General features: G+C 36.0%; 4 protein-coding genes and 1 non-coding gene across 16 annotated transcripts; 1 reads left to right on the plus strand and 4 right to left on the minus strand.

Annotated features, from left to right (window-relative positions):
- Window positions 1–5,993: 5,993 nt before the first annotated feature.
- LOC120078330 (CRIB domain-containing protein RIC6-like) lies at window positions 5,994–9,272 on the minus strand. Of its 2 annotated transcripts, XM_039032571.2 has the most exons (5): window positions 9,125–9,272; window positions 8,853–9,041; window positions 8,655–8,755; window positions 7,580–7,658; window positions 5,994–6,648 (listed from the first exon to the last, which is right to left on the minus strand). In XM_039032571.2, the coding sequence occupies exons 2-5, from the start codon at window positions 8,911–8,913 to the stop codon at window positions 6,224–6,226; spliced, it is 666 nt and encodes a 221-aa protein (XP_038888499.1). In that variant the 5' UTR covers window positions 8,914–9,041; window positions 9,125–9,272; the 3' UTR covers window positions 5,994–6,223. The 2 variants fall into 2 exon arrangements, with proteins under 2 accessions (XP_038888499.1, XP_038888498.1); XM_039032570.2 differs by lacking the exon at window positions 9,125–9,272 and having other exon boundaries at window positions 8,853–9,054.
- Window positions 9,273–11,221: 1,949 nt separating this feature from the next.
- LOC120077924 (casein kinase 1-like protein 6) lies at window positions 11,222–18,610 on the minus strand. The gene is made up of 14 exons (XM_039032033.2): window positions 16,934–18,610; window positions 16,806–16,846; window positions 15,850–15,919; window positions 15,155–15,303; window positions 14,966–15,061; window positions 14,608–14,678; window positions 14,398–14,459; window positions 14,251–14,314; window positions 14,041–14,125; window positions 13,531–13,657; window positions 13,221–13,294; window positions 13,076–13,139; window positions 12,856–12,971; window positions 11,222–11,651 (listed from the first exon to the last, which is right to left on the minus strand). The coding sequence occupies exons 1-14, from the start codon at window positions 17,007–17,009 to the stop codon at window positions 11,397–11,399; spliced, it is 1,350 nt and encodes a 449-aa protein (XP_038887961.1). The 5' UTR covers window positions 17,010–18,610; the 3' UTR covers window positions 11,222–11,396.
- A 7,053-nt stretch (window positions 18,611–25,663) lies between these two features.
- Window positions 25,664–25,735, minus strand: TRNAK-UUU (transfer RNA lysine (anticodon UUU)). The gene has a single exon. It is a non-coding gene; the product is annotated as a tRNA-Lys (tRNA).
- A 3,320-nt stretch (window positions 25,736–29,055) lies between these two features.
- CHR8 (chromatin remodeling 8) lies at window positions 29,056–36,810 on the plus strand. Of its 10 annotated transcripts, none has more exons than XM_039031743.2 (8): window positions 29,056–29,215; window positions 29,490–29,636; window positions 29,910–30,440; window positions 30,586–31,009; window positions 31,538–32,405; window positions 32,766–33,375; window positions 33,671–34,135; window positions 35,791–36,810. In XM_039031743.2, exons 2-8 carry the CDS (start codon window positions 29,547–29,549, stop codon window positions 36,469–36,471), a joined length of 3,669 nt encoding a protein of 1,222 aa, XP_038887671.1. In that variant the 5' UTR covers window positions 29,056–29,215; window positions 29,490–29,546; the 3' UTR covers window positions 36,472–36,810. The 10 variants fall into 10 exon arrangements, with proteins under 10 accessions (XP_038887671.1, XP_090169955.1, XP_038887670.1 ...); XM_090313829.1 differs by having other exon boundaries at window positions 29,113–29,215; window positions 29,910–30,472; XM_039031742.2 differs by having other exon boundaries at window positions 29,114–29,383.
- A 1,294-nt stretch (window positions 36,811–38,104) lies between these two features.
- On the minus strand, window positions 38,105–40,390 carry ABCI18 (non-intrinsic ABC protein 4). 2 transcript variants are annotated; one of them, XM_039033099.2, is made up of 3 exons: window positions 39,617–40,390; window positions 38,891–39,175; window positions 38,105–38,411 (listed from the first exon to the last, which is right to left on the minus strand). In XM_039033099.2, exons 1-3 carry the CDS (start codon window positions 40,121–40,123, stop codon window positions 38,349–38,351), a joined length of 855 nt encoding a protein of 284 aa, XP_038889027.1. In that variant the 5' UTR covers window positions 40,124–40,390; the 3' UTR covers window positions 38,105–38,348. The 2 variants fall into 2 exon arrangements, with proteins under 2 accessions (XP_038889027.1, XP_038889028.1); XM_039033100.2 differs by having other exon boundaries at window positions 38,936–39,175; window positions 39,617–40,376.
- Between the last annotated feature and the right edge of the window lie 31,699 nt (window positions 40,391–72,089).

Raw genomic sequence — 72,089 nt, forward strand, 5'->3', positions numbered from 1 at the left:
ATAAGAAGATCGTCAACGCTTCAGTAGTTTTCTTAGTATTGTATGTAGACGATATGCTACTCATTGGAAATGATGTAGGTCTACTGACTACAGTTAAGAACTGACTAGCGACCTAATTCTAAATGAAAGATTTGGGAGAGGCTCAGTTTGTTCTGGGTATACAGATCTTTCGAGATCGTAAGAACCAAGTGCTAGCACTGTCTCAGGCATTATATATTGACAAGATGTTGCTCAAGTACTCAATATAGGACTCCAAAAGGAGCCTACTGTCGTTCAGGCATGGAGTTACTTTGTCTAAAGACATATGTCCTAAGACGCTTCAAGAGGTTGAAGAAATGAGACGGGTCCTATATGCATCTGCCATTAGCGGTTTGATGTATGTGATGCTCTGCACTAGGCCAGATATCTACTACGCTGTGGGAATAGTCAGTAGGTATCAGTCTAACCCAGGCTAAGGTCACTGGACCACAGTGAAGAACATCCTAAAGTATCTTTGGAGAACGAGGGACTACATGCTCGTGTATGGATCTATGGATTTGATTCTTACTGGATACACTGATTCTGACTTTTAGACTGATAAGGACTCTCGCAAGTCCACTTTAGGGTCAGTCTTTACTCTTAACAAAAGAGTTGTAGTGTGGCGAAGCACTAAGAAGGGGTGCATTGCCGATCCACTATGGAGGCGGAGTATGTAGCAGCTTGCAAAGCTGCTAAGGAGGTAATCTGGCTCAGGAAGTTCTTGACAGAACTGGAAGTTGTTCCAAATATGTCTAAGCCAATCACTCTTTATTTTGACAATAGTGGAACATGGCGAACTCCAAGCAGCTTAGGAGTCACAGGCACGACAAACACATAGAGCGGAAGTATCACCTAATCCGCGAGATAGTGCATCAAGGGGACGTGAACGTCATGAAGATCACTTTGGAGCACAATATTGCTGACTCATTTACGAAAGCTCTCATGACTACAGTATTTGAGGGTCACCTTCAGAGCATGGGTCTACGGAACCGCCCGTAGCTAGACTAGGGCAAGTGGGAAATTTTATTGTACTGGGCCTTAATGCCCTAGTTTATAGCTATATACTGGTTTTTTGTACATCCCACTCGCTTTAGAACAAATGGGATATTGTTGGAGTTGATGCCCTAAAGTATTGTGTCCTATAGTTTGTAAATAGTTTGTACGAACACTTGTGGTATATAATATATGATATTTACTTCACTTTGATTTTGCATATTTGGATGTTTTATTTGCTTTACCACAAACCAATAAACTTAAAATCTCTGGTTATCTTTATGTAACTTAAACATGTGTGTGGTGACATACAAGTGGATCATGTCTTAAGTGATAACCAAAATGATCTGTAGTATATGGATAGAGTAGGGAAACCTTATCCCGATAACGCTACAGATGCGGCCCGCTTTGTAGAATGGTTACAACTGTTGTGACTTGTCACAAATAGTCTGATCCTGATCATTCGTGTAGGAGACATGCGAGTGGGGGTGTCCTATACAAAGAGTTTGTATAAGACCTGACCATGAAGGGTTAACGTCTCGTTATATAACACCGTTCATGACAGAGACTTCACTTCACTAGGATGACCATATGTAACATGACATCAATCTTGAGTGAGTTGAGAACTCCTGCCATTGAGGGAGGTCCTTTGATTTGCATGGGTGCGAGTCGCCAAGCCACTGACTCAAACCTACCTCTTTGGGGATTCGTCTGATTTGGGAGCTGGGAACTCAGCTACACAAGATGAAATTCACTCCTTCCCCGAAGCAAGGGTAAATAGATAGATAGCTCCCTTAAGGGCTGATTCTAGGGCTTGAACGATGTGGCGCCACACACCTTCTCATGGCTCGAGAGGTGTTCACACATAGTTGGACTATGTTGTATTGTTCATTAAATGGATTAGTGGTACTTAAGGAGTGAGATGTAACTACAGAGGCAAAACGGTAAATTGGCCTAGCTGTACTTACGAGCATCTCTGAAGGGTTATCGTACTCATGATTAATTATATCCGATGGACACAGAAATATATCTGTGGTAAGAAGAGTTCAACTATCTGTCTTTAGTGGAATGTTCGCCAGTTAACGGATGGTGGATCTCGTGGCTAAAGAGTCTAGTCAGCTATTCACATACCGTTGGAGTTCAATTATATATGATATAATTGAAGTGGTTAATTATATATGATATGATTGACTAAATGTATGAGATACATTATTTTGGAGGAAATTGGATATAAATATGATTTATATCAAGTAGAGGAGAAAACACTATAGTTGATATATGATATCAAACTATAAGTTATGTATATAATATGATTATATTTTTTATTTTATTAATTGGATGGTTATGAGATAATTGCCGGCGTTTTCTCCGAACTCGTGCGTTAATGGGAAGTTTAATTCAGTTCTAGTAACTGAAGAATAAAATGAAAATGGTTTTCATTTTGCAAGGGAGACACATAATCGCTCACGGTGTGATAAGCCTTCTATCTTAATGTTTGAGAGCCTATACAATAGTGACCGTTTACTAAACGATTGCACACCAGCGCGCCCTTTATCTAGACAATCGCTTACCTTTTCATAGACGATCGTTTAGCGCCTAAGCATAACTAAAGGATCGCTTACCTTTTCATAGACGATCACCTAGCTTTTATTTCACGATCGTGTACCCCGCACTAAACGATCAAGCACCCGACAATACGATAGTCTTTCTATGCTCCCACTTGCTTGATCGTAGTACACAATAGCCTTTCCTCCTCCTCTCTACCAATTCCATCAAAGCCCAACCTTTGAATTCTCACTCTGAGAATACTGAGGACTCCGAGTGGTGGTGTTTTCCTCGTTTGCTGTTGTTCGTGCAAAGCTGTTCATGTAGACGACCGAGTTATTGTTGGGCGATTACTTGGTGGACTAGTGAGAGTGAGAGACATTCGTTCACGTGAAGAAAAGTCTTCAACTAGTATGTTCTCTCAATCTCTTGTGTTTATCCTTTAAGAATGCCAGTAATTTAGTGTAATCAATGCATATTTGTATGTTTGAATGTACATGTGAAAATTTTGTCACAATGAAATGGAAAGATTCGCTTCCGCTCATAGATACTCTTGTATAAGAGTCCCTTCAAAAAGAAACCATGCAAGTGGTGTTAGGAAACATTAACGCATGTGGCTCTAATAAAACTAAGTTTGTAGAGGTTATAAGGGATTAAGCATTGAAGCCAAGGACAACCATGCGAGGTATGGATGCATGTTGGCCGAAGCGTTGGCAAGAAGCACTGCCCAAAGGTTGCTCATGCATTGGGATGATAAGAGGTTGTGTGAGCAAGAGCGAGAGGGCTAGACAATGAGCGCAAGACACTAAGTGTTGAGACTGGGCATGCACGCTGACTAGTATGCGTGAGCATGGGCGTTGGGCGTTGGAGCATGTGCGCAGACGATTGCATAGCTGCTTGAAGCACTGGACGATTACACTAGACGATAGTGCTAAATGATGGGCTTGGGTGTTAGACGATGCGTTAGGCGTGAGCGCTAGGCGATAGACGCAAGCGCTACATGACAAGCATGAGCGCTAGGAGATAGGCGAAGCACTAGACGATGGGCGAGCGCTAGGCAATAGATGCAGGCTATACGATGTGCTAAGCGCTAGACGATGAGCGACAGTGAGAGGGCTGGATGATGAGCGACAGCGAGAGATCACTAGGTATTAAGCTATGCAATGAGCGCAAGAGCTACACGATGAGCGCAAGTATGTTTTCAAGCCATGATGGGCACATAGTGAAGTGTCTATGCATTGATGGGGCTTGCGGTACACAAGGATGATGGATCCACCCAGACAAAAGGCTATACCAAGAAGAGGTTGAGCTTAAGTTAGTAGGAGGTGGACAAATAGTGTTTCATGCAAGAAAGACTTATGAGGAAGACAACTCACACTTCATGCAAGTAGGAAGTGGCATGGAAGTAGGTGAGTGGCATGGAGAGTAGGTGGTGGCAACGCTTGGTGCAGACACTCCAAAAGTTTCTAAGTAGAAGGTGGCATGCGTTGGAGGCTTTAAGAGATGATAAGGATCGGTTTTTAAGGCCTATAAATACCACCACAAGTCTTTTCTTCAGTTCATAACTCAAATTCTCTTCAAAGAACATTAGGAAGAGTGTTAGAGGGCATTTGGAGGAAGCTATGCATTGATCAAGTGGTTCCAAGAGGAGGAGATGTTTTCGGATAGTGAGGTCCTGAAGTAGCATCAACTTAGAACAAGGATTTCTCCCAGAATACTCGTGCGTTTTAAGTGATTCCAAAGCCGCCTGAAAGCTCTGAAAGTCTATATTTCAAGGCAGGGCTGCCGGAGAAGAAGCTCAAATGAATCAGGCTAGAGAGTGAAGAAAGGTCGAGCTCTCGGGTAAACTTGAGCCATTCTTGATTATTTGAGAATTCAGGCCAAACCACGAGGAGTTCTGAGCTGATATTTTAAGGTAAGCTTCCCGAGACAGAACATGTTTGTAGAAGGAAGTGTCTCAAAATAAGGCTTGGAATGATGAGTAATCTAATCTTGAAGTTGAATCTGGAATGTAGGGTTCCAAAGGGAGCCCGAGGAAACCAAGGAACTTCTAAATAGAAAGGTTCCTACCCTACCAAAGTGAGTTGTATTTCCTTTAAGTCTTAAGCATATATTTTAGAGTATATGTATATGCTTATTTTGTGAATAAGTAATTAGAATGAGAATGAAAATATGTGATCGGGATGGTCAGGGGGTCAATAGACCTAGTTCCTGAGCCTAGAGCAGAACCTCATGGGATGGTCAGGGGACCGAGAGGTCTATTTCTTGAGCTTGTGAGAAGAACCTCATATGGGATGGTCAGAGGACCGACAGGCCTAGCTTCTAAGCCCATAAGTGGGGATCTATGTGCACATAGGCAACGCAGGAGAGTATGCGTTTATGACTAGTATCAATTTAAATATCTACCATGTGTGTAGGTAGAGTTGAGAACAGACTCATTATGATTAGTATCAATTTAACTATATATCGTGTGTGTAGGTAGAGTTGAGAACAGACACATTTGAGACTGAGGTTTGGATGTTAACCTCGTATTTGTGATATGTTTGTATTATTATGAGTTGAAATAGACTCTAGAAGTTGCTTACCACTCACTGAGCTTCTGGAAGCTCGTTCTTTTCTTTCATATTTTTTTTCCTAGGTAGCAAAAGGTGAGGAGTTCCAGGATACTGCTAAGGTCAAGGTCCGCCACACCACAACCATACTTCTGGTTTTAAGAGTTGTTGATGTAAACTTTGTAGTTAAGTCTGGGAGGGGGCGTGGCTGGTCGCAATCTCTAACATTGTTAGTGTTACAAATACACACAATCACATGCGAGTGTCAACAAGAAGGCATTCTAAATAGCTCTATTCGACAATCCAAAAGGGAATAAGTAAGCTCCCAAAGAGAATTGCGACTTTACTCTTTGTACTCAACTGAATTATATACACTATTTGTATTAAATTAGGCATAAGAGTATGATTGATTGAGCACCACACTGATGCAAATACTCTCGCATAGGCCAACTAGAAAGAAGAGAACGAGACTAAAGAAATGTTTCAACAAATGGCGCAAGAGCCCCACAACACAAGCGAGTTTTTTGCACCAATAAACATAAAAACTTTCTATAATAAGGTATCTATGTATAAGATAGCAAAGCTAATTCCTCCAAAGAAAATAAATAATAATAAATAAGAAGGAGAAGGTGATAGAGATAATATAGAGATTTAAGAAACACAAAAGTTGAAAGTACAAGAAAAATATTTTTTTTAATATAAGAACTAAATAACTATAGGATAAAAATTCTAAGATATATATAAAAAATATATATATAGATAATACAAAAGCTTACTAGACATAACTTTTGAACACCCTAATTGATATAGATAATATCAAATTCATAATAACTCAACCTTTAATTTACATATATTCATAAGATAGGCCAAGAAAATGATAGAAGATATGAACAAAAGGTAAAAGTACTTTCCAATTTTTTACCCATTGATAGAAAATAGAAATAAAAAGGTATTTTAAAAAAAAAAGACTTAATATGTTTCAAAAAAAAAATTAAAAATAAATAAAAAGTAAAAAGTAAAACTAAGAAATTGCCCTAAATTACCTACTACCTTAAATTACATAATTGCCCCTCTCCCTTTTTCCATCTTCCCCAAAAGCAAATATTTATTATTTTTCATGTAAAAACCCCATCTCCCGTTAACAAGTCATCGTCGTTGGATCTAGAAATGGATCCGGCTACCGATCCAGCGTCCGACCCGTTATCGGAGATCTGAGACGAGCAAGTCTCGCCCGCCGTGGTTTTGGATCTTGATCTCGTCGATCCTTCCTCCTTTGATTTCTTCCGCCGCGCTTTCTTTGGAACTCCGGGAAGGCTCTGCGTCGGCGATTCGCTGCCCTGGTTCAGATCGGAGCTCCGGCGCGAATCCGACGAAGAAGATTCCTTGGACTTTGAAGACTTTTTTGACTTCGTCTTCTCCGATTTCTCTCTCGTGGTCGGAGACTCCCCCACGCTTCCGCCGACGGTGGACGACTGCCGTCTCGATGATTTAGGTAGCTCCGGCAGGTCACGAGTCGTAACTGCCATGTCTCTTTTTGAATCTATTCCAATTCCATATCCCTAATTAATTTCTCCTCCACACGTGTGTTTTTGTGTGAATTTAAAAGATTTTTTTAATTTCATTTTTTTTTAAGTACAATTTGGGTGAGAGGTTTGAACTCTCGAGATTTCACATTCGAATATTAATGGAACTATGCTCGATGCAAAATTTATGTATTTATTGACTAAATTATTGAAAAATACATCAATTGTAATACTATAATACTAAAGTTTCATAAATGTTTTTAAACAATATTTGTGGTAGAAATCTTTTATAATTTAATATATAAATTGAGACCTGAAACGTTGTGACAATAATCAAAATAATCCGATAATTCGTTTTTCTGTTTTAGGCCACAATCACATCATTTAGATGTCAATTTATGTAAAAAAATAATAATAATAATAATAAATAAATAAATAATCGGAAGAATTTCTGCTATAGGATTAGTTTTAAAATGTTTAAAAAATTTGAGGTTAATATTGAAATTTTTAAAAGTATAGAGGTGTTTTTTAAATAAAATTCCAAGCTTAAGGATATTTTGTACCATTTACTTCTTTATAATTTGGTTAAATTACAAATTTAGTCTCACTTTTCAATTTTGTATCTAATAAATTTTCCATTTTAAAAAAATTTTCAATTTTGTAGTTATTAAACTCAGATATATTTAATTCTAAAATTATTTAAAACCGGTCTTGGTATTTTAATATTCCATAAACTTTTAAATGTGTTTAATAAATTGACTTTATAAGCTTTTTCATTAAACTATACATTTTTAATCAACATTTTAAATCTTTAATTTTTTATCAAGTTGATATATGTCATAGGAAATTCAAAACGGAATGAAATCCAAAATAATAATTTAACATAAAAACTATTAAAATATAACAAAAAATAAATAAATAAAAGGGGAAAAAGTAAAGAAATGATACCTTGAGAAGCCCATTGGCCAGAGGCATCTTCTTGATGAGGAGCAGATGATATTCCTGGTGGAGCTTTGAATTCATTCATCTGCATTTAATGCCTCATGGATGAAAACATCCGTTGACATGTCGATATATCCGTAAATGGAAGGATTCGATATCGATATTAAATATATTAGATGATATAATTTTAAATTTACCTTCATCTATAAGCTTAAATCTTCGGGTCAATTAGTAATTTAAGAACATATCTAATATTCATAACTTAATTTAGGAGTAAAACCAACTTAATTATTAATCTAAGTAAATTTTATAAAATTCATGATTTACATAAAGATCCATCGATATCGATATCCGTAAACTTGAAATGTCAATGTCGGTATCAACATCAATATTTTAATCCTTGTTCATAAGAACACTTTTTTTTATTTTAGGTCTTAAGTTTGTATTTTCTTTTAAAAGTTGCAATATTAATCTTTATTTAATGTTTCAAAATCCTTTAACCTAAATTTTCATTCAAGTTCAGTTTTTTGTCCAAAAATATAAGACCTTGCTTGGTAATCTGATTTATTTTTTATTTTTAGCTTTTGGAAATTAAGTCTACAAAGAATCCTTCACTTCTAATTTTTTACTTTGATATCTATCTTTTACCAATGTTTTCAAAAACTAAGCTAAGTTTTTAAAGACTAAAAAAATTAGTTTTTTAAAAAACTAGTTTTTGTTTTTTGAATTTGAACTCATTTCCAGGCATCTTTATAATTATTGACCCGCCCCCACAAATATGTCAAACTAAGTTTCTACTTAGTTATGCATTTTATAATGTATTGCGTTAAGGATGATCATGTATTTCATAGCTTTAACACAATGAACGAAAATTACGATAGAGATGACAATCACATTAGAAACGATAGGTTTGTTGTGTTTTCCCATTTTTTTCACAGTTGGTTAGATTAGATAGCGATAGAGATGATCATCACTGATGTCATCCTTGATGCACAAACATAACCTTGTGAATAGGTTATCTGTACCAAAAAAAAAAAAAAAAAAAAAAAAACCTTTAAAAAATGAAAAAAGAAAGATATACCCAGCTTGGAGAATTGACTGAAGGACCATCCCATCCAATATGGGCAACATGTTTGACATCTGTGGGAAACCCAATTTGCATTTCAGGTTCTTTCTCATTATCTGCCCAAAAGAATAAACAAATTAATTAACAATAAATGAAAAAAAAATCTTTTTTGAAAAAAAAAAAATGAAGAAAAAGGGGTTGGATTTTGCATACCAAATATTTGAGAAATGTATCTAAGGCCTTTGAGAAGGCCTTTCATTTTATTATTAGACATTTTTCCTTCTCTTTTTGGTTTTTCTTCTTTTTGAATGGAAAATGAACTAATTGAGATTTGATTGAACTCTGCTTTTGGGGAAGGAGATTGATGGAATTCAAATCCAAGCTTTGAGAAGAGGTTCAAAACTAAGCCAAAAATGAAATTCAATTAGAGGAACCCTAATTAATTGGGTACTTTTTTTATTAGAAAATAAAATTAAAAAACCTACCTTTTGAAAGGAAAAAACCCCAGATGGTGGGAAAAAAGAGGGAAAAGAAAGTGAAAAGAAGCCATGTAAATCAGAAGAACATAGAGAGAAATGGTTGAGAAAAAGAAGAAAAGGAAGGGAAAAAGGGAAGAGGTTAAAGAAGAAAAATGAATGAATGAATTAACAAAACAAATATTAAAGTGTTGAAAATTAAGGGGAAAAAAGAAAAAAAGAAAAAGAAAAGGAAAAATGTATCGTTGATTTCGTTCATTTGGTGGCTTTGAATTTGTTTGTTGTATTTTCTTCCCTTCCCATCTAATTTTGGCCAGAAATGGGATCGAAATTTTAGGGTTTTTCTCCTTTTTTTTTTTTTTTTTTTGAAAAAGAAAATTATTCGTATAAACTAAAATTAGGAAAGTTTTTGACAGGTCTTCCACTCGTCTCAAAAGTTGTTCATAGAGTTTTTTTCTTTAAAAAAAAAAACAAAAATACATCTATTCTCCGAAACTACCTTCGTAGTAGAAATCTGTTAGAATTTAAATGAACATTAGGACTTGGAAGAGTATGGTGATGGCACAGAACGGAATATTGGGACGTGACCATGTTCTTGGTCACCATTATTCTCATTCAAGGCCCTGATTTGGATTTTTATTTCGAGAGTGGTTTTGAAATATTCGTGAGAAAAATATTGTAACTTTTGAAACAATAAAAATATGTTGATATAATTCAAGGAATTTTGTGTAATTTGGCTTTTCTTTTTTCAAACTAACATTATACTTATTTGTGATCAATTTTACTTTTCTTTTTCTTTTTTCACGACTCACAAAAAGAAAAAACAAAATGAAATTACTCATATTTTTTTGCCACGAGAGAAGGTATTTGACGAATGACAACTTCTGTCCGTATGATAACTATTTGGTTTTAGATATCATTTTTTTTAAATAATACTTGGTTTTTTTTATCTTTCATAAAATAACACATTTGATATTTTAGTTAAATTCCTAAAACAAAGTTAACAAACGCTGTTTCTTTTAGTATTCAAAACTTTGCATTAATTTTGAAAATATGATTAGATAGTAGACAACAAAATAAAGAAACTCGTAATTGAAAGTAGTATTTATAAACTTAGTTTTCAAAAATCACGAAACAACACTACGCCAAAAAAATGAGCTACTTTTCTTCACTCTCCTTCCCATGTTTTCTTTACTAATATCCCTCAATGTATAATTTTCAACATTCCCATGATTCTAAGGGTCTGTTTTATTTCACGAATATTATCATGAGATTTCGAATGGACATTTAATATTCGTGTTTATTTCACATAATTTCAGTTTTTAAAATTTAAGATGAACTTTAAAATCCATCTGATATAAGTTTTTTAATACCCTCCATACTTAAGATTTTTATACTTGGGAGATGGATAGAGTCGGATTAATTAATAATTGATATCAATTAATTATTACTATATATATATATTATGTTATCTTGATTATTTAATATAAAATTTTGTTGTTAATTATTAATATTCTAATTAATAAATTTATTTAATTATTTTTATTAATCAAATAAAATAATTTAGATAATGTTTAATTTAAAAATATTCATTTAAAGATATTTTAATTAACTAAATAATTAATCAATATAACAATAGTTAAATTTAATCATGAATACATTATTTATTCCTTCCATTTGATTAAATAATTATTTAATTTTAATTTCTATATATAAAATTGGTAAATCAAACACATTCATCCAACTTCCAAATATTAATTAAATTAATCAACTGTAACCGTTTTCATTACATGTGTAATATGCTAAATGCCTTGGCTTCAAGTATGACATAAAAATTCCTAAAGCAAAAAGGTAAATTTTATAATACACTCAATTCATTTCTTTTAGTCAAAATAGTCCATCCCTTTTTATGGTAAGATAAATGATATAGAGACATTTGTCATCAAACGTACATAATATATAGAACAAAACATACTAGAAAGGTACAACATATTAATGAATACCTTATATTGAATATTTCTCAAAGTATCTCACTTTCCTTTAATGAATCTAAAATAATTAAATATAAAATATAACTTTAGAGATAAGATGTAGGAATCCCAATCCTGGAAAATCAATAGAGCATTTTTCAATTGAAAAATCTCAAGAATGGTCTGTTTCCCAATATTACAGAGGCTTCCAACACTAGAATTTTTTTAAAAAAAGGAAGGCGAGGGCTTTATCCCTCTGATGCATCGTATACCAAATAAACTAATGAAAACCTTCTTGTTATTAGTATTAGTTACTTCCTGATTGATAGAAGTTCAAAGCTTCGGAGAGGATCATCTCGGCCGCTTCTTGTTGATGTTCGAACAAATGAGGTTGGCTTTGTCTCATAAGAAGAATGAAGTCTCTGAGTGGTAGAGGGGCGTCCAGTGCTTGCAACTAGTCGACGACCCTCACTGTGATCACCGGAAGAACTAGGCTTGCTATTTGTAATTACAGCTCTTCTTGAGGAGCTTCCATATCGAGAAGAACCACGTCCTGAATCAGGATGCTGAAAACAAGGGTAGCAATAACTTCAATTAGAAAGTTCATATAACACATTCTACAAGTATGAACTCACTGAAGTGCGTGCAGTCACTGCAATGTCATGGGAAGAAAGGGTCATGTATGAAGTATCCTCCAAAATTCCCAATTGAAACTACAAAGTTTAGCTAAGTCTTCCCCAAAATGCATAATATTTGGGTGGAATATGGTTCTTGAGAACAAAATGAGAAACAATGATAGGTTACAAAATATTTATTTAAACGAACTAGTTCAAGAAACAGCTCTGAAAATTGGATCCGAATTTGGTTGTCAAACAAAATCCAAGGACAATAATCATATCCAAGCTAAACTGAACTTAGCTAACACTCCAGCAATTTTCTAACTGAATGCTAAACCATCAAATGGAAGGGCAGTATTTCCAACCAGGCAACTCCTAGGGCTTGGTTGTTAGCCGTGCAGAGCGTCATTTAACTATTTTCATTCCATGTTCCAGTTTAATGATTTTCAATTTAAGAATTCGTGTTTCTTTGCTTCCCTCCCCCTCCCCCTCCCCTCCCCTCCCCTCTCTAGCAAGTTTCGCGAGCAAGCCTGTAAAACGAGCTGAACAAAACTACCCATTTTCAAACATGATGCATGCATTCACTCTTCTATTTTCAGTGTCCCTCCAGAATTTTTTTTTCATTTGATATCCGTGAGTGTCCAGACCAGTTTACGCACACCTCAACTAATCTCATAGGACAACCCGCTTGACTCTCCAACATTTGGCTATCAAGGAAACTCATAGGATAATAAATGTTGGTCACCATGGATTGAACCATCACCAATTAGCTCTTTATCAAGGGATGTTCCCTTATTTATCACTAGGTCAACCCATGATGGTTGTTATCCTCCAGAAATAGAAAGAATATCCACCAAAAGGGCCAAACAGCCTCTCCTCTCCTCCCATAAGACAGTCTCATCTCATCATAATTGTTTTGTGAAAATAACGTCAGGTACCATTCAACCTTGTAACTATAAATAATTTTAAGAATATGACTACTGGGAAAAGGACTTGCAAGTAACACAGAATTTCGAAAGATAAAATAAAAAATGTAAATTGATCCAAAGCTAGAAGATTCAATGGTTAGATTTGGATAAAAGTAATACGTTATCTAAATGATAGGAACATACATCGATAAAATTTTAGTTCCAATTCAATGAAAATAATTTACCACATCCTCATGAGCCTTTTGTTTAGAATGATCAACATGTGGACTGGAACTGGAAATATTCCTCCTGGAAAATGCTTCAACTGCCCCTGAAAATCTTTCTCGGATCTCTTTCCCAACTTCAGCAAATAATACCAAGTAAAATTTATGTTTCTTAGTTCTTTTTTAAAAAAGAAAAAACAAAAAAAAAATTCAAAATAGGAAAAACTTGACGGAAGCAAACCTGAGTTTCTCTCTGGCCTCTCTGCAGATGGTCCTGGAGTAGCTGCGGCTTTCCCACTAGAGTGCTACAAATGGAACGAGAAACCAAATTAACAAATCAGTATAAACCAAATAATAAACAAAAGGAAAAAGTTGCAAGTATTTACTCGTCCTCTTGAACTGCTTCCAATTTGAGGGTACTTCAGTATAGTCCAGTCAAAGACATAATCAAATTGATAGCCTGAAAGGAAATATTCAGATCCTACTAAGAAATCTGTACTCAACGCTGAAGAGTATAATGGATAACGAAAAAAGGAGATAAAAAGCCACTAAATACGTTCAAGTACCAAATTCTTTCCAATAAGAAACCAGATTAAACTAAGATGAATGAACGTACACCAACCTAGGTCATACAAAAACAGAAACAAATATCTTGAATAAAATGTTAGAAGGTTGATATCATGAACAATGAATTACCTTCTCGTATGAATAGGTCGCGAAAAAGTCGCTTTAAATATGAATAATCTGGTTTGTCTTCAAATCTCAGTGATCGACAGTAATGGAAATAAGATACAAACTCAGGTGGATGTGATTTGCAAAGCACCTATAAAACATAATTACAATGAATTAAACCAACAGTAGCAAGGATGGAGACTAATTAATTGCCCATAAAAGAGAAATTGTTCTACGATCATGGTGGGGTTGTGTTGGTTGCAACTTGCAATGAACAGATAAAAATTGGAATTCAATAATAATACTAATAAAGAATAAAATAAACCTTATAGTAGTTTTATTGTGTTTTCTCATCATCACGTTTATATTCTGCTCCATCTAATGGAAGTTTCACCAGTTTTCTTAGTAATTATTCTAAAATAATAAATAATTTAATACTTATTAATCAAACCATCATTACTGACAATCTGATCATTCAAATTGAAAATTACATGTGTGATCATGTATACAGTATGCATTTTTGTTTGGGGATACCTCAATAGGAGTGGACATCTTTTTTTCACTGATTTTATCATACTTTTGCTTCTTTGTGCCTGCTTTCAGACCCTGCCAGGGAAGGCTGAAACGGAAATTTTAAAGTTATTATACGCAAACCAAAAAAGAAAAAGATAGGCAGCATTCATGTATTTTACTTGAGTGCCCTGAAACATGTATGGGTGTTCTTTAGGAGTTCGGTAGACCAACCTTCCTCTGAGGAAATACATAAGCACATAACCAAGAGACTCTAGATCATCCCTTCTGCTTTGCTCTGCCCATAAAAGAAACATGACATTAAAAAAAATGCGGAGACATTTACAAAATTTTGAAGTTTATCCACTTCCAACTACTCACCAATTCCTAGGTGAGTGTTGACACTAGCATAGCGAGCTGTGCCAGTGAGGTTCTTGTTCTCCCTGAAAAAGTGAGGTGAAAAAACTGTAAGACTTATATATAGATATTATCTGAAAGTTCACAGAATTAGACAATTGAAAACAAAAGTATATTGTCATGTCCCAAATAGAACCATAATTTATCAGCTCTAAGGTTAAGATCAGTATTGACCTGTATGGTATATGCTTATGAGTTTGAAGATCCCTGTACTTCTTTGCGAGGCCATAGTCAATGATGTATACCTATAACAGCATTATTACATGAAACACTGGTTAGAGAGAGAGGAGGGAGGGACCATGAACTGTAATTGCAATTATACAAGTTATAACAAAATTATCATTATCCTTCATCAAAACTATATTAGATACAATGGAACAAATAACAATATAAGATTTTGCTCCTTAAATCGTTGCAAGGGATATTATCCTGAGTTTCCATCAATAAAACCCATCAATAAAAGATAAGAACCTAATAAAATCTCCCTTCGATAGGGCATAGAGAACCATACAAAACTACATATAAATACTACCTGATTGGCTTTCCGCCCGAGTCCCATTAAGAAGTTGTCGGGCTTTATATCACGATGGAGAAAACCTCTTGAGTGCATGTACTCAACCCTGTTAATCTGAAAGTTATTATAAACAGGGAGGGGGTTAGTTAGCTTGACCATCCAACCAATGTTCACGTATACAATACAAAAGCAGTCCTGCACACTTACTAATTGATCTGCAAGCATCAAGACAGTTTTCAATGTAAACTTTCTATTACAGTAGTTAAATAAATCTTCCAAACTTGGCCCCAGAAGATCAATCACCATAATGTTGTAATCACTCTCAACTCCAAACCACTTCAGGTGGGGGATTCCCGCTACATTGACAAAGTATAGTATTTAATAACATCATAAAAGAGCTTATTCAAAAAAAAATGATGACCCTTTCCAAAATTTTGCAACATGTAAGGCTTAGCTTAGAAGATAAATGAATAGCCAAGGTAAAGAGCAGTTGTATTTGAATCATCATTTGGCTACAAAGAAACATCACAATGAAATGTCTACCAACAAGAAGTTTAACTTTGTAAGAGTGACATGCATCAGCATTCTGTCGCAGAAACTTCCCTAAATATCAACGAATTTAATGCAAACCATTTCTTTCATGTTCCTCTTATTTGGATAAGAGGTTTGATTTGATTAGATCCCCAAACTAATGTAATATGTTATTGCCACCTGGACAAAGGACAAGGATGAATCTGGCCACTGGTACCAAGAACATCCAACTGTCCCCTGGCATTCTTCGTCCACCATTAAATGATGCAAACTAAAAATTGCATATCTTTAATTCTCCATTACTTAGAAAATTACACATCCATTTATACAGCATCTAATCATCAGAGAGAGAAAATGAGAGAGAGGCTTACTTCCTCCTTGAAGAAGCATATACAATTTGGACTCATAATGAAGCTGAGGATGCTTGGTTTTCACAGGTTCCTGAAAAATAACAACTAGGCTTAGAACAAGTCATAAAGAACTGTTTTATTTATTTGATTGTAGTGGTCCCTCAAAATTTAAACATAACCATACCAGGACCTGAAAGCTTCAGTAAAAAGAGAATGCTTTTGTTTAAAAGCATATGATATGAACAACAAAAGGATTAAATGTCACATCCAGGGACCAGTAATTACTCGTTCAATTATCAGACCATCAGAAACAAGTGAGAAAACATAAAAAGCCAGTTCCTAAAATCAAAGGAATTAAGAGGGAAAGACAAAAAAAAGGTAAAGGGAATCGATTAAGTAAAAATGATGTCTATGAACTAAAAATTACTGTCTGTCTTGTAAGAGAAAGCAGGAGAGAGAATAGCAAAAAACACTAAGACCGCATTCTTTCCTCTCATATCAAGGTAAATGGAATATTGTTTACCACCAGCTTCTCAGTTCCTTCCTGTTCTAATCCTCTGATCCAACTGAGCCATACACTTTATCAGAAAACATCTTATTCAGCTTTAAAATATCTTTGATAATTTTCTTCTCCAAATTGGTGTAAGAGTAATGATCTCTTCTTCTTCTTCCTTTTTCCATTTTTCTTGTTTTGAAAATCAGTTGCCGTTTGGCAAAGAATGCAGTCCAGCTTTCTATTGTGTACTTAAAATTGATTGAAGTAGACTGGAAAAGAAAAGGTGGTTATAAATAACTGACGCTTCTCATAATATGATCAAAGGACACTAACAACAAGAAAAAAAAGCATTTGAATCTATCTTGATGCGAGTAAACAGAAATTCGATGCAGCAACTACTGATAATGAAAAAGTAAACAGTTTATTGAAATCAAAATTACAAAAAACACGAAAATGCTTGCATTGAAGCCCAGTCACATACTAGTTTGACAGCAACCTCCTCCCCAGTTTGCACATTAACAGCTGCAACAATAAAGAAAACAAATGAATCAAAACCACCGTTGGTAAACAGAGAAAACAAAACAAGAGAAACTCTTGTGAGAGAGAGACCTAAATAAAGCTCTCCAAAAGACCCACTCCCAATCTTCCTTCCGAGCTTGAACTTCCCCGCAATCACATGGTCCATGATCCAATTCTTTAATCAAATCAAAGTCAACCCAAAAGCTCAAATGCAACAACAACAACAACCACCACCCAGAATTGCCTCCAATCGTCGTCTACAATAGTATGATCCTTTTTTTTTCGGCAGGGTAACGTAATTCCACTTCCGACGACTTCAGCAGATTACAACAATCGAGTTCTTCTCGAAGACCCACTTAACAAATCAAATTGAAGAACAAGAAAGTCGGCTTGGATTATTACAATAAACGATGATACTGACAGAACGATACACGAAAAAGAAACAAAAAAGAGAGTTGTTTGAAATCAAAGGTAGTCAAAAGAAGAAGATCCTGTTGGAACTACATACTCAAACCGGAGACGGGGAATTGAAACCCTAGTTTGATTAGGAAAAGAGGCTACATTGACCGAAGAAATGAATATAAAAAGGGGGAAATGGTCTTGAAAGATGAGAAAAACAAATAATAATGGAGAGAAGAGGTAATCGAAGAAGATGGGATTTGAAGGAGAAACAAACAAATTGAAGGGAAGAAGAGAATTAGGGTTGAAAGAAGAAGAAGAAGAAGGAATGTTAAAGAAAGAGAGGAAAAATGGTGGCGATGAGAGAGACGGTAGAAGAAAAGAGGTCAGGCGGCCGATGTATTTCTCTTCTTCCTTCTCTCTCTCTCCTCTCTCTTTCTCTCTCTAGCCTTTTTTCTTTATTATTTTTATAATGGTTTTTTTATTAAAAAAAAAATTCTAAACAACAGAAGCCTGCTTTATTAATTTGTCTTTAAAAAAAAAACAAAATTACATTTTTGTCCATAAATTTTGTGTTTAGTTTTTTTTTTTTTTTTAAATCAAACTTTGTTAAGGAAACACTTAACCACCAATACAATCCTAATGGAAAATAGATGCAACCAATCCAAGAAACAAACTCCCAACAAATCTCATACATTTCTTGAACATAAGAATAAGGTAGGGTACTAAAATAATAAAAAAAAAAACAACGTGAGAAAGCGAATGAGCCACAAAATTACAAGAATGAAAACAATGAACATAAGAAATAACACTCGTACGTAGCACAATCTCAACCCTAGTTTCATAATTTTTTTGTCTTTGAAAGATCAGTTGACAGCTTATTCAGTGCACTAATGATCTCGATTGAATCAGATTCAACAATTAGGGGTTACTTCTGAAACATAGATATCTAGATAAAGTACAACAGTCCTGATCTGATGGCTTCACCTTCAAGCGTTTTAATAGACCTACCATTTTCAAAATGTTCGAACCCAGTGTAGATAGGAGATGCTCGAGAGTCACAAACCACCCACTCCAATCCATCATAACTTTTTTCATTGCTTGAGACATCCATATTGAGCTTCCAGCAACCTTCAGGAGAGGGGGACCAACAATAATCATGACTCATGCAGCTCGCAAATCTCATCGGTGCAAGGAAGTCCTAAGGAAGAGAGAAAACATCAATCTTTTTGCAAGGAGAGTATGAGGAGAGGAGGCGATTTCTATGGTTCCACAAACTCCAAATCGCACAAACAGTCTTCGGAATGTCATCTCCCCTAAGGTTGCTCGCCAGCCACTTCCAAGAATCTAAAGCAAATCACTCATCCCACATCATACTTTTTGGAAAAACTTACATCTGACTAGAAGTCTCCTTGGAATTTTTGCAAAACAAACCAAAAAAAAAATGTCAGTGTCAAACCCCTTTTTTGGGTCTTTGGGTCTAGTTTTGCATCTATAAATTAATTTTAAATAGTTATGTAGTCAAATTTTTATTTTAATGACCGAGGTAGTGAAACAAAATTAATTATTATTTTTAAATTCTTCTTAGAATGGGTGAAATAATTTTAGATGCAAGTGAATTGTTCGAATCGTAAATTTTTTCAACTGCAGTAATTCTTATTAAATAATGAATCCAATCCAATCATGAAACATTTGGATTTGATTTGTTAGGATTACTTTGATCATTTATTTAAAATTTTGTCCTGAAAAATATGTAAAGTGTTAATGTGTGCAATTGTTATTTAATTATTTTTATATATTAAATTAAGATTAACAATCCAATTTCAATTTATTTTAGGAATGGTTGGAGGATAATTTATCCAAAACACACATATATATAATTGTATCATAAGTTTAAAAAAACATTATTTTAAAAATTAATAATAACTTTGGATTGGTTCAAGTTGGTTTTGGGTTACTTGAGGTGAACCCATGAACTAATCTAATTGATAACTCGACCCAAATCGTATGGATTAGGTTGGGTTGGTTGGATTTTTCGAGTCATCGGTTTTTTTAGCCTCACAACTAAAGACAAAAAGTAAGTATTTAGCAAAAAAAAAGTTAAAAAATGAAAATCTTAAAACTTAGGGATTAAATTGAAATAAGACTCGTATCTAAATAATAGATTACATAAAATTTTGAAACTTATAGACTAAATTAAAATCATACTCAAAACTTACACATTTTGAAACTTAGAGACGATAATGGTTTTTTTTTTTTTTCCTTTCTTTTTAGTATCAAATTTACACCTCTAAGGTTATGGATTTATATCTGTGTAAATAATGGACTAATATTTGTATTAATTTAAACTATAAGCTTCTGTAAATATAGCAATTTACAATTTTTCATTAAATTTTATATGGATAAACATCGTGTGAAGCTTATAATTTTATTTTACTTCTGAACTTTCATAAATGAATTAATTTAAACTATCAATTAAAGTTTCGTTTCAAACTTGTTCATTCATCAGTTTTAATTGTCAATTTTATCAATCCAATATTTAAGGAAGTTTACATGCATTTAAGGAAGTTTACGTGCAAGTAAGAATTGAATGCATGGTTGATTTTCGAACGCAATCCTAATAAAGAGTCTAAAATGATTTACTTATAATAATATATAAGTTTAATTTGAAACTTTTATGTTTCGGACAACATTTTTCGAAGTAAGTCTAAAGGAGGATGTGAATTGATATATATACCAAAGTTCAAGGTTTAAATTGATACAAATTAAAAATTTCCTATTTTTTATTAACCTTAATGAAAATTGTATCAATTTTAAAACTATGAATTTTCTTAATTATATAAATTTATATTTTTTTCATTACATTTCGTTTGAATAAACATTATGTGAGAATACTAATTTTATCAATTAAATCTCTAAAATTTCATTAGTCAATCAATTTCAACCCTTAGATTTTCCTCTAAAAATCATCAATATATTGATTGCAATCTTTCAACATTTAGAGAAATCTATACATATGTAAGATTTGATGTGTTGGCAATTTTTAAGGTAATCTTAGTAAATGGTATAAATTGATTTGATTATGGAAGTTTACTTATCTAATTAATAAGATTATAAGTTTCACATCATGTTTATCCAAACGAAATGTAATGAAATATAAATTGACACACTTATGAAAATTCAGAGTTTAAATTGATACGATCATTAATTTGGTGTTTTAATTAAACGTTTTAAAGTTTATAAATCTAATTAACACTAACTCAAAATTTAGATATGGAACATGTAACCTTATTTGTGAAGGATAAAATTTAAAAAATAGTCCTAACTTTTGCCGTTTATTTGTTTTTTAAAAAGGAAAACTTATATTCTTAAAAAAAATAATTGTAATATTTCTTATAATGCTTCGAAACTATCATCGATAGAATATATATGTTAAAATGTTAGTACAAAATTAGGGTATAAAACAATACATGTGTTAAAGAAAACGACAATTGAAAAATATAAAAAAAGCAAAAATCGACACATAGATATACGTGGTTCACTAACAGAGTAATATTAGTTACGTCCACGGGGTAGAGGAAAAATAGTATTATTAGAAAGAACGTTTTCTGAATGCACAAACCGTGCATCTATGACTAGAGAGTTTATATAGCGCATTACTTTAAACCTTAAGACCATAATCGTAAATAACTATGAATAAATAAATATGCTAAATACAGATTTTGAATAGGTATCGGGGACTAGGGCGCATCGTCCCGAATCCCGACTTGCTGATCGGACAACAAAATTCTCGTACTTGATTGTTCAAAATGCCAACAAACAAAGTCGAGATACTCCAACAATAAGGTATTCGGTTCTAAATTCTTATTACAATTCATCGCTACACTGATTGAAGTCCCAATTCTTTCTGTCCAACATTTGAACAATTCTCACCTTCAAAATTAATTTTGAAACACTGATGAACGATGAAGAGTAATACAACGATTTTTGGGGGGGAAAAGAATAATAATAATAATAACAAGGGTATTTTTATTTTAAACAAGTGGCAGAGGTTTGAATTACTTTTTGTAATATAAATCCTTAATTAATGTGGTCAAATTAGTGGAGGGTAGATACGTAAATTGGTTATCAATCGACCGCCGAGCCGCACACGTTTGTGCTGTCAATTAAATGGTGAGAGAGAGCCCACGTTGCTTGTACATAAACGTGCTTCCATTTGGCCCCAGCCGGCAACTTTTTTTTCCTTTCTTTTTCCTCTTTCCCTTATTTCGGAGGAAATTAAAATTTTAGGATATATTTAGATTAATTTAAGAAAAAAATATTTATAAATAATAATAAAATATCATAGTCCATTTACGATAAACTACTATCGATCTCTAGACACAGATAATAGTCTATCTATGATAGACTACGATAAACTACTATCTATCTCACGGTCTAATGTGGTCTATCTCAGATATACAGTGAAATTTTGTTATATTTGTAAATATTATGGTTCATTTTCCCATAGTTGAAAACATTCATATTTTTTAAATTAAATACGTGATAATGTATTTCAAACACACCTCTAGTCTTTGTAATATGATAAAATCCTCTAAATAGTCTCTAAAATTAGAATTTATGAGGGTTTATCAAGTATTATTTATGAAGTTTTATCGAATTATAACGACTAAATTTTCATTTTTAAAATCATAAAAAATAAATTCTAACTTTCTCTTAAATATATAGGATTTTTTTTCTTTTTCCTTTTTTTTTAGGGCAAAATGTCCAGGATAGTGTTTGTAATCTTTAATTTTCAATTTAATCATTGTGTTTTTGTTTTCTTCAATCAACTTTGTTGATATAAAGTCAGTTGTTCATTCAATTATTATTTTAGTAACACTTTTGAGCACTTGCCAATACATTTTCTTAGTGTCATATATGTGTGATTAAATACGTTAATGAAACAATAATTTAAAAGAGGCATCATTTTTCTTTTTGGTTAAATGATTTATATATGATTGTTAATGTGAACTTAATTTAATGATAATTAACTTTTTTTTTCTTTTTTAGAGGTCGAAAGTTCATCCCTTACTCCTACAATAATACTAAAAATATGATTAATACATAATTAAATTTTTTTATCAATTAAGGGCATTGCATGGTGGGTTGATTGAAGCAAGTATATATAGACATGTGTATTAAACTACACCGTTGACAACAATAATATATTTGTAAATTTTGGAACGTTTGGTTAGCTATTCTACACTCTAAATATAAAAATTATACATTGGACTATCAAAGACCAAACAACTTCATATTTAATAATTCAACACAACGTGCCAAAGCGAACATAACTCGATTGACTTTGAGTGTGTTAGTTAAAACGAGGTATGTGGTTTGAATCCTCCTACCTTCAATTGTACTAAAAGAAGAAACTCATCACAATGCCCCAATGCCTCTTGAGTAATTATTATTAGTATTATTTTAATTGTTGACACAATATTTTAAATTAAAAATAATAATTATGTTAAAATATCATCTTAGTCTATGTTCTTTATGGTTTGTTCAATTTTGATCCATGTACTTTGTAATGTTCAATTTTAATGCATATACTTTCAAAAAAAAAAAACGCCCTACTACTTGTTTATTGATGATTTTTTTTTAAAAAAAAAACTTTTTGTTCTCTATTAATATTTTCGGTCTAAATTATAGTTTTATGCATGAAAATTATTATTATTATTTAGTCAATTTTTATAAAATTTACTTGTAAGGAATTAAATTTAAGATTTATTAAAGTGTGAGGATTAAAATTGAATACTTGAAAGTACACGGAATAAAACAGAACAAAACTTAAAGTATCTTCTGAGAGAAAAACAAAACAAATATTAAATATAAGGGATGAGGACCAAAATAGTATTTTAACATAACAATCAAATGAGGGAGAGAGAGAAAATATAATTCCCAATTTAAAACGTCGTGTCAACAAATACAATTACTCAACTTTTTAAATCCACTCTTAAAACACAATAAAATGGTACATCTTCAAAACATAACGACCAAACACACCTTTAATTAAAAATTCAGAGCCTATAAGAGGGCGTAAAGGCTACATATTCAGAATCAAAAGTCTGAAAATCAAATATTTGTGGGAAGAGGGGGTTGTAAAGTAGAATCACAAATGTCTGTGTTTAGGATGGATGCATGGGTTTAGATAATCTATTTTTTCTCATTTTTGTAATCGTATTTCGTGAATTTATAACCTGGATCAATTTTTCTTTCAACGATATTAAATTTCTGTCATAATTTTGAATTAAAAATTTAATCTATTCATTCTAAAATAAAATTTATATTAGACTTTTCTTCTATACTCCTAAATTAAATCTTATTTTAGTCCATGAACTTTTTGTCTTGTTCTATTTTGATCCCTATTAAAAAAAGACTGTTTTGGTTCCTAAACTTTTTAAAGTGTTTATTTTGGTCCCTACTATTTGTTAACTATTTAAAGAAATTGCATCTAGCATGTGTTAAACATTATGAAGGTGAAGTAAAATGTCAACAATCAAAGCACCAAAAAACTGAACGATCAAAATCTTGAACGTGAGACGATTTTTGAGTTTTATAGAATATCACTTTACCAACTAATTCAAAATTGAAACCCTAAATTTTTTTAGTGTGACTAATTTATTCGGCAACCTAGTCATAAAAAATACAAATCATCATCTCATCATTTCATTCAAGAGTTGACGATTTTTAATAGTAGAAACTAAAGTAAGCACTTTTTAAAAGTTCAGGGACTATAATAAACGTCTTTTTTTTTTTAAGTTAGATACCAAAATAGAACAAACTTCAAAGTTTATGAACCAAAATATGTTTTAAACCATTAATTTATTAGACCTCTTAATTTTTATGACAATAATGTAGGAATGATAATGATTTAATTATTTTTATATATAAAAAAATTAATTAATTTTTCACGAGTTAGTTATTTTTATATACAAAAAACTTAATTAATTTTTAGTAACAAGGTAACAGAGTTTTGAAATTAAGTTTTATAGCAAATTTAGTTTGACTTTAAAATTCTTATTTATCTCTTTTTAAATGACAAATAGATGTTTGGATAATAAAGTAATAAAGTTTGAAATTCAATATACTAACATATTCACAACACATTAGTTTTGCTTTAAATCCCTAAATTATATATTTTTTCTTGTAGTTATGAAATGAGTTTACCTATGAGGTTTGCATTTAACAACATTCATAATTCATTTGTCAGTTCCCTCAACTAGTATAATCGACACCATGAGCAAAGAAGATCTTTGAACAATCGGAGATTGTTTTTATTTTTTTATTTTTGAAAATAAAGAAGGGGAAATTGAGGAAGAAGGGGAAATGGTAGGAAAAAAAGTCGTCCACTATCACAAGCAGTCATGTATCTGAAAAAGACTATCACAACAATTGATCACCAACAGTCATGACGGTCGATCATCGATAGTTGATTGTCACAAAAAACAGAATGGGTGTTTATAGGCTTAATTTTCAAAAACTCAAAACAAAAAATCAAATTGTTACCAAACAAGAACTTAGAGATCAATAGTGTTTTTCTTTAAATTCACGTGCAAATTCAATTACAATTATTGTCCTTATGATTCGGAGAAAGTTAAAATTTAGTTCATATGATTTATAGTTTAGACTGTCACAAGCTAAGGGTATGTTTGAAAGTTATTTAAAAATGGTTAAAATCACTATAAAAGCATGTTTATGATCATTCAAAAACTCATTTTATCGATGTAAAAACTGCATTTGAAAGTGTAAAATTAAATATTATGTTAATTATGAGTTTTAAATACATGTTTTGAAGTGGGTTTTTACATTAAAAATTATTTTAATCATTTTAAAACTACTTCCAATACATACACCAAAGTTTATGAGTGGGTTATTACTTTTATAAAAGTTTAAAGATAAAAAGTGTTTTTAATTTTTTTTTTTAATAATCTCAACATTTTTAACCAACAATATTTGTTGATATTAACATTAATATGCTAATTTAAATTATAAATTCGATTCTTATAATATATAGTCGATGTTGGTTTCTATAATTGAAAAGTTAGAATTAAGTCCTTATAGTTTGAAAGGAAAAGAAAAAAAAACTCATAAATAATGCCTAAGATTTTATGAAATTCTAACTTAAATGGACCAAATTTTAACTTTCTCAACCAACTAAATTTATTATAATCTAGCCTATAAATACAAACAAAACATATTAAAAGTAAAATACAATAAAAGAAACTACGGACAAAAAAGGAAAAAAAAAATATATAGAGAAAGTAGGGAAATGCGTGTCACGATTATAACTTTATTTTATTTAATTATATGATAATATTAAACAGAAAAAGGAAAAATTATATAATTACTAAAAAAGTAAAAAAAAATAAAAAACAACGCCGTCTGTGGGGATCGAACCCACGACCACGTGGTTAAAAGCCACGCGCTCTACCACTGAGCTAAGACGGCTTTTTCATATAACTATTATTATGATGTAAATATTTTAAGTTTAAATTATGTTTTCCAAACTTTTTAAATATCATGTCTTACTTATTGAACCTTTTTTTTTCCCTTTTAAGCATAGCCTAAATGTATACTTTTTACTTCAATTAACTTGTAGTAATTAATTTCCAAATAGAAATTCACTCGCACGAAAAATTAAAACTATATTTTAATATGTATATATGTGTGTGGTTTCTTGTCTTTTTTATGTTCTATTTTCTTTTTTTCTTTACTATATCCTTCCTCTCACTATCGCATTACAATGGATGGTTGATCGTAAAATGATCACATCACATGGTTGGTATATGTGTGTTAATAGTTTGAAATACTACTGTGATTCTTGTATTTTTAACTTTAGTTCATTTAGACATCTATACTTTTGGTATATTCATTTTGATCTATACTTTCAACGTTGATTCATTTTAGTTCATATATATATATATATATATTACAAACCTTTATAAATTTGTAAAATAAATGCATCACTTTTTTTAAGGATGAACAATACTGAAATTTATTAGTGTTTTATTGTGTTTGTTGATCTTTAAAAAAATATGTTGGAAATAGCAGGGCCCTCAGAACGATGAACTGTAAGCCGTCAGGGCACGACGGTCAAGCGAAGAGCAAAATCGTTACCGATTGGAACGTACACCCTTTCTAAACTCACTGCTCGGAAAGCTAAGATGAAGGAGAAGGGGAAAATGAAGTTGGGAATTAAGAAAAAATGAATCCTGTGTTTTACGAATTGCCGAAGGCCTCACCTTTTATAGGCCTTCAGCATCAAAACGGACAGTTTTAAAATTAACGAACCGTTTTAAAAATTAATCAACGGACCGTTTTAAATATAATCAACAGACAATTTTAAAATTAATCAATTATTATAATTTAACTTCGAACTTAAGTGATCCTATAAAGATGAAAATCATAATTAAAATTGGGAGGAAACAGAAATAAGTTTAAAATAAATAAATAAATAAATATCAAAATTATTATCAAACGATACCTGAAAAACTAGTGTCAAAATGAACTTAACTTAAATGTAATTGATATAATATTTTTTTATTGGATTCAAAAGTTTGATTTCCCATCTTCGTAGTTGAAATTTGTAGTCGAATTTATAGAATGCATATAACTTTAGTACAAATTAACTAATGTGAAATTTTGTTTACGGCTGTGATTCAGAAATTTGACAATTGTAACCTCTTAGAAGTTTTCCTTTGGAAAAAAAAAAAATCATTTTAAAAATAATGTATTTTTGACCCCTCAATATTTACTAGAGATAGAAAAAGACCATTATACCATTTTTTAGGAAAAACATTCAAAATTTAAAGTTTATCTTCATCTAAGTAAGTATTTTCACACATTTTAGAAGGGTTCTGGTTTTGGATTTCTTCATTGTTCTTGATTTCATGCTTTTGTGAATCTTTATACTTTTGTTATAATAGTGAGTTTCAATCTTGTTCGAGCTTATTTGTTTGAAAAAAATGATTTTTGTTTTTGTAACAGGTTTATAGGTTTTATTTTCATTGGGTTTCATAAATTTTTGGACTTTTTGTGAAAAAGAACGTTGCATTTTAGAATTTTTTAGGTCTATAAATAGTGTATGAGTTGATTTGTACATGATATATATATATATATATACTGTTTAAATTTTGATTTGCTAATTTTGAGACCTTATAATTCAATGAAACGGGCTACTTGAGATATTGACCGGACAGGGGGGACTAGGGTGTGATGCGGGTGGAACCGAGCGACTGAAATATGAAGCCTAGCCGAGCTACTTAAGATATTGACAGGGGTGGGGACTAGGGTGGGATACGGGTGGGTGGGACCGGGGGTTCGATGTGGGTAGGTGGGACCGGGAAGGGAAGCAGGACCAGGTGTAGAGTGCATGTAAGCTAATGTTTTTGGCCTGTCCCATACCCGATCGGTTTTAGATTTTTTTTTTAGTCTGACTCAATATGTGTGTTAAGACTTTTAATTTATCTATTTAATGAAATAATGTAGGTTATAATGGAATTGGAAACAAAGATTCATCCTAGTGATCATTTTCCTAATCATCATTTTCTTGTGGCCATTTCATGTTATTCTCATATATAAAAATGTATCTCTAAAATTAAGAAGGAACTTACTCCGACATAATTAGCCATATTTAGATAAATATATTTTGGTCCTCTCATTGACACAAACATCATCTTCAATGAACCGCTGGTTTGATATATATTTGTGTTTCCTAAGAGGTGCTAATAATATTTGTTGAAGTCTATATCTAATATTCTTCTAGTGGATTGATGGAGTCTATGTCATGATGTTTTCATGCCTCAACAACATGAGAGTGATGATTGTGATACGTCCGTGTGTAAAATTTTCAAATAAGATGTAATTGAGTCCAAATGGACACCATAATACAAGATAAGATGATATATACTCGTAGACAATATGTCATTTAAATTTGGACAAATAGAGCATTGTTTTAGAAATTTGTAAGCTTTTATGTATTTAATGGTTCAAGTGATGAAACTCTATAGTTGGCCTTATATATAAATAAGTAGTTTGTGCTACGTAAAACATGCAAAATACACTCAATTTTCAGCCGGATTCATGCATGTAAATGCCAATTCTCGAGCGGGATCATGCAAAACATACAAAATGCATACAATTTTCGGTCGGGGTTCATCCAAAGCATACAAAATGAACACAATTCTCGGCCAGGTTCATGCATGTAGGTGCTAATTCCCGAACGGGTTCATGCAAAACATACAAAATGCACACAATTCTCTGCCAGGTAATTTCAACCCATTTCTATCGAATCTGGTGAAACCTGACCAGGTATTTTAAAAAAAAGTTAAGTTTTTTTTTTTGCCTTTTCTTATTTTTTTTGTTTATTATTATTTTTAATTTTGAAATACACTTCTTTAAAATTTTTTAAAATTTTCAAATGGTCGTCCCATATTCTCATATCCCTGATCGGGTCCACACTGTGTCCCTCCTCTAATCAAGTCAAATAGCAACTTTTCATTTTAAAGATAATTTGGTGAAGAGAATTTTTTGAGAATATAATTTTTTTATTGTGAGTTGTAAAACAATTAATTTGGTAGAGAATTTAGTCTGAATATATATATTTGTTGTAGATGGTATAATAATTAATTTTATAGGTTGGTTGTTAAATTTAATAGCGAGAATTTAATAAAGAATGGTATAAGAATAATTTTACATAAAATTTTTTCCATGCTTGGGTAAAAAAACAAATTGTTTTTGAAAAAGGAGGTCAACATACAAAGTCGAACGCCACAAGCACAGAAGCGTGCACAAGAAGTTTAAATAAATTAATATTTTTTTAAGAAGAAAAGTAAATTAATAAAATTATTAAATTAAATTAAAATAAAAGCTGAAGAACTGGTAAAAAATCGCAGCCAGTCGGAGGCGGTGCCGGACCTTAGGTCTCAGGTAATCTCGCAATCCTTCCGATTAACGGGGAAGAAATCGGATTCCTTCCCTTGTCTCTCCGATTCCCTATTTGACAGAGATTTCTCCATCCGATTTTGTGTATAATTTTTGCTGTTTTCGATTTGGAGTTAGTTCTCCTCTGGTTGCTTCACCGCGCTTCCAATTCAGGTTTCAACTTGGTCTCATTGTTCGGATTGAATATTTTAGGTGCGAAGCTTTGGCGACTATGGGAGTGAATGTGTTGAATTTGATGCGCTTTAGTTTTGTTTGGTAGGTTTGGGTTATTGGCTGCACAATGCAATGTGTTGGGTGACACAACGTATTTGATTTGATGGAGGAAGAGGAGGATCGGATTTTGCTGAACAGCTTGGGTGTGACATCTGCTAATCCCGAGGATATAGAGCGGGACTTGCTTGAGAAGGTAATGGCGGGAGTTCTTTTGCATAATTCGTGATTTTAAGTTTTGTATTGGCGTGCAGTTATTTTACTGTTGTTTGTAATGGTTTTGGCCATTTGAATTACCTTTTAGCTTGGTTTAGATTAGACAAGAATGTCTGCTGTCGGTTTAGTACGGGAAAATTTGAAGTATTACATGAAATTGAACTCAGTCAGCAATTCTCTTTGGTTTCAACTGGAAATCAGTTATAAACTTGTTGCAGTTAACATCATTGAATGATTTGTGTTTGAATTGCAGGCAAAAAAGAATAGTGAGAATAGTGTTGAAGTTGGAGCGATTGCAGAGGAAAACGTTTGTGATAAGTTGGATAGCACTGATTCACCTTCTGCCAGCCATGTGCAGCTCTATCAGAAGCTTAGGGCTGTAGAATATGAAATAGATGCTGTTGCATCAACAGTGGAACCGGGGAAGAAACTTGAAAGAAATGAAGAACATTCTTACGTTGGCACCGATTCCCAGGAGCATGGGCGTGAAGTGGATGGTGTTTCAGCTTCTGCAGATGGCCTTCAGCATGCAATAGCAGTTGACAGGCTAAGAAGCCTGAAGAAAACCCAACAGCAGTTGAAGAAAGAACTTTCTCATTTGAATGACAAACACGCCAAGACAATATTGGAGATAGTCAAGGACAGATCAAAACCTAAGAGAAAGTCTAAAGAGGTTAAGAAATCAGTAAACAATGGAGAAAAGAGGTTGAAAGTTGTGTCATTTGATGAAGATAATGATTTTGATGCAGCTTTGGATGCAGCCACTGTGGGCTTTGTTGAAACAGTGAGTTAAGCTGTTTTCAAATGCTGTACTCTGTAAGATGCTTAACAAGTCTTATGTACATGTAAATTGAAATATGCTTCTATATTTGACATTGAAAAAAAAAAAAAAAATTCAACAGGTGAGTAACTTTCATTCTTTGTCTTAGGAAAGAGATGAGTTGGTACGGAAGGGAATTTTAACACCATTTCACAAGTTAAAGGGCTTTGAACGCCGTCTTCAAAATCCAGGGCAATCAAGTCTTCAAAACCCCAGGGGATCAAGGTGTGAAGTAAAGACGGAAGAAGAGGAACACGATGACTTTGCTTCTGACAGTGTCGCTAGAGCCCTCCAGTCAATGTCAGTGGCTGCACAAGCTCGGCCAACCACTAAATTGCTTGATCCAGAAGCTTTGCCGAAGCTTGATCCACCAACTCATCCTTTCTACAGGTTAAAAAAACTTGCAAAGGTTCCCCTATCTGCAGAAGACAAAGCTACAAAGAAAATAAAATGCAAAAAACCTAGACGGCCTTTGCCAGATAAAAAATATAGAAGACGAATTGCCATGGAGGAAAGAGATGAGGAAGCTGCTGGTACGTCTTGTAATTAGCTTGTGGTTGTTCTACCGCTTATTCTCTCCAAGTTCATGTTGCAGCTTCCTTGATTCAGTTGTATCTTTTACATGATGTTAACATCTAAGTTCTTAACCTTGTCAACTAATCATATAAAATATACTTTTCTGGCTTCTTCTCTAGTTGCTATCTTCTCAATGGTCAAAGAAGGCCACGTATTCAGATGCTTGCAAACTATGAGAAAAATTTCATGGATCTACCGGAGTTTGTTAGTTGAGAAAATTTTCTTCATGTTGTTCTTATTTTGATACTTACATGCAAGAAGTCATGTTGTTATTAACATATATCTTATTAAGTTGAAAACTTGTTGTAATAGAGCATTGATCTGTGAGAAAACCTTACTGTTCTTAGTTCTTCATCGTGGAATGTTTTACTGAATGGGTATGCCATTGATTGTTAGTTCTATTACATATTTACATACATCATCTTTAGCAATGGATCTTTTACGAAGAACATTTTTGTGTTCCTGATGTGTTATTCATGTTGCAGAGAATATGTCAGATGGTTTGCCTACATCAAGTTTTGAAAGAGAAGATTCAGGAGATTTAGAAGATGATGTTAATGAACCTTCTTCTGTAACACTTGAAGGCGGGCTGAAAATTCCTCATAGCATATTTGATCAGCTTTTTGATTACCAAAAAGTTGGGGTGCAGTGGTTATGGGAATTGCATTGCCAAAGGGCAGGTGGAATTATTGGAGATGAGATGGGCCTCGGAAAGACAGTCCAGGTCTTGGCCTTTTTAGGTGCATTACATTTCAGTAACATTTATAAACCAAGCATCATTGTCTGCCCTGTTACACTAGTTAGACAGTGGAAGAGGGAGGCACGGAAATGGTGCCCAGGACTTCTGGCAGAAATCCTACATGATTCTGCTCATGATCCCACTTATAAGAAGATGCAAGAAAAATCTGATGGAAGTGATGAAAGTGAAGATTCAGAGGAAAGTGATTATAGGAAGAACTCACAGTCCAAAGGCTCAAAAAAATGGGATTCCTTGATAAACCGTGTTTGGGGTTCAGAGTCGGGTTTGCTCATTACCACCTATGAACAACTACGACTGTTAGGCGAGAAGTTGCTTGACATTGAGTGGGGTTATGCAATCCTGGATGAAGGACATCGTATTCGAAATCCAAATGCTGAAGTCACTTTAGTTTGCAAGCAGCTACAGACAGTACACCGCATAATAATGACTGGCTCTCCAATTCAGAACAAATTGACCGAGTTGTGGTCCTTGTTTGATTTTGTTTTCCCTGGGAAGCTGGGGGTGTTGCCTGTATTTGAAGCAGAGTTTGCAGTTCCTATATCAGTTGGTGGCTATGCTAATGCCTCTCCATTGCAAGTATCAACTGCATATAGGTAAATGTTCTGAAATTTTTGTGAACATTCGCGGTCTTATTTTTATTATTTTCCCTCACTTCTCTCTTTTCTTGGAAATGTGTAGAATTGGTAAGTGTATTTTGTTTTTTCCTAGTTAAAAGATTCAAGTGAAGAGTTGAATCTTTGACCTTTAGGAGAGGTTATTAAGGTTACTGTTGTGCTTGGTTTACTAGTTGAGCTATGATCAAGTTGAGAGTTTATGAGGTGGTTTTATCATGGTGGAATGTTAAAAATGTTTTAATAAAAGGTTGGATGGGGGTAGTGCTTGGTCTTGTGGTTCTCCCTCCCTCTTCCTTCAGTAGCTGAACGTCACCAACCTTTGAAGTTCTCACTATGCAGGTGTGCTGTCGTTCTTCGTGACTTGATTATGCCCTATCTTCTTAGAAGGATGAAAGCGGATGTAAATGCTCATTTGCCAAAGAAGACTGAACACGTTCTCTTCTGCAGCCTTACTTTTGAGCAACGTTCTGTGTATAGAGCATTCCTTGCAAGCTCTGAAGTGGAAAGTATTTTGGATGGGAATAGAAATTCTCTTTCTGGAATTGATGTAATGCGTAAAATTTGCAACCATCCAGATCTACTCGAGAGAGACCATGCTTTTCAGAATCCTGACTATGGGAATCCTGAACGTAGTGGAAAAATGAAGGTGGTTGAGGAAGTGCTGAAGGTCTGGAAGGAGCAAGGTCACCGGGTTCTTCTTTTCGCTCAGACCCAACAGATGCTTGACATTTTAGAGAGATTTCTGGTTGGAGGTGGTTATACTTATAGGAGGATGGATGGTGGTACTCCCGTCAAACAGAGAATGGCCTTGATTGACGAATTCAATAATTCCTATGAAGTGTTTGTTTTTATTTTAACTACCAAGGTTGGTGGTCTGGGAACCAACTTAACTGGAGCAGATAGGGTGATAATCTTTGACCCCGATTGGAATCCATCGACTGACATGCAGGTAATAAATATATCACGTTTCTGTTTTTCTACTTTATTCTATTGAACTAGTTGTTTCATACCTGTCCGGAAAATTTTGATTGAGGTTCTTCACTTTGTTTAAACCTGGAAAACTACGTTGAATTACTGTACTGCGCCTCTTGCAGTTTAGTAGGCAGCATCTTTTATAATTTTTCCTGTTTATTACAATATTATGGAAGATTTTTCTTCGTATTCTCTGCTACATGGCGATAACTTTACATTATTATATTTGAGCCATTTGAATCTAATTTAGTCATTAATTCTTCCCGTTACAGGCTAGGGAGCGTGCTTGGCGTATTGGTCAACAGCGGGATGTAACAGTGTATAGATTGATCACTCGTGGAACTATAGAGGAGAAAGTGTACCATCGACAGATATATAAGCATTTTCTCACTAATAAGATACTAAAGAACCCACAGCAGAAAAGGTTCTTTAAGGCTAGAGACATGAAGGATCTCTTTACACTGAACGAGGATGGGATGAATGGATCAACAGAAACATCAACTATTTTCAGTCAGTTGACTGATAGTGTAAATGTTGTTGGTGTTCAGAAAAATGAGAAGGATGAGCAAAAATCTGGCAGTGGCTCAGTATTGTATGCAGACTCTGCTGATGAAAACCTATGCAAATCAGAGATTGAAACTTCTGGAAGGAATGGTTCCGTAGAGATGGGCCAGGGTGGTGGAGCAGACGAGGACACAAATATCTTGAAGAGCCTTTTTGATGCGAATGGTATTCATGTAAGTCTCATCCTTTTTTATATCCACATAAGCATTTTCATGTCTATTGTTGATAGGTGTTATCGTGAGATCAAAATACACAAGGATTCTCATTATTCTATAGATTAGAGTTCAATATTTATAGGCATACATGAAAGTCCTAAATTAAGAATTGTAAAATGACGATAAAAGACGAGACTGATAAGCTCCTATATTTGCACAAATATACGAAGGAACCAAAACACAGTCGGACTATATTGAAATGTAAATGTAAATGAGTACAACTTGCAAGATAGCCAAGTAATTTGAGGTACTTGGATCCTCCCTCTTGAAATCTCTCTCAAATCCTAATTCTTTCACCAATATATTACTTAACTTTCTTCTTTTCCGTTCCCACTCTTTATAACCAAATACTATAATAACCTCCTTAAGTAATAACTAATGTACCCTTAATATCCTAATAATACCCTAATAACATGCCTATTATTGTGGGCCCCTAAAACAGGCCTTGTCCTCAAGGTGTGGTTAAATAGAACAACAATAAAAATTGGATACTAAGCAAAGTAATGTTTTCTAATTTTTATTTTATATATATATACCGTTGCTAAACAATCCTTCAGAAACTTGAAATCTGGGTTTGTGCGTTGACTATAGGCAGATGGTGGCGAGTGGGTGGTGAATGCCAAGACAAAGGCTAGGGTGTGCAGGAACACGTGAAAAGAAAAATAAAGAAGAATCTGAAAGAAAGTTATTTATGGGAGAATAGGTCTGTGTGGGCTGGAATTAATGAATGGGATAAATCTTGTTATCTTTTAGGGGATATTTGGGCAAAAGAGTGAAGTTTAGTTTGAAAAGTTGTTTAGTTATGGGGTCCAAGTCCATAGTGGAAGGAGTTAATAAATAGTGGAATGGATGTTTTCTTATTGTGGGGCCCAAAATAGGTTTAAGAACTCTTTGGACCAAACAAGAAGTGGAGTTAAGTGGTTGTTTTTCAACAACTCCACTTCTCCCAACTCCTACCCTTTAAGCCAAACATGCCCTAAAAGCCTGGAAGGGCCAATACGACTTACAAGGGTTCTTGGCCTGGGCCTTTCTTAAGTGGTTGTTTTTCATTTGTGGCCCACAACTCTGTGACTCTTTCCCTTAACTTTTCTTCCTTCGTTTTCTTTTTACTTGTGTCGATGCACACCCTTGGCTTTGTCTTGGTTTGCATCCAAGTTGCCACCATCTGCCAATTGTCATCGGCCAAGCATAAGTTTCAGGTTTTTGAAGGATTGTTTACTGATGTGAATGCAGTCATTAAAAGAAGAAAAAAGAAACGGAAGGAACTATAGTTTGCAGATTATTGTTTTGTTTAAACACATCTTGAGGACAATGTATGTTTTAGGGGCCAGCAGTGACAGACATGTTATTAGGATATTATGGGTGTGAGTAATTAATTAGGAGGTTTTTATGGTATTCAGTCAGACATAGAGGGCGAGAGAAGGGAGAAAGTTGGGAAATATTTTGGTAAGTGAATTGGGGCTTGCGAGAGATCTAAAGAGGGGAGAGGCTAAGTACTTCGAATTCCTTAACTATCTTGTAAGTTCCAATCATTTACATTTGTATTTCAATATGGTTTGATTGGGTTTTGGTTTATTTCCTGCTGTTTGCTTTACATCCTTCTTAATATGCAGAGCGCTGTTAATCATGATATCATTGTTAATGCTGATGATGGGGAGAAGATACGGCTAGAGGAGCAAGCTTCTCAAGTTGCACGTAGAGCAGCCGAAGCATTGCGTCAGTCTAGAATGCTGCGAAGTAACGAGAGCATCTCAGTTCCAACATGGACTGGAAAAGCTGGAACTGCTGGTGCACCATCGTCTGTGCGTCGGAAGTTTGGTTCAACTGTTAACTCTCTAGTAAACAACAATTCCAAATCCTCAGATGAAGTATCTAGAAACGGAACTAGCCATTTAAATGGCTATGCTGCTGGAGCATCTTGTGGAAAGGCCTTATCTTCAGCAGAGCTGCTGGCTAAAATCCGAGGAAACCAAGAAAGAGCAATCAGCGCTGGGCTTGAACATCAGACAACTCCTTCAAGTAGTTCAAATAATGTAAGAGTTGCTGGTATTGGTTCTTCTCGGTCGTCGAAGAACTTATCTGTAGTACAACCCGAAGTATTGATTCGTCAGATTTGTACATTTATTCATCAAAGAGGTGGAACCACTGATTCAGCCAGTATTGTACAGCATTTTAAGGACAGGATACCCTCAAATGATTTGCCCTTGTTTAAGAATCTGCTGAAAGAGATAGCAATATTAGAGAAAAGCCCTAGTGGTTCATTCTGGGTTCTGAAGCCAGAGTATAAACAGTAATCTAAGCCACAATTAGTCATTTACTTCCATTGCATCAATGCCGTTTCCACTTCTGACTTGGAATTTTGTTTAGGCTAAATTACAAATCATCTGAACTTTGTTTTTGTTTAAGCTACCATTGGAGTAGTAATATGAATGAATCTTGAACGAACATTGAGACGGTCACATTGTTCCAAGTTTCTATCATGTCATTCCAAGTCTCGATGTTCGTTCGATATTTAAGTAGATTTCTACTCCAAGTATAGTTTAGAAACCTTTATAAGATCAATGATACTATTATAACGTCCAAAAGAATAAAATTCCAAAATAAAGTTCAAGGATATTTTTTTTTTGTTGTAATTTAGTCTCCTTTATGGCGTTTTTATTTTACTTGTCTAGATTCTTCCATTCTTGGTGTCCTTTTTTACCAGCCAAGCTGCAGCTTAACTGACAATGATACCGTGTACAGCTATTCTGAAACAGATTGTCAATAATTCAATTTGTAGAGTCCTTGATTTATGGATTGGTAGTCATTTTTCAAGCTGTAGATGGATTTATTTATAGCAATTCTAATCTTTCTTCAGTTCACGAAAGACTTGGGGACTTGCCAAGCTGTGTAGAAAACCTTTTGAAGGCTTTCGCAAACTCATTTTGTCATTCAACATTTTTTTTTAAAAAATTATTATAGCCTATGGTATTCTTTATTAGGTTCCAGTTCAACACACTGAAATTGCCTCCCAGTCGGATGTTGAGAACATTCGAGTTTAATGACATAAAAGAGAATATATTCATTATAGCCCTTGAAGGAAAAAATTATTCGACATTTGTAGGTAGATTTAAAAATATTCATGATGCCTCTTCATAACAATTAGATATATTTATAATTTTGAAATATTTTTTTTCCATCTCTTCTACATTTAATGAACAGTCATTTCAATGACTTCTATCATAGACTCCCCTTCACTTCATAACTATTTTTTTATCTGTAAAAATACAACTCGTATGACCATATAACATTTTAGTTTGATATCAAAAGTTAGATAACTGATTTTTAAAAATTTGTTTTCATTTGTTTAACTCGTCACTCACTCAAATTGTAACCACTACACTCTAACAAATCTCTCTAAATAACAGTTATATTATCATTAATAGTATCTTAATATTCTCAATGTTATCCTGTTAATATTTTAACATGAAATAATCATCACTTGTTGGAAATGGAGGGATGACAAAAGAATACATGGTTATAAGACATCGACATTATTTTAATCTAAAATTCTGGTTAAATAATTTTTTCCGTATGTAAAATGAAAAATATTGTTCAAATTTAAGGAAATTTGTTACATGATAAAATTGACAGACTAATTAGAGATTAAATGTAATTACAAACTAAGAAGATTTTAATGCTTAATTTTGGTGATCTCATGGTAAAAGTTAAAATTGTTATAAATTTAAAAGATAGAGTCAATATGAATCAAAGTTCAAATTGTTTTTTTCAACCTAAAATTTGTCTTTACTGAGGCAATTTGTATTTTGATATAAATCAGCTCAATGAGGCCTACCACTTTCCATTATATAGTATACACGAGGCATGCAAATTTGCAAGGACATTCTTTTATGAGTTGAATTACAAAATGAAATCAAGCCAATCAAGAACAGAAACACAAGGCCGTGGATTTAAAATAGGCTAAAGAGACAACTCAAGATCAATAAGGAAAATAACTGGAGAAGTATAGATATGTATTCCAAAGATTATTTTCCAATATGGTAATATAACTTGTAACTTCCCTTTCACCTTTTTTTCCTCCCCTCTCATTTCACCCTCAAGATGAGCAAAAAATGAAGATAACATCAAACTAAGACTTTCTGTTTTAATAACAAACACCAGCTTACATTGATCAGAATGCTGCCCATCCTGATGCTGCTGCCTTTGTTGAACCTGGTGCAGAAGGAAGATTTCTCTGCAAACGTGATTCAAACACGAGTTAAAATTGTGATAGCTTGTTTTTCGACACAAGGATACACACACCCGTACGAAAATACAAGCTACCTATGTTCTAAGAGAATCTAAAGAATAGGGATCAATATCGGATTTATATTTCAAATGCTTGGGCTATAAGCTTACACCAGGCACTATTCTTGAAGTTGGCCTAGCAAATATAAGGGCAAGCTTCAACACAAATGCCTAAGATAGTAGTGAATTCTAATCACAAAGGAGAGAAACCAATACTTGAGTCTAATCGAACTTAGTAATGAGTTTCCTTAAACTAATCTAGATTTAAATGGGTTATGCATAAAGGACAGAAGAACCATAATATGTAAGCTAAAGGGGCAATTTATACTAGTCACTTAAGAATACCATTATCCCCATCAAATATGTTTCTCTGAATCACAGGTATAACGGAACGAATTAACAAACAACTAACAGCAGACATTGTACCTCAAGTTGGGAAAGATCTGATAAAGGGTCGCTTGCATTGCTTACATTGTCCTTTTTTCCTTCATGACCGACATCACGGCATGTGCTGGCGGATAACTTCCGCACAGCTGGATCGTTTGGAGGGGGTGGAAGAGGAGTACTGATTTTCCTAGCTCCAGTTGGTGGTGGAGCAAGACTTAGAGTTTTTGGCTTTCCAGAACCAGACCCCGACAGGCCAGCAGCTGAGAGCATACCAGTTCCACTAGATGGTTTATGCTTCACATTGATTCGAATTGTTTCACCTTCCTATCATCCAGTCCATGGTAAAGAAACACAATTACAATGACAATATAAAACGTTTATAATTTTACAACTACTAAATCATAGTAATTACTTAATAGGTAACAGTTTGCTTGATTAGTTAGTTGAGGATTCTTTGTTTTAATGCTTTTGTATTCTTTCATTCTCCTCTCAATGAAAGCTACTAAATCATAGTAATTACTCACTAGGTATTAGTTTACTTGATTAATCGTGGGCTTTCGTATTTTTTGTATACTTTTGTATCCTTACAACACCATTATCGCAGCCAGAGGTTTGGCCTGCCAAATGAGTAATTCTATACTATTCGATGTAAACAATTCGCTCTCCTAATAGTTAGATCAGAGGATTCATTAATCAAATCAGTTCATAGTCAAGAACCCATCAGATTTAAATATCAGAAGTCCATCAAAATCCGGGGAAGTGTACCTTCAATCTGTGATTCACAGCAGGATGGATATCAATTTGGCTCTCTTCATTAGCATCGCCGCCGCTACTTCCGCCACTAGCCGGATCCTTCTCAAGATCCCTCCTAACGTACTTCTCATGGTCAGACAATGCCACATTGAAATCAAAAGCTTCATTTCGTTCGGCAAAACCTAACCCTACAAAAGCGTGCTTACCCCGGCCATCCTCGATCTTCAAAACGAAGTATCGAGAAGAGTCAAGAACGGTCTCAACGGAGTTCTCCCGCTGACCAGGATTAACAAAACAAGCAGCAAAGAGTTCGCCGGAGTTGGGATCTTCCAATCGGATCTCACATCGGTCCTTACAGGACACAACTCGAAGGCGGCCGGACCAGATCTTGTCGGATTGTAGCCACTCACCACACTTGCAGCCACCGGATGTGGTTCGAGGAGGAATTTTGTAGACGGAAACCTCACGAACGACAAGGAGAGTGTGCTCGAAGGTCTCATCGTCCTCCTCAAACGACATGGCGAATTTCTGGGAATGTGAGATCGATTGAGAAGAAAGCTTGAGGATTTCTTCAAAGAGATGGAATTTGGGGAAATGGGTTCTTCAAAAAATTGAATTTATTGAAGGAATTAAAGGTGAGATTTGAGAAGAAAGCATTAGAAACAGAAAAGATGCAAAACACAGACGTGGCTTTGAAGAATTGTGTTCATCCAGAGGTCAACTCTACTGTGTCATACCCCCATTTTACTCATTTGCCCTCTTTGGATGTCCCAAAAATACCAACAAACACGGATCAATTTTAAATGATAAGCTCCAAGCTTTTTTTTTTAATACAAAAAATATTTTAAAATATTTACATTTTATAGTAAAAAGTTTTAAAATGTTTGCATTTTTAGAACTCTTGCTATAAAGTGTAAAAATGTTTTAGATTTTTTTATTTATAAGATTTTTTTCCTTCTTAAATTATCTTTTTAGTTCTCGACTTTTGAAGAATATATACGTCGAGCGTCTATGTTTTAAAAATATATAATTTAATTTTGGAGTTTTTAAAGTACATTTAAAGGTCTACTTTTAAAAATTTGAAATTAAAAAAATAAAAATTGAAAAACTATCTCTTCCCTCAAATTATTTCTTAAACTTATTTTTCTTAATATATAATTATTTAAAATAATAAAAAAAATAATAATCTAGAGTTCTAGTAAATATATTCTTAAAAACTTGGGACTAAAAAATTATATTTTGAAAACCTAGGAACTAAAGGGACATGTTCTATAAAATTCGGAGACTGAAAAATGTATATTTTGAAAATTTAGGGACCAAAAAGGTATTTTCATGTAGAGTAATTTTGTAAGAAAATATATTTCGCTAATGAATAAGTTATCCTTCATTTGGATCCACTCTCATAAATAAACTAATTTTGATGATTTGTTAGTATTTTATAGCTATTTGTACTTTTAAAATTATTTCAAAATCACCTAAATAAAATCATTCTAAGATCTTACCAAATTAGCTACAAAAATCATCATGTAATTATTTTTAATAAATAGAGAAAAAAAAGAAGACAAGAAAATGAAAAATCACTCAAGATTATTGAAAAATTGATACTAAGGGTGTTTTATGTCACAATTCAAACAACCTAGACGACTCAATCTATAATGTAATTGTTGAATTGAGTTAGATTTTTTTTTTCTTGATTTAGATTGATCAATATTTTTCAAGAATCAAATTTCATGTAAAAGTAGTTTAACATTCTTTTTTATCAAATTTTTTTCTTATAAAAATCAAACTACTTTTGACTTTCCAAAAATTTAAAAATGTGTTTCTAAATTTTTGTTTGTAAAAGATGGTTATATTTTAACTGAATATTACCAATTTTACAACGAAAATAAATGAAACTTCGATATACATACATTTTGAGCATATACAGAGATAAAAGAAAAAAGAAAAAATGGACTAAAAAATGTGATAATTGGAACTTCAAAAGAGTCTATCCACGATGAATGTTCAAGTTAAATTGGCGCTAAAATTTATGTTATCAAGTACACACAGTAAGCTCGTGTTCAACTCAATTACACCTATAATTAGAATAAAACCTTGAATATCATCGCTTTGATGTTAGTTATTATTGAATCAACAAACATCTAAGGTCATTTGTGTAATGAACTTTTTATATTAGAAGGTTTCAAAGGATTTGCAAATCTATTTTCAATCAGAAGGGGATGGAGACTTAGCTTCTAATGTCTTTGGAAACGTTTTCATGGTGAGCCATTGCCTTGAGTTTATAAAGCCATTATACCTTTTTTTAAAATTAAAAAAAAAATTAGCATAGGTGATATTATTATACAACAATAAGGGGATCCCACAGCATGGGATCAAGGCATCAAAGCAACAAAGCACAAACAAAAACAGGACTCAACTGAAACAAAGCTGAAACAAAAGCAAACAACACCGTCCACCTGGGAGAAAAACAAAGAAAAGGAAACAAAACCCCACAACCTAGGGCCAACAACAAAACAAAGAATATCAACAAGAACAAAAAGAGGAAAAACATCCATAAACGCACTAGATAAGACCAAGAAGATCAGCTCGCCAGGAAGCAACGTGAGCATGAACCGTAGAGACTATAATGTGAAACAGAGCAGACACTGTCCTCGGATTACCCCGATGAAATCGCCAATTACGCTCCTACTAAATGTAGTAGATGGAAGCACACCAGAAGACACGGAACAACTTACTATGCACCTCCTTACCTAACCCCACTCGGCAAACCCAAGACAACTTAACATCCCAACCCACAACCCGATGAGACGAACCCAACTGACGCAACACACCTAACCGCACCTCTCTCCCAAACCCACACTAAAAATAATAGATGATCCTGCGACTCCACAACTCCCCCACACAGAAGACACCCCTCTCCGACAACACATCCCAACTCCTCAACCAATCCCGTATACCTAACCTGTCCTCACAGCTAACCACACACAGAAGGAATGACGCGGAATACCACCCCTAGACCATAAAAGACCTGCCTAAGACACCCTAGGACGACGAAGGCACAAACTTCACTAGCAATAGAAAATCGACCACTAGCACCTGGCACCCAAACCTAATAATCCTCCCCTCTCATCCTGGGCCCCACTGCCTGAATAAAACCTCAGATCTCGAGCAACTCCCATGACATTATAGGCCACCTCCAACCTCTCTCACCATCCATAAACTCCGACAACCACGTCTCCATATTACTCTCTGCATCATAGACCACCGTAGCCCCATATGAATCCATAATCACACCCCCCAGCAACCAAGGATCCCATCAAACAAAACATGACCTTCCATCACCCACTATCAAACAAACCAGGTGCTTGAATATATCTCTCCAACGCAAGATAGCCCTCAAGCACTAAGACCTCCCAACCTCACCGAACAACCCACAAAGACCACCCACACAAAACATACGCCTCTATCCACACCACCCATAAAGAGCCTGATTTAATTAAAAGAAGCCAGAGCAGCTTCATAATAGAAACCTAATTCCATGAAGCCACATGTTTCATACCCAACCCATCTTCACCCTTTGGCAAGCACACCTTATCTCATGCCACCCACGCACCACCCAACTCTCCACACTGCCCTTCCATAAATAACTACGCAACAGATGATCAACCTCATGAGTTATACACGCAGGCAACACGAAGATGCTACACTAAAACACCTGAAAGGACTGTAAGACAGACCTGACAAGCCGTAACCTCCTAGCAAAAGAGAGGGATTGAGCCGCCAGCTTTTAATACGAGTTGTAATCCTCTGTATCAAAAGCGCACAATCTACAACCCTCAACTGACCAACCAATAAAGGTAACCCCAGATACCTAATAGGCATCGAACCAAGAGAGAAACCCATAAAAGCAGCAAACTCCTCTGCCTTACTAGATTCCACACCCGCAACAAATATGGAACTCTTCCCAACATTCGTAACTAACCTAGATAGCTCTGTAAACTCTCCCAGAACCTGCCTCACAAACTCCAAGAACCCCTCTCAGCTGCATAGAAAATCATCAAATCATTTGCAAAACCCAAATGAGTCAGGCCTACATGCTCAAACCGATCATGGAACCTAAACTACATAGGAGGCTTATTCAACAACTTGGACAGAACCTCCATCACCACCACAAACAAAAAAGGAGACAATGGATCCCCCTACCTCAACCCCTTCCTACAGAGAAAACCCCCTCGAAGGAACCATTAATCATCATAGAGAGCGTAGGTGAAGTAACACAAGCCCTCACCTAACTAATAAACTGAAGGGGCGTACCTATAGCAATCAACACACCAAACAGAAAATCCCAATTGACCGAATCATACGCCTTCTAAAGATCAACTTTCAACACACAACGTGACTTCCCTCTGCCCACCTTATAGCCCCCTACAAGCTCATGACATAATAAAATGTTATAAAAAATCGACCTACTAGGGACAAACGCAGGCTGGTTACCACTAATGAAAGAAGGCAACCATAATCGCAATCTCTCAGCTTGAACCGTCGAGATACACTTATACACAACATTGCAACAAAAAACAGGACGAAAGTTCTCCATAAGTTCGACTCCCCGCCTCTTTGGGATAAGAGTAATAGCAGTAGAGTTAACTTCACTCAGTAGATAACAGGACTAAAAAGAGTTCAGAACCGCATCACAGAAATCATCCCCAACCACTCCAACAACTCTATAAAAATCCACTGAAAACCCATCAGGCCCAGGAGCCTTCTCAGATTTCAACAAGAATAAAGTCTTCTGAATCTTATCCCGACTCACTGGGCGACCAAGCGCCTCCACCCCCTCCGCGGACCAGCTAAACTGCACAATATCCTCAATTCGGGCAGTAAGATCCCTATACCCCACATGTTGAGACCTCAAACTACTATGAAAGAAATCCACTGCCACCCCCGACAGCACCATCTGGCGAGTCCCCTCAGCATCCACAACTGAGAATAAACCACTGCAACTACGGCGAGAACGGACATAACGATGAAAAACGCCATGTTCATTAACTCCAGCCACCTTACCCTAGCCTTCTGCCGGAGCGACTCCTCCTCCAATCTAGCCACTGACCAGAATACCTCAGTGGCCCGAGCTGCCTTCGCACACACCGACTCTGAAAAAGGATCCCTCTCCAACTCAACCTGAGCAGCCTCCATAACCTGCCTAGCAACCAGCACCTCATCAGATAACATAGAGATACGTCTACTAAACGAGGCACGTAAAATTCTCTTTACTGCCTTCAAATTTTGCACGAAGCTAACCATAGGGGACACATCCTCCGACCTTCTCCACGCTGACCTAATAGTATCAATAAAGCCGTATGCCTCCGCCCAATGAGTAAAATAGCGAAACGTATGAGGTGACCTACTCCTTGTTTCCCCTGTAGACACCAGAAGAGGGCTATGATCGGTAATCCCTCATTGCCCAACCCTAACCTCCAAATACGGAAAAACCACCTTCCATGCCTCATTAGTCAAGCAGCGATCCAACCGACGTAAGATACCATTCCCCTAAACTTTACTAGTCCAATTAAATCAGTTACCTATCACCCTCATCTCAACCAGATCCGCCTCCAACAACGCCCCATCAAACTCCTCCATCTCCCTCAAGCTAGGGCAACCATAAAGATCGTCTGAACTACTACAAATAGCATTAAAATCACCCATAACAAATCCAGGAAGCTGCCATGAGGCACACACATCAATCAATTGGGTCCACAAGTTCTGCCTATCACTCACATTATTAAAGGCATACACAACATCAATATGTACCCTAGCACTAGATACAATATCCACCAAAGTTCCAAAAATGAACTGATCCCCACTAACATCCAGAATAAAATCATAGACACTATTCCGCCACATCACCCAGATCCTCCCAACTCCCCTCACACTGTAGCTACTCACATAACTCCAAGCATCACCAAACCTACCCACCACTATACCGAAGTTTTCGTGGTGAACCCTCGTCTTAAGAAAACAGCAGAAAGTAACAGAGAAGGACAGAAAATCCGCCACCACCCTACACTTGACTGGGTCATTCAACCCCCTAACATTCTAGGATCACTAGATCATGAAACTTGCAAGAAGTCACACCTACCACCTCCTACTAGGCTTTTACCCGAACATTCAAACATTCTATCCAAAACAGACAACAAATCAGGATCAGACTGCACTAATGCCAGTGCCAACGATTCTCCCCTTTTATCATTCAATACATCAAACTGATTACGATCATCAACATGCTTAACAAACCTCGTAATCCCAGGGGAGCTATAAACTACTCTACTCCTCAAGGGCAACGATCCCGAAGACCCACTGCCAACCCTATGTCCTACACCCCATCTATCATGCCGACGACGACTAACCATAGTAAACTCGTCATCACACCTTACACTCCTATTCCCAATCACTAGGTGATGGTGGGAAATTGGAAGTCAATTTTACTCGACAACCAACTTCCCTTGGACGCGGTATGCGATGCATGTTTCTAAGATATGCGTTGTTAGTCATGCGTCGATGGTCATGCGTTGGAATGAGTATGCGTTAATAAATGTATGCGATGACCATGCGTCCTGCCACAAGTTTTCTTGCGTTCACGCTAAGTATAACATGAACGCAAGTTTCTCGGGTAATTCGAGTTCGAACACAGAGACTTGCAACTATATGTTTGCGGTGATTGTGCATGTGGCGGTTGAATAAAAAAATGGAGGGGATGTTGTTAAGTTAATCCTACTCCTACTCGTATCTATCAGACAATGCAATGAGAACATGCATGAAAGGTAGAGATACAACAAACCTTGACCTGAAATAAATGTATGGGAAAATAGATAAAATGCGGAGATGTTTTCATTGCAAAACTTAAGAGTGATCGTAAGGGCAACCCTAGTCAACACAAACTAATGCGGTCATGCAACACTCATACAATAGTAAACCACCTCTCGGTGCGAATGCTACGACTTCTAATGCTAGAACGCATGCGATGTATGTGCAGATGTGTCTATAGGGCCTACACACAAGCCTCTAATTCTTGTCTATACGAGGATATACAAACAAGGCGACCACATATCATCATTCCTATTCCTAGGGTGCATGCGATGCAGTGTTGACAAACAGAGCTTATCTCTAAGTCCCTATCTCTTGCTTATGCCGATCTAATCTCGCACTCCCGAGTCTAGATTCTAACCTAGCTCTTTCGAGTCATTAGTTCTTTCTTTAGACTCTCCCTCGAGTAGCTCTAAAGGGGTGTTGAGAACAACATAAGACAAGACAAACGCATGAACTTGGTTGACGCAAGATTGTTACTATCACTAGTGAACAACGCATACCTTGCTTAATGCGTCCAACCATTTACCCTCCCGGGCAGTTGATTATTGCTGACTTCACTCATAGACAAGCAATGCGTTAGCCTATAGACAGGCGTTGCAGCAACTTTGCACTAATGAAATAAGGTTACTCACACACTCGCGCAATGCACACCTCTCGGTGGGTTGCTACATGCTTCATATTCCTAATCCACATGACTAAGTATGCAATACCCAAGTAATCCCACTAAGTGTTGCAGTGAAAGTAATGATGCTAAGCAATAAGATGGAAATGGAGTCGAAGGAATAAAGAAATGCATTGAAAACACATTGTATTAATTTCTTAATTCAAAATGTCATACAATACAATGTAGGAAAAGAAAGGAAAAAGAAATAACCGGCTGGAAGTAGAGCTTTGCTTCCAGCAGATGTGCATCAAGGCTGCCGGTGGTGCCATGGATGGGCGGAGGAGTTGACTCTCTCAAGATCTAACTCCGGTCGAAGGCTCCGGTCGTCACTCGGAATGGATGAAGGAGGTGAAGAACTCTCAAGCGTCTTCTCACGCATTTAATCTGGATCGCGGGGAAAATCCTCAGTTGAGGGATAATCTCTGGATGATTTTGAATTTTGCTCATCGGCTTTTATTTATAGAGTTTGGACCGTTGACAACATTAATTGGACTGCTTTGAGTCTAACGTTCGGCGTGTCAATCCTTTCTGAACCTCTGCCACCAACGGCGCGGTAGGTGAAATGTCAGCATCAACTTTTGATTTTCTCAAGGAAGATACGTTGATGCGTTCATTCCACCTACTTTACATTGATCCCATTAGAATGCATTGTCGGTAGCCGAAATCATTCAATGGCTGCATTCGCTTAACATCGTAACTCTACATGATGACCGCAATCGTTTGACGAGCGCAACTCCTATGCGATGGACGCATATAACTGATTACCACAATATCCATGCATTGATCGATGCGTTTTCCTTGCGATGGAGTGTTTCTCCGCATGCGGTCGTCTATGCGATCGTTTGATTTCCGCTTTTGCATTCATTTCCTGCATTGGCTAAAAAAATAGAACATTGAACGCATAATTAACGCAAAGTAATGGGTTAGCTGAGATTCGCCATGCTGATCGACGCAAACTCCTTTTCTCATGAATTCCTATCATGATCGTCGCAATTTCTGCCAAACAACCTTCATAATTCTAAGTAAGAGGACTAAGATGACATGCATTTTTGCATGTCATCACACCCCCAAACTTAAAATCATGCTTGTCCTCAAGCATGCGTTATACTCAAGAAATTCTAACTCGCATTCATGCTTTCCTTTGCGATGACTAGCTTCTCAGAATATAATTCACACACACCTTTGACCGTCACCACAATGCTCTCCTCCACTTTGGCTGCTTCTTCAAAAAGATCTTTTCTAAGTTTAAATCCAGTAAACCTTTGCTCAAAAACTCTTATTCATTCACCGCAATTTTGTATTTAGCTTTTGAGATTGCATTCATTAAAAAAAATACTTCAAAACTTTGTGATGACTTATTCAAATGCGGCGTTGAACTTGGTTATACCCTTCGTTTTGGCTTACCCCTACGTGTGTCATGCGAGCATCCAACTTCGGTTACGTTCCATATTCAACTCAATTCTTGTTTCTTTTGATTTGGTTTGCGCCGGACAGAGGAGTTGCACTAATGCGTTGATCTTGGCGACTTGCCTTTGTTTTGGCTTGCCCTCACGTGTGTCATGCGGACATCCAACTATGAGCAAGTGCCTTTCACAACTTAACTCTTATCAACATGAGTTTCCCCATTGCATTGACAGTGGAGTTTTTATTCCCAAAAGCTCACTTAAACTTTCTTTTTTTTTTTTTTTTTTCAAATGATCGCAATATAATGAACGCAATTCCCCGAGACCGCTGCCACCCCCAAACTTAGAGGTTGGCAGAGTTCTCATTGCAAAGCTAAAAACAAAATTACAAGAATGCGTTAATAAATGTTTGAACAAGGGTTTGCACAAGATAAAACTCAAGACTTCCAAAATTTGAATAAGCTAATAAAAGTGAAGAATGCCTTGTGTTGATTAGTTAGAAAATGCGGTGAACTATACATACCATCATAGAAACATCGCAAAACAACGCAATCGGGAAAAAGAGAATTTCAAAAGGATAAGGCATACAAGATAACAAGAAAAGACCTTAGACGGAACAATGCATGCGCTCATGCGTTGGAATCCATACGATTGAAGCCATGCGTTGAAGGGTGAAAGGAATTCTTCTTTTGAACTACGAATCGAGGATACTTATTATTGCACCTACAAGAGCAAACGTACCACAACCAAGAACGAAGCCATATATCCAAAATAAAAATGAAAATAAAATAAATAACCTATACTATGAAAGCAAAGTAAAGATAGAGCATAAGACGTCCCTGGAAAAATAGGAGTGTTGTCACCGCAAGGAGTCTTCCATGCAGGAGATGGCTCTTAACTGCTTGGATCAAGTTGCCCTGACCATTGGAACTTCTAGCAATTGTTGGGCGCATGTTGGCCACCATGAGCTTAAAACTGCCTTCAGTTATTTTGCGACTGATTGCCCTTCTACCTTGGGGTCAACATTGGCTTTTAGCGCATCGCCTACGCTTCAATATTGTTTGCAACCTGGTTGTACAAGCTGCAATACACTCAAGATAAAAAGTTTGCTCATAGAGACATAAAACTTAACAAACATTTAGTTGCTAAGTCCCCGGCAACGGTGCCAAAAACTTGATGGTGAGAAATTGGAAGTCAATTTTACTTGACAACCAACTTCCCTTGGACGCGGTATGTGATGCATGTTCCTAAGATATGCGTTGTTAGTCATGCGTCGATGGTCATGCATTAGAATGAGTATGCGTTAATAAATGTATGCGATGACCATGCGTCCTGCCATAAGTTTTCTTGCGTTCACGCCAAGTATAACATGAACGCAAGTTTCTCGGGTAATCCGAGGTTGACACAGGGACTTGCAGCTATATGTTTGCGGTGATTGTGCATGCGGCGGTTGAATAAAGGAATGGAGGGGATGTTGTTAAGTTAATCCTACTTCTACTTCTATCTATCAGACAATGCAATGAGAACATGCATGAAAGGTAGAGATACGACAAACCTTGACTTGAAATAAATGTGTGGGAAAATAGATAAAATGCGGAGATGTTTTCATTGCAAAACTTAAGAGTGATCGTAAGGGCAACCCTAGTCAACACAAACTAATGCGGTCATGCAACACTCATACAATAGTAAACCACCTTTCGGTGCGAATGCTACGGCTTCTAATGCTAGAACGCATGCGATGTATGTGCAGAGGTGTCTATAGGGCCTACACACAAGCCTCTAATTCTTGTCTATACGAGGATATACAAACAAGGCGACCACATATCATCATTCCTATTCCTAGGGTGCATGCGATGCAGTGTTGACAAACAAAGCTTATCTCTAAGTCCCTATCTCTTGCTTATGCCGATCTAATCTCGCTCTCCCGAGTCTAGATTCTAACCTAGCTCTTTCGAGTTATTAGGTTCTTTCTTTAAACTCTATCTCGAGTAACTCTAAAGGGGTGTTGAGCATAACATAAGACAAGACAAACGCATGAACTTGGTTGACGCAAGATTGTTACTATCACTAGTGAACAACGCATACCTTGCTTAATGCGTCCAACCACTTACCCTCCTGGGCAGTTGATTGTTGCTGACTCTCTCAAGATCTAACTTTGATTGAAGGCTCCGGTCATCACTCGGAATGGATGAAGAAGGTGAAGAACTCTCAAGCGTCTTCTCACGCATTTTGTCTGGATCGTGGGGAAATTCCCCGGTTAAGGAATAATCTCTGGATGGTTTTGAATTTTGCTCATCGACTTCTATTTATAGAGTTTGGACCCCCGACAACATTAGTTGGACTGCTCTGAGTCTGACGTTCGGTGCGTCAGTCCTTTCTGAACCTCTACCACTAACGGCGCGGTAGGTGAAATGTTAACATCAGCTTTTGATTTTCTCGAGGCAAATGCATTGATGCGTTCATTCCACCTACCTTGCATTGATCCCATTAGAATGCGTTGTCGCATAGCCGCAATCATTCAATGGATGCATTTGCTTAACACTGCAATTCTACATGATGACCGCAATCGCTTGACGAGCGCAACTTCCATGCAATAGACACATACGGCTGATTACCGAAACATCTATGCGTTGATCGATGTGTTTGCCTTGCGATGGAGTGTTTCTCCACATGCGGCCTTCTATGCGATGGCCCGGTTTCCGCGTTTGCATTATTTCCTGCATTGGCTACAAAAATAGAACATTGAATGCATAATTAACGCAAAGTAATGGATTAGCTGAGATTCGCCATGCTGATCGATGCAAACTCCTTTTCTCATAAATTCCTATCATGATCGACGAAATTTCTGCCAAAAAACCTTCATAATTCTATGTAAGAGGACTAAGATGGCATGCACTTCTGCGTGTCATCACTAGGCTTACTCCCCTTCCCACCAATACTCAACTTCTGACCCTTTCTTACACTCTCAAGGCCGCCTTTCTTCCCAAAACACCCCTCATTAACCATCATAATACTCAAATTCTGACTATTTGCCACACCTTGTTTGTCATACAAAGCCTCAGTATGCCTAAAAGAGCCACATCAAGCACACTTACGAGGCTTCCACTCATACACTACTGGAATGATAAACTTTTGACCCCACATTCTATCAGTGACTGAAGGGGCCAATAACGAATCACCATCCACCTGAACACAAACTCTTACATACGATAACCAATGTCGCTCTTTAGTTGCAACATTAAACGAAACAGGCTTACCCGCGACACTAGCCAACACTGCTAAACACCTATCTGTCCACAACTTCAAGGGAACACGCTCCAGTTTAATCCTGATAAGGACAGAATAAAAAAAAAGGTTTCAGGAACAATACCTGGTGACCACTATCGTAATAAGATGGGTTTGCTACCCAAGTGCCACGGACCATTCTTCAGCACCCAGTCCCGTGACTTTGCCTTTTGAAATTTAAAGATAATCAATCCATTCTCCAGCAAGGTAATAGTTGACATCTCTACGCGTCCCCAAATTCTCTGGATAAGGCGATAAATAACAGAATGCGGGAGTTTTGCATCCACAAACTGACCTATCAAAGATTTCTCCCATAAACAAACACCCGCATCAAGAACCTTCTCACAAGGCTTAACAATCAGTTAATCATATTCAATCAACTGGGGGGAGGGAGGGGTAAACTCTAAATTTCCCCTCAAATTGGACCCAAAAAGGGCCGCCCACGAATTTCCCTCCTTTCAAACTGAAACCGGATCCAACAGAACTAAACCGCTCCCCCATTGAACCTAATCAGTTCGTCATTGAACCACACTCTGCAGCTGAACCAACGTTGGTTTGAACCAGCTTCCCACTCACGCCCGTAGAAATCAGACGCTCAACACTCTCCACAAACCCAACCCTATTTACCTCCTCATGGTCCAGTTTCAGCCTTACCGCGACCCCCATCTTCAGCCCAACATCTCTCAGCCGACCCCCCATAACACCCAAGTCATTCGTCATTCTCCCCTGCTCCCTCTTTTCCAGCCCACTTCCATCTTGCAACCCACTCAGCCTACTCCCATTAGGCCCATCCCCATCTCGCATATCGCCCAATGTATTAGCCACACTCGCCCCAACTCCCTCAAAGCCCAACCCAGGCACACCTCTCACAACCTATGCCTCAACTTTAATAGAGCCCAGACTCCCCTGCCCAACACCTGAACCAATACCCAACCCACCCAGATTACTCAAACCATAGTTCTCCCCAATTTGAATTAATTCCGGTTCTAGGTTAGAGGACAAAGGCGTCTTCATCCCTTCGAGCGTCGTCGAAACACTAACCAACAAATTTCCCAGCCCAACTCTAGCAACACTCCCCATACCATACCCTTCACCCTCCTCAGAACGACCATCAGACACCCCAAACTCCTTCACCTCCGAACGAGCCACCAAACCGGATTCAACCTCCGGTTTAAGCAGGCGAAAGCGTTGTCGTGCCACGCGAGCTCCGTTCTTCTCCTTTAGTCTTAAAGACAATTGTTTACACACCATTCTCCCAAATCAACTACCCAACACCCAATGGGTTCCATGGTAGTGATAACCTAGAGGCCGAAAATACCCAACACTTACCTAACACCCGACAGAATCACGCGGCTCCCCGATTCTTACCACCCAAAACTTATCACGTTTAAGAATCACGACGATTGAAAACTTACCACCTAACACCCCGATTGGTGACGACGAGGTTGAGGTGGCTGATACAGAGCGACCATTGGAGATCTCACGGTGACGACAAGGAACCTCCTGAGATCGCACGGTGAATAGACTCTGGAGACAACACACGGTAGCACAATCAACAAGTCTCACCATGGTCGGAGAACGCAAAATTACAAAATAAAATTATTATGTAATAACACAAAATTACAACATGCCAACATAGAAAATAAAAGGAAAAACTAGGATTTGGGAAACCTTTACCCTTGAAGAACAAACAGTTTTCACAAAAATTCACAAAAATGGCCACCACCAATTGAAACCTCCTGTATTCTCTTTTGGATGAGAATCATAGGAGTTTGTGGGCTCTGTGATCTTGGAAGAGGGAGTGACTGATAGGAGAAAAAGAGAGGTTTTGGGAGTTTTCTGTGTCACACACTAACAAAGAGATCGAGAGCTCTTGTGAAGAAGACAATCTCACACACAAAACCAACTCTCCTTGATCATGAGTTGTAGAGAGAATTAAGTGGAGGGAAGTTATTTTCCTCCCTTTAAAATTCAAAAATAAAAAATAAAAAAAATTAATTAATAACAAAATGAATTAATTATAATTATATATATATGTGTGTGTTATATCATATATAACATATAACCTATGGTTTAATATTGTATCATATACAATATAACCTATAGTTTTAATTCTCTCATCAATGGTATTTAATATAAATCTCATTTATATTAAACTTAATTATATGAATCTAATTCACATAATTAATATTTGAACCATATTAAGATATTTATTTCATCTCAAATCATGTATCAAATACATTATAGTAATTATATCATATACAATTAAGTAAAATTAATTAAATCACATATAACTATTTAATTCCCTCAATTAATTTGAACAATTCAAATTAATCCAAAATTGATTCTCATTTAATCCTTGTTGAACTACAAAGTTGACCTTATGGACCTATAGATTGAAGCTCCAATGGTACTTAAATAATTAATTAAACTCATTTAATTAAATTATTCAACATTCATTAACCATCAGACACTCCATTAAAGACCGACAGTTGCTCAAATATATTTCTATGTCCATTAATATAATTGTTGGGGTTGATGCTCTAAATCTCGTAGGGTTCTATAGTTTGTAAGCCTTGTATGAACAAACATATATGTGAATAATAATATTTGACATTTTATTCACTTTGTCTATGAAAATATGATATTTTAGTTGCATTAACCACAAACTAATAAACTAACATCCACGGTTATCGTTGTAACTTAAACATGCATGTGGAGATATATAGGTGGATCATGTTTAAATGATGACCTAAATGGTCTATAGTATATGGATAAGGCTGGGTACCTTATCCTGGTGACACTACGAGTATGGCCGCTTTGTAGGTGTTACAAATGTCATAAAGTGCTTCAAATGATCTGATCTTGATCATTCATGTATTAGACATGCGAGTGGAGATATTCTATACAAAGGAGTTTGTATAAGACTGGACCACGAAATGCTTAGTCTCATTATATAACGCCGTTCATAATAAAGACTTTCATTTCACTAGGATGACCATAGGTAACATGACCTTAATCCTGAGTGAGTTGTGAATTCCTGCCTATAAGGGCGGTCCTTTGATTTGTATGGGTGAGAGTGGTTAGATCGCCGATTCAATAAGCCTACCATTTTGATTTCGGGTCTTGAACAATGTGGCGCCACACCCTTACCTGGCCTGAAAAGGGTTTAGTCATAGTGGGACTATGATCTATTGTTCATTAGAGGAATCAATGGTACTTAAGGAGTTATATGTAACTATAGGGACAAACGATAATTTGGCCCAACTGTACTTACGAGCAATTTATGATGGGTGATCGTACTGTTGATTGGTTATATCCAATGGACATAGAAATATATCTGTAGTGCAAAGAGTGCAGTTGTCAGTCTTTAGTGGAGTGCCCGATAGTTAACGGATGGTGAATAATGTAATTAAAGAATTTAATTAATTATTTACATACCATTGGAGCTTCAAGCTACATGTCCATAAGGTCCCTAGGTAGTTCAAAGGATTTAGTTGAGAATCAGTTTTTGGGTTAGTTTGAATTGTTCAAATTAATAAGAGGGAATTTAATTATATATGATATAATTAAATAGATTCAATTATATATGATATAATTGACATGATGTATATGATACATTATAGTTTAATTGGAGGAACAAATACTTGAATATGATTCAAATATATTTTCTATGAATAAGATTCATAGTTGTTAAATTTAATATAACTATGATTTATATTAAATTCCATAAATAGAGAAAAAGAGCTATAGTTTATATTGTATATGATGTAATATTAAAAATATAAATTATAAATATAATATGATAAGTTGGTTATCATATTTATTTATAATTATCAACTATTTGATAATTAATTCCCTTTTTCTCTATAACCACCTTAGTGGGAAGTTAATCAAGTGGTTTTGTGGCTATTGGGATAAATAAAATATGATTTTATTTTTTCGATAATGAATATACACACGACTTAAGGTTACACGATTTTATCAGAATCTATGTGATAGAATTAGTTCTCTACACGATTCAATAAAACTCTATGCGGTAGCTTGTTCTTCCTTTAGTCGTATTTCTCCTCCAAACCACAAACTTCCTCCTAACCAAAATAGTCACCGCTCTTGGGTTCTCACCCCGAGAATACCAAGGTCACCAAGTGGTAGTGTCCTTTACACTGTTGGTTGGTTCGTTCTGTTGCTATTTGTTCGAGAGGAGTTCGTGCTTGTTCGAAGTGTTCGTGAAAGTTCGAAGGATTTACTTGAAGAATAGTTCTTCAAAGGTATAATCTCTAAACCCTTTTTCTAGTTCAAATGCATGCTGTAATTTATATTTTGATGCATAATCTGTATTATTTACTGTAAATGTTTGTTTCAATCGAAATAGGATTTGGACGATCTGCTTCTGCTCATAGGTTTTCTATAAAATGAGTTCCTTCAATTAGTATCAGAGCCAGGTTGTGTTCTGATTCCAAATTCCATTTGCTGCATTGAAATCGCTTACAGTTTGGTGGGTTTTAAGTTCTGCAATGCGTTTAACTGTTAAATGTATGTGCATGGTTTGGTGATGGATGTTTCGGGATAGTAATCTTTGTGTTCTTTTTACATTACAAAAGTTAATTTGTAAGGGCACCTGCGTTTTTGGGCATAAATCTTGCAATCGAGTATTCGTTTTGGTTTTTGAGTCATTTGTGAAACTTTAAACGCAAAGGTTGCAGTTCGTTTCGATGGAGAAGACGAAATGGTGGTCGCATCATGTAGCTTGAGCTAGAAGATCATTTAGATTTGGCTATGCGTTCGTCTAGAATTTTTGCACAATTGTGTAGGATCTGCTAAACGATCGCATAGCTAATACTACGCGATCGTGTAAAGTTGTTATTCGATCGTGTTGCATTGGCTGCATAATCGCGTAGGCACTCTAGGAGTAAATGATCGTGCGGTATTTTATACTCGATGCAAGGCATGCGTGATAAACGATCGTGTAGACTATCATGCTCATCGCATAGTCAGTAGCTACACGATTGCATAATATATGATACTTGGCACATGCTATTCAATCGTGTAGACTGCCATTCTTATCACATAGTCTTTAGCTACACGATCGCATGGTATGTGCTACTCAAAGCATGTTGCACGATCGCGTGGACTTTCATGCTCATCGCAAAGTTTAAAGCTACGCAATCGTTGCTACATGATTGTTTATACTCGACACTCGTTGCTCGACGATCAGGAGGATTGCTACACGATCAAGCTGTAAGGCTTCAAGGCGAGCGGTTCAAGACTCGGTCACCTGTTCCGAACCAGTGGACACAAACTTTTGTAATAGTTTAGCCTTTTCTTTTTCACTTTTTAGATATACTATCCCAGTCCATCAACTTTTATGTAAATATGCATGTGATGTATGTTTATTAATATATGCCATAATATATGTCATATAGTTTTAAAACCCACTATAGGTTATGCATTTAATTTTCATGCATCATTTTATATCATAAATGTTATAATATATTAGTATGCATGATTTACATTACATAAAGCATGCTCATGCATCATATAATATAAGAGTTATAATATATGCATGCATTATAGCATATCCATGCATAATTTATATTATAAATGTTATAATATAAGGTTGAATGTATGTATGGAATGTATGCTATAACTTTGTTCATTACTTGTTTATATAAAAGTTATATATTAGTAATGAATGAACATTGCATGAAGCTTGACACTACCTTAAGTTAATTTATAATTGTTATAAATAACTTATGTATGTCTAGCTTGCAATGCTGAATGGTTTTAATTGTTTCATTTTTTATAAGTGTTATAATTCATGGGATTATAATTAAAATCAATAATAAAGAGTTGCATGCAAACCTTAGGCTTTAATCATCTTTTAAAAGTGTTTTAAAATTTGATTAAGATAGACCTAATATCACATTTCTAATAAGATTAGAAATCTAAATTTAATCTTTTAAATCGGTTTAATAGGATTAAATTGATTCTAATAAAAGTTAAATATGTAACAAATGTATCTATAAGGGACCTTTTGTCTAAGGCTGATTCTGGTTAGGCTGGGGTACTTAAGTCGATGGAAACGTCGCACCCCTACCTGGGAACTTACCTGGAAAGGTGAATTAGATAGATTTGTTACATGCATGCAAATTTGTTGAAAAAGAGTTTAACAAGACTTGAATCAAAGTTGTTTAATCATCAAAAGCAAATGTTGTTTTTTAGCAAATTAAACAAACCACTTAGATAAAATCAGTAGCCAGATTTTCTAAGTTAATGAACCCTAGGTAAAACATTCAGCGAGAGGTAAATGGGTTATATGATACCTCACTTTAGCCTCTACACATTTCTCCCTAAAAGTTCACATCGTGAGATCTATCCTCGTCCTTGGGGCACCATGGGAGTGTCCCCCCTACGAGTGGCATTTGGGTAGGTCAATACCAAGGTGAATGGAGAGAATGTTCATAGTAAGTGGGAGCGGGATGTGTGATAACATATCCCTCAGTCTCTCTGATTAGGTTGGATAAAGTTTTTGTGCATCGCCTTGTGGCATCGTGGGTGTCCCCCTGAAGGATGGCAGTTTTGCACAACTCTTTATTTGATCTCCAAAAATGGATAGGGTTGTTTTAGTCTCTTGTCCTAATCGGCTTTCCCCTAAGGTTGGCTCATTAGTGCGGGACTTCAGGACCTAAAATGAGGGGTTACATTTACACATAATTGTTAGGATGTTAACAAATTTTGGACCGAACAATGGTGACTATTAGATTCAGTTACAAAGAATTGTTTCTATCTAATGGTTGAGATTGTCTCATTTCAGTGAAGGGACACTTGATCACCCTACGGTGACTTTTGTCCTGGCTCACTGAAGCATCATTGCAAAAATAGATGTCACTTAGGGTACATTAGACTATTTTGCTAAAACTTGATTGGTTTTCTAAAAGTGATTTAATGCAAGTAGAGTTAATTAACTTTGTTATTTTTTTTAGAAATTTAATTATGGCTACCGCTACACTTAGCTTGCTTGTCATTGATAAACTGACTGTCGAAAATTACGCTAGTTGGTAAAACACCATTAACATGATATTAATCATCAATGATCTTCGCTTCGTCCTTACGGAGGAGTCTCCTCCTATTCCACCTCCTACCATTGCTCGAAACGTTCGAGACGTGTATAAGTGTTGGACATGGGCAAACAAAAAGGCCCTAGCGTATATCTTGGCCAGCCATGCGAAGTCTTGACTAAGAAGCATGAGCCCATGATCACTGCACGAGAGATCATGAAGTCCTTAAGGGGAATGTTCAGACAATCGTCTGCACAGCTTAGGCACGACACTCTAAAGTACCTCTTCAACTCATGCATGAAGGAAGGAACATCTGTTTAGGAACATGTTCTCAATATGATGGTCCACTTCAACATGGTGGAGATGAACAAGTCGAGCATCGATGAGGCCAGCCAGGTAAGCATTATTTTGGAATCGTTACCAGCAAGCTTCCTTCATTTTGTTAGCAACGCTGTTCTGAATAGGGTTAAATATAACCTTACAACTCTACTTAATGAGTTGCAGACTTTCTAATCTTTGTTGAAAAGCAAGGAGAAGAAGGTTGGTGAAGCAAATGTTGATTCATCATCCAAAAAGTTTCACAAAGGTTCGACCTCTAGAACTAAGTCTGCACCTTCTTCCTCTGGCACTAGAAAGTGGAAGAAGAAGAAGGGTGGTAAGGGAAGGCGCCTACTAACCCACAATCTGCTGCTTGAAGGGGTAGGCAACTAGTGAGGGTTGATAAAGAAAAGTGTTTCCATTGCAACTAGGATGGGCATTGGAAGTGGAACTGCCCTAGATATTTGGCAGAAAAGAAGAAGGCCAAACAAGGTAAATATGATTTAATAGTTTTGGAAACTTGTTTAGTGGAGAATGATGATTCTGCATGGATTATTGACTCTAGGACCACTAACCATGTTTATTCTTCATTTCAAGGAATTAGTTCTTGGCAATAGCTTAGTGCTGATGAGATGACGGTGCAAGTTGGAATCGGGGACGTCGTCTCAGCTGTGGTAGTGGGAGGTCTCCGGTTGACTTTATAGAATAAATTTCTCATTTTAAATGATGTATATGTAGTTCTCGATTTAAAGAGGAACTTAGTTTCTATAAAGTGTCTACTTGAATGTAAATATCAACTTTTTTTTTCTCTTTTAATAAAGTGTTTATTATGAAAAATGATGTTTATATTGTTCAGCTTAACTAGAAAGTAATTTGTATGTGCTAAGATCGTTAGCAACAAATGTCCTTCATAACATAGAGATATTTAAAACTCTCATAACTCAAAATAAGCGGTTAAAATTTCTCCAAAAGAAAATGCCCAACTTTGGCACCTAAGATTAGGACATATTAATCTCAATAGGATTGAGAGATTGGTAAAGAATGCACTTCTAAGTGAGTTTGAAAGAAATTCTTTACCTGTGTGTGAGTGATGCCTTGAAGGAAAAATGACTAAAAGACCTTTTACTGGAAAAGGTCATAGGGCCAAAGAACCTCTAGAGCTAGTACATTCAAACCTTTATGGTCCAATGAATGTAAAAGTCAGGGGAGTTTATGAATATTTCATCACTTTCACTGATGATTATTCAAGGTATAGGTACGTTTATTTAATACAACATAAGTCTGAGTCTTTTGAAAAGTTCAAGGAATTCAAGGCTGAAATTGAAAACGCATTAAACAGAATGATTAAAATACTTCGATCTGATCGAGGTGGAGAGTTTTTTTATTCATCTTTCCAAAACTATATGATAGAACATGGAATAGTATCCCAACTCTCAGCACCTGGTACACATCAACAGAATGGTGTATCAGAAAGGAGAAATCGAACCCTGTTGAACATGGTTCGGTTTATGATGAGTTACGCTTCCTTACCTGACTCATTTTGGGGTTATGCAGTGGATACTGCAGCTTATATCCTGAACTGTGTTCCCTCCAAGAATGTTGCCAGAACACCTTTGGAGTTATGGAATGGTCGTAAAGCTATTTTACGTCATTTCAAAATATAGGGTTGCTCAGCACATGTGCTTGAGGTTAATCCTAAGAACTGGAACCATGTTCTGTAGGCTACCTCAAAGGAATGAGAGGAGATTATTTTTATGTTCCTAAAGAAAACAAAGTGTTTGTATCAACAAATGCTACTTTTCTTAAGGAGGATCATAAAAGGGAACACAGACCTAGAAGCAAAATCGTTTTGAATGAGCTTTCCAAAGAAACTACTGATTCTTCAACAAAAGTTTTTGAAGAGCCTATTACCTCAACAAGAATTTTTGAAGTAGGTTCATCTAGTAGGTCAAATCCACCTCAAGTGTTGAGGGAACCTCGACGTAGTAGGAGGGTTGCGAACCCACCTATTCGTTATATGAGTTTAACTAAAATCCTAGCTATGGTAGCTGATGGCGAGGTTGAGGATCCATTGTCTTATAAGAAGACAATGAAGGATGTTGACAGAGATGAATGGATCAAAGCCATGGATCTCAAAATGGAGTCTATATAGTTCAATTTTGTTTGGGATCTTATAGATCAACCTGATGGGATTAAACATATAGGTTGTAAATAGTTCTATAAGAGAAAATGGGATGTTGATGAGAAGGTGCAAACCTTCAAGGCTAGACTAGTGGCAAAGGATTATACCCAGGTAGAGGGGGTCGATTATGAGGAGACTTTCTCACATGTTGCCATGCTAAAGTCTATTTGAATCCTCCTTTCCATTGCCTCATATTATGACTATGAGATATGGTAAGTAGATGTCAAGATAGCTTTTCTGAATGGAATTCTTGAGGAGACCATTTATATGGTGCACCTCGAGGGATTCATAGTCCAAGGTCAAGAGCAAAAGGTTTGCAAGCTGAATCGGTCGAAAGAACAAAATGCTAGCACTATCTCAGACATCGTACATTAACAAGATGTTGATCAAGGATTTGATGCAGAACTCCAAGAGGGGCCTTTTGCCTTTCAGGCACGGAGTTACATTGTCTAAGGAATAGTGTCCTAAGACACCTCAAGAGGTTGAGGAAATGAATTGGGTCCCCTATGCATCTCGTAGGCAGTTTAGTGTATGCAATGTTATGTACTAGACCTGACATCTACTATGCAGTGGGGATAGTCAGTAGATATCAAGGATATGATCACTGGACAACCGTTAAGAATATCCTCAAGTATCTACAGAGAACGAAGGACTACATGCTTGTATATGGTTCTAAGGATTTTATCCTTACAGGATACACGAACTTTGATTTTCAGACTGATAAGGATGAAGGAAATCGAATTTGCAATTTCCATGAGCAGCGGAACAAGACTATTCCAAATTACAATCATGAATGTACATATATTTATAGTTGACTTCAAACAAGCGGTTATGCAAATCATAGAGAGAAATTACAGCATGAATACACTCAAAAGAATAGAGATTAAACTCTACGTACATATGAGAATGTGTCTCCACGCTCCGTTGCGTGACTCTAATCAAACAACAGCAACTACGAGTGCCTGATCTACACGACCGCAACACAGCATGAACATCGCACGAACACTTCACGCTTGTCCTCAACGATCGCCCCGGCTGGGAACTCCTCAGCAACATGAACGGCCTCCACAGCACCACGAATGACCTCCAGAAAACCTTGATGGTGTCGAGTTGAGTCTGACACCACCAACAAGACGACCTTGGTATTATCGGTGTGAGAATCCAGAGGGTGGGCTATGTTCGGACTTGGTATGAGGCAGACGAACAGAGGAAACAATGATCGCGTAGACGACTGGGCAAGAGGGAGATGGCGGAGACCTATCGTGTAGATCGATGCCCAATCGTTTAGATAAAACTATGCGATCGTCTAACAAAAGCTATATGATCGTTTAGTCTATCGTTTAGCTCGGTCTGTCACCTACAGACTCTATACGATCGTTTACCTTGGGCCATCGATCGTCTAGCAAAACTATGCGATCGTTTAGTAACTACTACACGATCGTTTAGCTCTACTCTACACGGCCGTTTAGCTTGCCCAACCGTCATTTAGTAAATCCGAATTTACTTGACGACCTCGTGAGTTTCTTTTGCGCGGAGAGAAAACTCAAAACCTTTTTAATCATTTGTAAAACTTCTTTTCAAAATAAAAAACCACTTTCCTTTTAAACTCACGTGTACCATGATCCAATAACTACCCACTACTTTGGTTATTTAAAAGAAAAAGAATTAATGATCCAATAATTAATATTATTATATCAATGATAACTAATTTATAATATTATATTTATAATCTATAGTTTTAATATTTCATCTCATGAAACATATAAACCATAGTTCTTTTTCTGTTCCATGGTACTTAATGTAAATCTCATTTACATCAATCCTCCACTAGATGTATCTCATACATCATACCGATTATATCATATATAGTCAAAATACCTCTTGTCAATTTGAACATTTCAAATCAACACCAAGAATTGAACCTCAACTAAATCCATTGATCTACCAAGGGTACCTCATGGACCTGTAGCTCAAAGCTCCAACGGTACGTGAATAACTGACTAAAGTTTTTAGTCACGGGATCCACCATTCGTTAACTGCCAGCACTCCATTAAAGACCGAAAGCTGAACTTTCTTTACCACAAATATATTATGTGTCCATCTTAACCAATTAGCAGTGCGACAACCCTTCACAGATCACTCATAAGTACAGCTGGGCCAATAACCGTTATACCCCTGTAGTTACATCTATCTCCTTAAGTACCACTGATCTCTCTAATGAAAATAAGTCATAGTCTTACTATGACTGAGTCTTCTCTTCCAAAGAGAAGCTGTGGCCACTATGTTCAAGCCTCGGAATCAGCCCTTACGGAAACAATCTCTCTAATTATTCCTGCTTCGAGAAAGGAGTGAATTCCATCTTATGGATTGAGTTCCCAGCTCCCAGATCAGACAAGTCCCCAAAAAGGTAGGCATATTGAGTTGGCAATCTGGCCACTCTCACCCATACTAATCAAAGGACCGCCCTCAAAGGCAGGAGTTCCCAAAACACTAAGGATTGAGGTCGTGTCACCTATGGTCGTTTAGGAGAGATACAAGTCTCTAGTACCAACAGCATTATATACAAAGTCTAGTCATCTTGTGGTCCAGGTCTTATACAAACTCTTTGTTTAGGACACCCCCGCTCCACGTCTCCACATGAATGGTCAAGATCTACCATCTGTAGTAGTTTACAACACTTGCAAACCTCTACAAAGCAGGTCGTATCCATAGTGTCACTAGGATCAGGTATTCCACCTTAATTAAGAAGCTTTGCTTATTGGATATGAGTAAATGCCAAAATTAAATAACACTTATTTTATTCATTGAACGATGTGTATCTTTACAAAACAACGAGACTACGGGAGAATTAGGACACCAATCCCAACAATCTTGGTGACATTACGAGTATGACCCATTTTGTAGGTGTTACAAGTGTTGTAAAATGCTACAAATGATCTGATCCTGATCATTCATGTATTAGACATGCGAGCGGGGATATTCTAGACAAAGGAGTTTGTATAAGATTGAACCACAAAATGCTTAGTCTCATTATATAACATCGTTCATAATAAAGACTTTCATTTCACTAGGATGACCATAGGTAACATAACCTTAATCTTGAGTGAGTTGTGAACTCCTGCCTATGAGGGCGGTCCTTTGATTTGTATGGTTAAGAGTGGCCAGATCACTGATTCAATAAGCCTACCATTTTGGGGTTCGTCTGATTGGGGAGCTAAGAACTCAAATACACAAGATGAAATTCACTCCTTCCCGGAAGCAAGGGTAAATAAATAAATTGCTCCCTTAAAAGCTGATTCCGGGTCTTGAACAATGTGGCGCCACACCCTCTCCTGGTCCGAGAAGGGTTTAATCATAGTAGGACTATGATCTATTATTCATTAGAGGAATCAGTGGTACTTAAGGAATTAAATATAACTATAGGGGCAAAACGGTAATATGGTCCAACTATACTTACGAGCAATTTGTGAAGGGTCATCGTACTATTGATTGGTTATATCCAATAGATACAGAAACATATCTGTGCCCGACAGTAACGGATGGTGGATAATGTAATTAAAGAGTTTAATTAATTATTCACGTATTGGTGAAGCTTCAAGCTACAAGTCCATAAAGTCTTCTTGGTAGCTCAAAAGGATTTAGTTGAAAATCAGTTTTTGGATTAATTTGAATTATTCAAATTAATAAGAGGGAATTTAATTATATATATATATATAATTAAATTGATTCAATTATATATGATATAATTGACATAACGTATATGATACATTATAGTTTAATTGGAGGAACAAATATTTGAATATGATTCAAATATATTTTCTACGAATAAGATTCATAGTTGTTAAATTTAATATAAATATGATTTATATTAAATGCCATAAAATAGAGAAAAAGAAATATAGTTTATATTGTATATGATGCAATATTAAAACTATAGATTATAAATATAATATGATAAGCTGGTTATTATATTTATTTATAATTATCAATTATTTGATAATTAATTCCATTTTTCTTTCTAACCACCTTAGTGGGAAGTTAATCAAGTGGTTTGTGGCTAGTGGAATAAATAAAATATGATTTTATTTTTTCCATAATGAATATACATACGACTTGTAAGACAGGAGATTACATGATTTTATCAGAGTCTATGCGATAGACTTGGTTCTCTACACGATTGAAGAAAACTCTATGCGGTAGCTTGTTATTCCTTCAATCGTCTTCCTCCTCCAAACCACAAACTCCCTTCCAACCAAAATAGTCAGAGCCCACCACTCATGGGTTCTCACCCCGAGAATACCAAGGTCACCAAGTGGTAGTGTCCTTTACACTTTTGGTACATTTGTTATGGTTGTTGTTTGTTCGAGAGGAGTTCGTGTTTGTTCGAAGTGTTTTTGAAAGTTTGAGGGATTTACTTGAAGAAGAGTTCTTCGAAGATATAATCTTTAAATCCTTTTCCTAGTTCAAAAGCATGCTGTAATTTATATTTTGATGCATAATCTGTATTGTTTACTGTAAATGTTTGTTTCAATCGAAATGGGATTTGTATGATCCGCTTTCGCTTATAGGTTCTCTGTAAAATGATTTCCTTCAATAACCAGTTAACAGTGCGATGACCCTTCACAAATTGCTCATAAGTACAATTGGGCCAAAATTACCGTGTTGCCCCTATAGTTACATCTAACTCCTTAAGTACCACTAATACCTTTAACGAACAATAAGTCATAGTCCAACCATGACCAAACCCCTCTCGAGCCAAGAGAGGGTGTGACACCACATTGTTCAAGCCTTGGAATCAGCCCTTAAGAGAGCAATTTATCTACTTACCCCGACGTCGGAGAATGAGAGAATTTCATCTTGTGTAGCTGTGTTCCCAGCTCCCTAATCAGATGAATCCCCAAAATGATAGGCTTACTGAGTCGGCGATCTGGCTATTCTCACTCATACAAATTAAATGACTGACTTCATAGGTAGAAGTTCACAACTCACTCAGGATTCAAGTCATGTCACCTATGGTCATCCTAGTGAAATGTAACTACGTAAGTCTCTATTATGAACGACGTTATATAACGAGACTAGTCATTTTGTGGTCCGATCTTATACAAACTCTTTTGTATAGAATACCCCCACTCATAAGTCTTTACATGAATGATCAGGGTCAGGTCATTTGTAGCACTTTACAACAATTGTAACATCTACAAAGCGGGCCATATTCATAGTGTCGCCAAGATAAGGTACCCAGCCTTATACATCTACTACAGGATTATCACTTAAACATGATCCACCTGTATGTCTCTACATACATGTTTATGCTATTGATGATAATATTGGATTTTAGTCTATTGGTTTATGGGTTTAATGCTACTAAATGTCAAATAAAACATCTCATGTTTTATTAAATAAATAAAATATTTGTACAATAAAATTACAAACTACAGGACCCTACGAGATTTAGGGCATTAATTAGGGCATAAAACTAGTAGGGTGTATAATATAAAAGTCACACTAATATACAAGTACACAAAGCAATAAACTAAGGCACAAAACGTATTCAGTACAAAATCTCCCACTTGCTCTAGACTAAATATGGTCTGTCCCATAGACCCATACTCTGCAAGTGACTTCAAACACTTTAGCTGTAAGGGACTTTGTAAAAAGATCAGCAACGTTGTGCTTTGAAGCTATCTGCATGACGATCATGTCCATTCGATGCACAATCTCTAGGATGAAATGATATTTTTGCTCTATATACTTCTTGTGTCTCCTAGGCTCTCAGTAATTAGCTACAACACGACTATTATCACAATAAATGGTGATGAGCTTTTACATGTTTGGAACAACTTCCAGATCTGTTAGGAATTTTTTGAGCCACACAGCTTCCTTAGAAGCTTCACAAGCCGCTATGTACTCAACCTCCATAGTGGAGTCAGCAATGCTCTCTACTTGGTGCTCCTCCATTAAAAGTGAACACTGATCCTGATATGAATTTTCTAGAATCCTCATCAGTCTGAAAATCAGAGTCTCGTTATCCTGTAAGGATCAGATCCTTTGAACCATACACAAGCATGTAGCCCCTCATTCTCCATTGATACTTGAGGATTTTTTTAACGGTGGTCCAGTGATCAAATCCTGTATTAGATTGATATCTACTGACTATCCCTACTGCATAGCTGATGTCAGGTCTAATACATAACATCACATACATTAGGCTACCAACAGCCGATGCATAGGGGATCCGTCTCATTTTCTCAACTTCTTGAGGTGTCTTAGGGCACTGTTCCTTAGACAATATAACTTCATACCTGAAAGGAAGTAAACCTCTGTTGGAGTTCTGCATCAAAAACTTGACAAGCATCTTGTCAATGTATGATGCCTAAGACAGGGCTAGCGTTTCGTTCTTTCGATCTCTAAAAATCTGAATGCCCAGAATAAACTTACATTTCACTAAGATCTCTAAAAGTCTCATTATAAAACGCCGTTCATAATAGAGACTTACATTTCACTAGGATGACCATAGATGATATAACATGAATCTTGAGTGAGTTGTGAACTCCTACCTATGAGGGCGGTTCTTTTATTTGTGGGTGAGAGTGGCCAGATCGTTGACTCAATAAGCTTACCATTTTGGGGATTCGTCTAATTGTGGACCTGGGAACACAACTACACAAGATGAAATTCACTTCTTCCCTAATGTTGGGGTAAATAGATAAATTGCTCCTTTGAGGGTTGATTCCAAGGCTTGAGCAATATGGTGTCACACCTTCTCCTGGCCCAAGAGGGGTTTGGTCATAGTTGGACTATGACTTATTGTTCATTAGAGGGATTAGTGGTTCTTAAGGAGTGAGATGTAACTATAGGAGCAAAACGATAATTTTGGTCTACCTGTACTTACAAGCAATTTGTGAATGATCATCACATCGTTGACTGTTTATATCCAATAAATACATAAATATATCTGTAGTGTGAAGAGTGCAACTGTCAGTCTTTAATGGAGTGCCCGTGGTAAGCCCAAAGTTTATCGTCACCCGTAAACCCTTGCTACACAAATAGAATTTACAAATCACCGAACAAACTACTTATACTACTAGTAGTACAAGCGGCAAGTGCGGGGTCGAACCTAAGGGAAGCGCAGAAGATTAGTTCATCGAAGGTTGTTTTTAGTTAAAGAGGTAAAATGGGGGGGGGGGGTGGTATGGATGAAATAGGAAAGTGCATAAAAGAAATAAAGTGTAAGAAAAGTAAAAATAGAAATGCAATTAATCGAGATGTCTTAGCTTAGAGGAATGGATTCACCAATGTAATTAAGATCATTGAACCAACATATGACTTAAACTCCTTGTTTATGCTTAGCTCAATTGATTGGAATCTCAACCAATGGTCCTAATCATCTAATTAATTGAAATGCATAGAAAACGAATCCGCTCCATACAAATTGATAAATTGCATTAAATTCTAGAGATGACGCTAAGCTGAGTGTTCGACTTTCGACGTCTAATCAAACATTCAATGTGATTTCTCTCTAGGTCGATAGGACAAAATCTTATTCATTATAAACAACAAATTGCAAGCCTAACTAACCTATTGTTTCCTTTGAGATTAACCTATAATTAAATGTCACATATTACAAGCCAATCTCCAAGCATTCAAATCACTTAATAAATCATTGGTCATCGGTCAATTATAAAATCATGCAATTCATAAATGTAAAACTCGGATTGAAACCCATAAACAAGTTCATATACATCATAAAATTAGAATCTCCTAAAATAACATTGAGTTCCTCCAAATCCCTAGCTAAAAATAAAAAATCTTACCTTCCCATAGAGGATGAGAAGCTATCATCTGGCATCTACTCGATTAACTACTAAAGAAACACCCAAAGAAGAAAGTGGAAGAGAGAAGAGAGGGAAAAAATCGGCTGGAAGCTGAATATGGGTGTGTCCTCTGCCCTAAATGGAAGAGAATTATATATACTGCAGTCGCAGTGATGACGAAAATTTAGATTACCAAATCGTCAAGGACTTGATAACTAAAATTAGATGAATGCAATATGCGATTCATGTGCTTAATGTATACGTTGATTATCATGCTTCGGTGGTCATGCGTTGGAATGAACTATGTGTTAACGAATGTATGTGATGACCATGCGTTCCTGTCACAGGTTTTCTTGCACTCATGCCAAGTATAATGCAAACACAAGTTTCACGGGTGATTCGAGGTCGAACTCAGGGACTTGTAGCTAGACGTATGTGGTAATGTGTATGCGACGGTTGAATAAAAGAATGATGGAGGGGTTTCTATGCTAACACTACTCCTACTCCTAACTAACAGACAACGCAATGAGAAGTATGAATGAGAGGTAGAGACATGACAACTGTTGATGTGAGATAATTGGATGGGAAAATAGATAAAAGGTGAAGATGTCTTCATCGCAACCCTTAAGAGTGACCGCAAGGCAACCTCAGCCAACGCAAACCATGCAATCATGCTACACACTAAAAGCCTAAATTTAGGATGTATGCAATGTGTATGCAAAAGGGTCGAGATGACCACATACAACCACCATATCCTACTTCCTGGACGCATGTAATATCCTCTCCGTCAGGTGCATACGCTGTGTGATAGCAAACGGAGCTTATTCCTAAGTTCCCCATTCTTGCTTATGCGTTCCAATTCGCTCTCTCGAGTCTTAGATTTGGATTTTAGACTACTCTTCCAAGTATGCCTAAATGATGAATGATGCGCTCATAAGACAAGGTAAACGCATGAACTTGGCTGACGCAAGATTATTCCTATCTCTAGTGAACAATAGCTTACATTACTTGATGCGTCCTACCACTTACCCTCCCGGGTAGTTGGTTGTTGCTGACTTTACTCATAGACAAGAGTTGCGTCCGCCTATAGACAAGCGTTGCTACAGCTTCGCACTAAGCAAATAAGGTTTTCTCACACACTCACACAACGCAAACCTCTCGGTGGTTTGCTACATGCTTCATATCTCTAATCCACATGACTAAGTATGCGATACTCCAGCAATCTCACTAAGTGATGCAATGAAAATTAAGGATGTTAAGTAAAGAAAGATGGAGATGGAATCGAAGGAAACACAGAAATGCATTGGACACATAATGTATTAATTCCTTAATCCTAAAATGTAATACAATGCAACATAAGAAAAGAAGAGAAAATGAAAGGACCGGCTGGAAGCAATGTCTTGCTTCCAGCGGATGTGTGTCAAGGCTGCCGGTGGTGCCATGGAAGGGCGGTGGAATTGACTCTTTTGAGATCTAGCTCTGGTTGAAGGCTCCAGTCGTCACTCAGAATTGATAAAGGAGATGAAGAACTCTCAAGCTTTTCTTCTAACACGTTCGTCTGGATCACAAGAATCCGCCCTAAGGCGAACCTCAGGCGAAAACCTTGGATGATCTGAAATTCTGCTCATCGGCTTCTATTTATAGAGCTTGGATCGCCGACAGCATTTATGGACTATTCTAATTCTAACATTCGCGACGCGTTAGTCCTTTTCTGAATCTCTGTTGCTAATGGCGTGGTAGGTGAAATTTCAACATCATTTTTTGATTTTCCCGAGAGATGCGTTGATTCATTCATTCCACCAACCTTCCATTGATCCCTCTATTATGCGTTATCGTGTAGCCACAATCGTGCAGTGACTGCGTTCGCTTAATACCGCAACTTCTACACGATGACCGCAATCGCTTGACGATCGCAACTCCTATGTGATGGACGCACGCGATTGATCACCGCATCACCCATGCGTTGATCGTATGCGTTCGCCTTTGCGATGGAGAGTTTCTCTGCATGTGGTCGTCTATGCGGTAGCCTAGCTTTCGCATTTGCGTCCACTTCCTGTGTTAGCTACAAAAATAGATAATTGATCACATAATAACGCATAATAATGGGTTATCGAGATTTTCAATGCTGAAAGCCGCACACTTCTTTTCTCATGAATTCCTAACACAATTGCCGCATGTTCTGCTTAACAGCCTTCATAATTCTAAATAAAAGGCCTAAGATGACATGTATTTTTGCATGTCATCACACAATGTCACGACATTGCAACGTTGCGAGCCTAGCACGCGCGTTCGTTAAATATCGGAGCATTGCAACGCTGCCTTGTTTTTCATGAAATAGGTAGCTACTGCCTTGTAATGTTGCGCAACACTCCATCCAGGGGTAATTCCGTCCTTTCATGTCCTTTTGAAGCCTGGTTGCTCAAATTAGCTCCTAATCGATCCAAATTAATCTCGAACAGCTCATAACGACCGATTCCACCTCAAAGATGCTCAATACCTATAAAATCATTAAATAAACACATTAAACATAGTAACAAACTAGAATTAAGAAGAGGAAAATATCAAATTTTTTGTGCTATCAGCCCGAAAGTTAATGGATGTTGAATAATTTAATTAATTATTCAAGTACCATTTGAGCTTCAAGCTATAGGTCATGAAGTCCCCTTTGTAGCTCTACAGGAATTAAATGAGAATCAATTTTGGATTAATTTGAATTGTTTAAATTAATTTAGGGAATTAATTATATGTGATATAATTAATTTTACTTAATTATATATGATATAATTATTATAATATATTTGATACATTATAATATAAATTTTATTTGGGAGGAAATAAATATTTGAATATGATTCAAATATTAATTGTATGAATTGGATTCATACGAATAA

This window comes from Benincasa hispida, chromosome 5 (assembly GCF_027475165.1).
Source record: "Benincasa hispida cultivar pf3 chromosome 5, pf3_genome.v1.1, whole genome shotgun sequence".
Taxonomy (NCBI): Eukaryota; Viridiplantae; Streptophyta; class Magnoliopsida; order Cucurbitales; family Cucurbitaceae; genus Benincasa; species Benincasa hispida.

Excerpts from the sequence above, each read along its gene's own strand:
- LOC120078330 (XM_039032571.2), bottom strand. The coding sequence starts at position 8,913 with ATGTCTAATAATAAAATGAAAGGCCTTCTCAAAGGCCTTAGATACATT. Across the intron at positions 8,756-8,852 it reads ATACATTTCTCAAATATTTG|ATAATGAGAAAGAACCTGAA; the intron begins GTATGCAAAATC and ends TCTTTTGGGCAG. Across the intron at positions 6,649-7,579 it reads TGGCCAATGGGCTTCTCAAG|ATTCAAAAAGAGACATGGCA; the intron begins GTATCATTTCTT and ends GAATTGGAATAG.
- CHR8 (XM_039031743.2), top strand. The coding sequence starts at position 29,547 with ATGGAGGAAGAGGAGGATCGGATTTTGCTGAACAGCTTGGGTGTGACA. Across the intron at positions 31,010-31,537 it reads AAGAGATGAGGAAGCTGCTG|AGAATATGTCAGATGGTTTG; the intron begins GTACGTCTTGTA and ends TTCATGTTGCAG. Across the intron at positions 33,376-33,670 it reads ATCCATCGACTGACATGCAG|GCTAGGGAGCGTGCTTGGCG; the intron begins GTAATAAATATA and ends TTCCCGTTACAG.
- LOC120077924 (XM_039032033.2), bottom strand. The coding sequence starts at position 17,009 with ATGGACCATGTGATTGCGGGGAAGTTCAAGCTCGGAAGGAAGATTGGG. Across the intron at positions 14,126-14,250 it reads ATGTATTTCCTCAGAGGAAG|CCTTCCCTGGCAGGGTCTGA; the intron begins GTTGGTCTACCG and ends TTTCCGTTTCAG. Across the intron at positions 13,658-14,040 it reads AGATGTCCACTCCTATTGAG|GTGCTTTGCAAATCACATCC; the intron begins GTATCCCCAAAC and ends TATGTTTTATAG.
- ABCI18 (XM_039033099.2), bottom strand. The coding sequence starts at position 40,123 with ATGTCGTTTGAGGAGGACGATGAGACCTTCGAGCACACTCTCCTTGTC. Across the intron at positions 39,176-39,616 it reads CTGTGAATCACAGATTGAAG|GAAGGTGAAACAATTCGAAT; the intron begins GTACACTTCCCC and ends ACTGGATGATAG. Across the intron at positions 38,412-38,890 it reads CAGATCTTTCCCAACTTGAG|AGAAATCTTCCTTCTGCACC; the intron begins GTACAATGTCTG and ends TCACGTTTGCAG.